We start from the raw sequence: 60,948 nt of genomic DNA on the forward strand, positions 1-60,948 counted from the left end.
CAAGCAGGGCTTTTAGTAACAATACCAACTATGGCCACAAGATGGCAGTGATGAAAATGATGAATGCAAATAGACAATGAGATTTATGATAGCATTGTCTACAATGCAAGGAGAGCGATCGCTTTACTTTGGTACGTTTTCATTTAGTGTAATGTCTTCCAATTTAATTGATAGAAAGAGACCACGACCACTTGCTTTCCAAGGCTAAGAGATTTTCTGAAATTCCAGCATTTGAGGTTTTACTCCCAACTCATAATATCCTTATGCTTAGTCATAACTAAATATTGGCTTCAAATTATAATTATGACAATTTATCATATATTTCCAATATGAGGTGCAGTCCAAAAGAGTTAAAAAGGACTCTGTCAACATCAAAAGTACATGTAGATGCTATGATTGAGCTAAAATTATTTGCTGGCTACATGAGTAACTGTGGTAACCAATGACTCATAAATGTACTAAACATAGGTATGTAGGACAAGTGTGTTGCAGCTGGAAGAAGTTTGTCTTTTAACATACGTCTAACATTATAAAAGGGTTATTTTAAACCAAAGCACCCCTCACCCCATGAACCTATCCACATAATTTTGGTGCTTTAAATCATATACCTTTAATGCTAAAACATAACCAAGCAATTTATTTCCTCAAACCAAACAACCAAATCCAGAAGATGTAAAGGCAAAAATGAGTCCAAGTGTTCTGGCTGTAGGATGTGTGATTGCTGTATTCACTCTGATTCAGATGTTACTGTTTATCCAGTTTTGTCACATAGACTTAGCTGTTAGGCATTGTGGGAAAGCTTCAATTCACATTTACATAGCTTTTAAATTTAGCAGCAGTTTCAAATGTGGGTTAAATGTTCTTTCAGTAATAATTTATGTTACATACTGACCTCCAGAGACCTATTCTTTCTTAAGAATTCTTAAGCCGTTTGCATGCCCAGTTGCTTGATTTTATACACCATGGAATAGCCATGGAAGTGATTGAAACGCCTGAATTTAGTAGTGTGAATGGGGTTTCTGTTTCTGCATGGAATTTCTGCCAATTACCACTTCTACAGATGCTGTAAATTAGTTATGTAATTTGATACCATGAATTGTTGACATAGCTTAACCCTTGAACAAAAGCCCGTTAAACACCCAGGTGACCTGTGGACATTATGACCATAACATAATCTGTCTAAAAAAAAAGTGACTTATCAAAGGATTAAGACAAGCCAGCATCAGTCATTGCTAATAAATTTTAGATCCCAGCAAATTTTTTTTAGATAATAAAATGTAATACAATTATATTTTTCACAGGTGGTTCTCATTTGTATGACGTGCATGAAAATTGGTAAGAACAGACTTGAGTGAAGTAAGAAGCACGCTTTTTGTAATCCATCTTATAGTTTGCATCTAGCGTCACATTATTCATAGTGTTATTGTGGCTCAAGAGTTGGGAGTTCGCCTTGTAATCGGAAGGTTGCCGGGTCGAGCCCCGGCTTGGACAGTCTTGGTCGTTGTGTCCTTGGGCAAGACACTTCACCCGTTGCCTACTGGTGGTGGTCAGAGGGCCCGGTGGCGCCAGTGTCCGGCAGCCTCGCCTCTGTCAGTGCGCCCCAGGGTGGCTGTGGCTACAATGTAGCTTGCCATCACCAGTGTGTGAATGGGTGGATGACTGGATATGTAAAGCGCTTTGGGGTCCTTAGGGACTAGTAAGGCGCTATATAAATACAGGCCATTTACCATTTATTGCAGTCAGATTCTCTCTGTACCATAGTTCTCCTTTCTTGAGTCCTTATTCTTTCCTTGACCACATTGATTGTTGATTTAAATCAAGGTCAACAAGAAACCATCTATGAAATAAAGGCAGGAATCAAGACTCAACAAATAAGAAAAAAAAATGAATTTCAGACCATAAGAAGATCTTTAGCTTAAATGTAATGGACACAAATAAAAAATACTAAGTTTAAAATGTATTTAAATAAAAACAAATTATTTTTGGAACACTTTTTCCACTTCTGACATTAAACCTCTGCTTTTTGTTTATTTCAAAGTGCATGTTATTTGGAACCACTGTCTGCCACTGACTCGAAAAGTAGCTTTGTTAAACAGCATAGAAGTGATTAGCAACAGTAGTAAATTTCATGGACAGGTAATTAGAGTAATTGCTTAGAAATAATGAGGAGGCAGTTTTCCCTGAAAATAGACTTTAATAAATCCTTATTGATGGATTATGGCCCCATGTGGCCAAGAAATTAACTTAAAATTAAACTAGAAAATGGAATTTGATATACATTTGAATTTTTTACATTTTCTTTTCATGTAAAACACAAATATTAATTACAGTTTTAACTGTTTAATTTACAGTCTTTTAAAATGTGAGGTCAGACTCAACTGTCATACATTGATTTATAATTTAAGTCTAACAAATTCATCCAAACCATCAAACTCATCTCCGTGGTCACTATCAAGGACAACTTGGCAGTTATGGTCTTGCCGCCCCTTCACCTCCTCCTCACCACCACTGCTCCTTCACACCGTGCAGAAGATCATTAATCTGAGTGTGTGCACTTTTGACTGAGCTGCAAATAGGCCCTAACTGGCTCCCTGCAGTTCCTGCCACAGATGATTATCGTTGCGACGATTAAAACACTGACTAATGCATCCCCTCAGGGTACGCCGCTGCCCATCTCCTTCATCACTGCCACTGACCCACTGAATGGCTTGTTAGCCAAAGTCTGCCCAGTGGATAGAGGGATGAGAAGTTACCGCCAGTGCTCTCCTTGCCAAAAGCTCACTGACTCTCGTGCAAGTGTATTAACAAGCCTAAGGTATTTGTTTTGCCTTTGTCAGCTTCAGTGGATGTTTTAGTTTGGCCTCAAATTCGATTACAAATGTTTTTTCTCACTTAATTTAAATAGTGTCATGCATAGGTCAGGGGGAAAATGTACTACACTAAGTAATCAAGTCCTTTATTACTTCTCAAAAGCTTACCCAAAATGTTTTCACAAGCTTCATTCACTGACTAACTTCTCAAACTGTCTCATTAACAGGATACTTGAGAAGTGCATCATTACTCAGCAACACACTTAATCATTTATTTTCCTCCAAATATGCAAGTGTGTTTTTTGGAGTGTGAAATCGCTCAAATGAATTCTCTTTTTTTCTTTTTTTCTGCAACGTAATCGTTGGATAATGGGCTCAGAGCTGAAGGCGTGTTCACATCAATTAATGCTATTCAGGGAGAACCCAGTAATTGATTGCTGCTACACTAACACAGCCCAACCATACTGCTTTCATTTTCAGTGCAATTAAGGGCTTGCGATTGTAGATCTCATCATAAATCTTAATCAGGATTCTTGCATTTGTAAGTGGAAAATGAAATCCTTAATGTATTTATATACCCCTTTAATTCAGCTTCCTAGAAATAGAGGATGACAGAGCAGGAAAACTAAAAAGGATTGCACTTGAGACCAGACAGGGTGGAACTACAATATTAAAATAGGAGGTGAGCAAGACCTTTTTGTAGATGAAGAAGAGAAAAAAGTTTGAGGGATATTGCAGTTCAATGTGTTTTGTATATCATAGACTTATTGGGAGTCTACATCTTGTATACATTACAGAGTCAGGGGGTGGGTCTATCAGCCAGCATTTTGAGTATTTTTGTATTTTTGATTTCTTATGTTATGCGGTAAAGATGTTAAGTTTTAGTATTATTATTAGTTTGGCTTGAGTTTTAGTCTAGCTTATGGTTTTCTATGTCTCCTTAGTTATGAGTCCTCAGTGTTTTACTTTCAGTTATGCCTGTGCGTTTGTCTCTCCGCATGTTCTGTGTTCTAATCATCTAGCTTGTGTTGTCATGTCTACATCTCTCAGTGTTTCATGTTTTATTTTGAAGACTGAGGTGTCTCCATGTTCTCTGTGTTTTGTTTTACCTTCTGTGGCATCATCATTTTCATTTGTGTCAGCTGTGTCTCTGCAGGTGTTTCCACTTCCCTCATTACCCTCCTGTGTATTTAAGTCCTCTATCTCTTGCTGTCTGTTTGGTTTCATGTCTAGCCATGTCACGTCTCAGCGGTCTTCTTACTGGTCAGGTTCATATTCAGTTTATTTCATAGTCCCATGGTCACATGTACCTGTTCAGTTCCATGTCTCTCGTCACAGTTTTAGTTAGCTTATTTAGTCATTTCCCAATTTAGGTTTCTGGTTAGTTTTCATCCTGTTTGCTTTTTGCCTTCTTTTGCATTCATGTTTAATCAGTCATAATAAACGGCTTGCCTTTTGTGAAACCATAGTTCGTTTCTCCAGTGTCTGCCTTTGGGTCCTCTTTTTCCTTCCCACATTTGCGACTTTTTTTTTTTTAAATCAGGCACTTAATTTTGGAATTTTGGAACAACATTTAAACTATAACTACTACAAACTACTAGTTTGTTTATTTAGAACCAAATAAGAACATAAAATCATCAAAAAATGTACACTTAAGTACAGTATTCGAATGTACTACAGTAGCACCAGATGGAAGTAGCTGTGGTTACAAAAAGACTTCTATAGAAGTGTCGGAAATTACCTTTTTATCTTTACCTCTTTATACAGTTTTCTGTATAAAGAAAAATGACTGTATTCAGTCAATTTTGTAAATCTTGGCCAAAACCAGTCACTGACATTATAGTAGTTTTTATACTGTCTATTTCGGTCTATTCATACTGCTAAAAAAAAAAAAAAAAAAACCTCTTCTTGTGTTTCTTATTGTGAAAATGCTTTACAAACTACCCAAACTTTTAAACTTCTAAATATTTTTACTGTATACATATCACATCCAGACTGATGTGTCACACTGAGTCACAGCTTCTATAAGCAAATAATGAATAACAGTTGAAATGCCAATGCCGAGATTTCTACCTCCTTGAATAAATGATACAGTTCTTAAAGCTCCCAACAGGCTGCAGTCACCCACATGACTTCCATAAGTGTCCTGTTGTCATTCTTATTTGTTAGCATCAACCACTTAAACTAGGAAAATGGTCCTCTTTCACGGTCATGTATGAAGTGCTTGTCATTGAAAACTGGCATTGAATGTGAAACTGTGCAATATGCAAGTTTCACACAGTCATCAACAAAAGGAATTGGTTAAACCGTCCAGACCAAATGCCTTGGACACACAATTGAAATGAAGTGTGCTTTTACTGAGCCTGATAGAGTTGCAATGAATGGAAAACGTGGGTGAGTTGCATTCATCAACAAATGTCTAAGTTTAAAATATATTGAAGAACCTTGGCTGTTTCACTGCATTCATGACATTGATTGATTGATTGATTGATTGGTAATTTATTTCAACATGTGAACAATATACAAGTACATTTAGAAAAGAAATGAGAGAAAAAAAATATATACTATACAAATTACATACAAAAAAACATTCTGATTAATTTACATGTTGAAAGGGAGTGGGAAGAAGTATACACTTATTTAATCCCACCCCTGTCCCATAAATTATCAGTGAATATTTAGTCAGCTTCCTTACTGATATAATTTGTAATAAAAATAGTGAACAGATTTCTGATATACTATATACTATAATATCACATCATGAATTTTTTGTTTGTTTGTTTTTAAATAGAGACATTCACTTAATTTAAATATTTTCCTTTTCTTTATAGATCGAGAAGATCATATTTTTATAACTCTTTTTGAACAGTTTTATGTTTGGACATTGCTTTAATTCCATATTCAGTTTGTTCCATAGTTTCACTCCATGAACAGAAACACAAAAGCCTTTTCTTGTAGTACGTACCTTCATTGTTTTGAAGTTACAAAAACCCCTTAAATTATAACTTCCTTCTTTCAAAAAAAACATACTCTGAATATTACCTGGCAGTTCTTTATTTTTTGCTTTGAATAGAATTTGTGCTGTTTGGAATTTCACTATATCGTCAATTTTCAATATTTCAGACTGCAAAAATAGTGAGTTTGTATGTTCCCTATAACCTGCATTGTGGATGATTCGAATTGCTTTCTTTTGAAGAGTAAAAAGTGAATGTAATGTGGTTTTATAGTTATTGCCCCAGACCTCTGCACAATAGCTTAAGTATGGTGAAACCAGTGAACAGTAGAGAATATGAAGTGATGTTCTGTCGAATACCTGTTTTGCCTTGTTTAGTACTGCAATGCTTCGTGATACTTTGGAATGAACATATCTTACGTGAGCTCTCCAGTTAAGTTTTTCATCTATTATTACCCCCAGAAATTTATTTTCACTGACTCTTTCAATATCAACACCATTTATTTGAATCTTTGCATTTGTATTTAAACTACTATTTCCAAATAACATAAGTTTAGATTTATTCAAATTTAATGATAATTTGTTTTTATCAAGCCAGAACTTCACTTTACTTATTTCATTAGTCATATCCTCCAATAAATTCTGCAGATCATCACCAGAGCAAAAAATGTTTGTATCGTCAGCAAAGAGAACCATTTTTAATACTTTGGACACTTTACAGATGTCGTTAATGTACAAGTTGAAGAATTTTGGACCCAAAACTGACCCTTGGGGTACACCACAAGCAATGTCCATACATAAGGAGCAACCACCATTTATTTTCACAAACTGCTTTCTGTCACTTAAATAACTCCGGACCCAATCTAAAACTACCCCTCTGACACCATAACGTTCCAGTTTTCTTATTAATATATCATGATCTATAGTGTCAAATGCCTTTGTCAAGTCTATGAATAACCCAGCCACATATTGCTTTTTGTCTATGGAATTTGTGATGTATTCTATTGAATCTAATAGTGCCGATGATGTTGATCTGCTTGATCTGAATCCGTACTGACTCTCAGTGAGTAGTTTATGTTTATCTATAAGTTTTTCCAGTCTGTTTTTACACAGTTTTTCAAGAACTTTTGAGAATTGAGGTAGTAAAGAGACAGGCCTGTAGTTTGTGAAATGGTGTTTGTTTCCAGATTTGTATAGAGGTATAACTTTTGCTATTTTCATTCTGTCTGGAAATCGACCAGTTTGAAATGATAAATTACAGATGTATGTAAATGGTTTTATAATAGCCTCAATGACTCTTTTAACCACTATCATATCAATATCATTACAATCCAAAGATTTGTGTGTTTTTACATTTTTTGACAATTTCAAGAACTTCATTTTCATCAACGGCTGTGAGAAACATAGAATATGGATTTCTGTCAATCAGTGTATCGGGTTTTTCCTGTGCTTTCCCAGGATGAGTGATTGTTCTTGCTAAATTTGGTCCAGCAGTTACAAAGAATTCATTGAGACTATTTGCCACAACATCCATATTGTATTCTTCATGGTCATTACAAATGAAATACTTGGGATAGTTCTTTTGTCCAGTCCCACATTTTATAACACTGTTCAGGATTTCCCATAATCTTTTATTATTATTTCTATTTATATCTAATTGCTTCTTATAGTATTCCTTTTTACTAAATCTAAGTATATTAGTTAACCTATTTTTATATCTTTTGTATCTGATTTCAGCATCTTTAGTTCTCGTTCTTAAGAACTCTCTGTATAGAGCATTTTTCTTTATACATGCATTTTGCAGACCTTTTGTTATCCATGGACAGTCCATATATTTCTGTTTCCTACTATATTGCTTTATTGGACAGTTGGTATTGTACAGTAATGTAAATATTCTAAGGAATTTATTATAAGCACTATTAACGTCCTGCTCCTGATATACTTCACCCCAGTTTTCCTTCAATAAATCTTTTTTAAATGCATTCATTCTTTCTTCTGTTCTTACTCGTCTGTACTCTTTTTTACTGTCCATTTTATTGATCTTGTAATTCCTATCATAGATTGTAAAAATTGGAAGATGGTCACTTATGTCGTTAATCAGGAGTCCACTTACAGTCTTATTTTCAATGTCATTTGCAAAAATGTTGTCTATGAGAGTCGCACATTCATTTTGTTTAAAAAGTAAAACTCTTGAGTGACCAAGCTGAGCACAAAACGGAAGAAAATTTCTTTGTCTGAGGATCTCTGCTCTTCACCAGGGCCTAATGAATGCACAAAGCACTGTACGGAGAATTTTAGTGATAGTTCAGTTGCAGTGATTCCTGCTCAAATGGTCTCCAACTGCCTTAATTTTTGACCCATGTATATATTAATGGACCACATTTCTCACTGCCGTCTGTGTGGGGTGGCACCCACCGACGTAAATATCTTTAGCCTAGCTTTTCCTGAATCCCAGTGCTGATTTACAACAGTTTTTTACAAATTTGGATTGTAAAAAAGAAAATGAAATGCTGTTGTCTGTTTCATGCTAATTGTGAGCTTTTTGCCAGATCAACTGTGATAACCTTTATGGAGTACAATACAGGCACACAATGGCAGACAAATTTGTTGAGGAAATCTTGTTCAGCAGACTGTTTCAAAGTCATGGGCAAAGCCCCTGAAGGACAGATTTAACACCTAGGAAGAAGAATGGGCATATCTGGTGCATTCACTAACTGGGTGATGAATGAATTACAGCACCTAAATTTAGCAGGGCAGTCTACCTTGAAATCGGGCTAGACTTCCATCTTAGGAACACAGACAGGCAGTTTCTTATGTCACAAGCCACGACCTCCATTTCTGCAGGAAAAAGGAAGATTGATGTCTGACCAAACATTTCATGGATGCCAGGAAATATCCTGAGATGGTGTGTTGCTGCATTTGTCTGACTGGTCAGGGCTTACTGGCAGGATCATTTTGTCTAAGGGGAGCTTGAGCATCTGATGCTAATGATGTGTGCAAATGTATTTTTTTTGCATGCAAACACTTATCAGAGACTGCGCTACTCTAGAAATAATCACAAAAATGACTTTACTTTCTTCTTTTCCTTTATTTAAGGAAACAACATTTACAACTTTATAAGTTACAGATTTTTTTTCATTAGCTAAATAATAGTATAGCTAGTCTTAATTGCACATCATAAGAATACAGCGTTTTCTGCCACAGATGATGTATGTTTAAATTAATAGCTAATGATATTGTAGTTATAGTTTACATGTAAACAATATAAGTTAAATGAACTGCAGTACTCATAAATGTAGTAGCATTCCTTCAGGGCAAGCAAGACAAGGAACTACTTACCCACTGAAATCTAAAAATGAACATAGTTAAAACCAAAGTGAAAATGTTCCCTCTTCTGTTCAGTGAGCTTCTCTCTCTACCTGTTGCCCCCTTAGGGGTGGTGTTTTCTTTTTTTCTTTTTTTTGCCTGTCCCGTTTGGCTCTTTTGCCATCAGAATTATTGTCTAAAGGCGAAGAAAGATGCCCAACGGATTTACTTTACCAAATGGACCATCCCAGCCTTGCTGAAATGGTCTATTTGATTCACCTTTTATTGTTTATTTTATTTTATTTTATTTTCCCTTGCTAAATATGGGACAGACTTGACTGGGGGAAAAGGGGAGAAAGAAAGAGGGAAAGAAAAACAGCAGGGAAGAGGGACCGGGATAAGGAGCAAAAAGCAGACAAAAAATGCATATATCAATAACCTGGATCACCTGTTGAGAAAGAAAAAAGAGAAAACAAGCAGAAGGGGAAAAGAAGAGCAACATAATAAACAACATCACGATGATATATGGGAATATAACAGTAAATACTAAATATTAAACATTATTGTGCAACACGTAAGATCGACAGCACACAGTGTGCTTTGAGGTAGGAGCCAAAAAGGGTGTAGTTTGTGTGTGTGAGTCCTCGTGTGTACACCTGTGAGCATGAGCGCGCTTGTATTTAAAAGGTTCCTTCATGTAATGATCTGCTAGAGGGTGTGGGGAGCCACAGCCCCATCCTCCAGGGCATGAAGCAAGTATGGAGGAGATGTGGTGTGTTTTCTACTTTCCCACTCCCAATCACCTTCACACTCTGTTTCCAGTCTCCTCTGGATAGACTGACTTCTAAGCATGGTAAACAGGCTCCTCTTGGTAACTCTAATTATCCTTGTGCCATTGTCATTTTTCCTCATTCCTAGTGCTTCCCTGCTGGCTGAAGACTGGTCCAACCTGTCTCTATTGAGCTTGTCCATTCCTCTAGCGTCTCCTCTACAGCTATCATCTTCCAGGAAACAAACCAGTAAGCCCCACCCCCAGAGAACCTGTAATCCAAGTGAGCACACTGTATCAGTTCTCATCTCTGTGTCAAAATCTGTGGACTCTCTTGAATTTGAATGATCAGGACTGGCCTCTGTCTCCTTTCCCTCAGTGAACTCACCCCCCCAGACTTGTAAATCAGCATGAACGTGTTGCGTGTCCGCACAGGTGCTACTTCATTCCTTGCTCAAAAATAATGTTGTTCAATTTGGTTCTGTTTGTAACTATTGGCTGAGTCAGCCATAACAGTTTGTGCATGGTCATTGCTGATAAGGGTGACCAGCATGCTAGACCAGCTGCTGTAGGTTCCGCTTTCACATATCTGAGCAGTGTAGTGAAGTGTTTTCATTATGCTTTATTGCTATAACAAAATAAATGTTCTATAGAATGTCTCCATCACTCATCCCAGTCAACTAATATTTTGATGATAACTATAAAAGTAATAATTTTTAACATTTTTCAGCTAATGAGTGCAGAAGGGTGACAATATCCATGCAGAGTGTAGAATGCAAAATAAAATGCAAGCACAGAAAATCACCAGGTGCCACTGCTTAAACACCTGGATGTCCACAAATGTGTAATTAATTCAGGACTTTTAATTTTTTCAAAAATAAATCTTTGTTCAAATATGACCAAAAATTTGGTGGGCAAATTAAAATAGCTTTTCATACATTGTACCCACATACAAAGTACAAAAATTACGTTGGTATTTATGAAGTGAGCGCCCTCACAAGATTGTGTGTAACAGATACAGACTCAGATTTGTGCAGCTGATGTTCTTGCAAAATATTTGTAAAATGAAAAAGATGAAGTAATTAAGTTTTTAAAGGATCCTGCTGACATGAAAGAAAATTCAGAAGAAAAATCATCTATCGAGTCATGTTGGTGGAAATGGAAAACAATAATGGCTAAAGCATTTAGCAAGTGACCACTGAGAAGGAGGACAACAGGGAGACTATATCTAGGGTATGTTTTTGCTCCAGGTTACTTTTCACTTGCTAGACTTATGCTTTCTCACATGCCACTTATATTGGTGGATGATGGGGAATTACAAGACAAAGCTGTGAACTGGTCCCTACAGTAAATGACATTGTACAGGTTGTCAGATAGGTCATCATACAGATAATATGACTTCCCTGCTGTAGTGTTAATTTTGTTGACCAGTAATTTTCATCATGGTTTTTGTCAATGACCTTTTGTTCTAACAAAAACAAGATTATAACTAAAAAAAAAAAAAAACTAATGCATGGGGACAAACTGTTAATGATCAAATTGACTAATTCTTATATAGCACTTTTCAAACCACGAAACCTTCCAGTTACTGGATGATCTCCTACATTCGCCCTGAAATTAATTATGATGAAATATATTGACACTTTCATCAATGAATTAAAAAGGAGATGAAAATATTCTGGAGAGACAAGATCCAACCAGAACTAATTAAGTAGTGCAGAAAGGTGATGATCAAATCAAAAGTAATTCTCTTGTGCAATAAGCTTAGATGCTCACATTTGGTCTGCTCTTGCGAAATGGTACAGCTTTTTTTTTTTTTTTCATCCTGTAACACATTCTGCTCTAATTTAAGCACAATTGAAGTGAAGAAGTATTGTAAATTTAATAGAAAATAAGAGACAACTCCTTCACTTAGATCCATCATCAGTTGGCTTTGAATCCTATAGTATATACCCTGTTATCCAAGACAGTGTTACACCTGCTATAGCATGTGGATGTAATGCCTTACGTTGATTCATATGAAATTATGTTGTAATAGAGATTTTCCTCATTCATTTTCTTGTCCCCACTCACCATCTAACCCAGTTCAATTTACCAGAAGTGCCCCTGATTGATTGCTACTTTACAAGAAGAAAATTACCTGCATCTTGATAGATGATTGAAACCAAAAACACCTAATCTTTCTGAAATCCATCCCATTTTGGTGTATATCCCTCAGAGAACACAGGCTAGATTACTGATGGCAGAGGAGGAGGCTAATGGGTCATCTTTTGAAGTACCAAAATAGGAAGGGAACCTGATTACAATGGAACAGGTAGGAGACAGAATATAAAATGCTATGCCCAGTGGTGATTAATACCCAAATGGCATGAAATGTGCAATAAAAGCTAGGGGAAAAAGTCATGTACTGTAGATTGTCACACCCAGCATGAGAGGGAGTAGAAATTTCCCTGACACAATTTCACTGTTATCTTTTTAACCAGGTCAAGTCAAATTTAATTAAACCCCAATGTGGCAAATTACAAATTTGTCTTAAGCTGTACACTCTTGGTCCACGATTTAGGTGGGAGGGAAAACTCCCTAGTAAAAGTCCATCATTTGGGTGGGGGTTGGGGACTACTAGAAAAGCAACTAAAGAGGGATCCCTTTCCCAGCAGGAGTGAAAAGATGCTGATAAAGGACCCTTAAGATGCTTTGCTATCCTGCTAATTACCATTAGTTTCCACCATCCTGAAAAGTGTAACTGTTGCATGTGTAATACAGTTTTATATCTTCATTTGAAAACTGATTTGCATAGTGCTTCGGGGATTTTCCGCTCATAAACACATTGTGCTTACCCAGAATAATGAGCAAAACCTGAATAATACAAAGCTAACACCCAACCGTCTGTCATTATGAAGTCTGCCTCCCTCACTACAGTGTATACACTACTTTGCAACCCAGTTGGCATAAAAAACATTTTGCTGCTATTCTCACCTGTCTTCAACACAGTCACTAAGCTCTTTACCCGAGGCTATAGACATCAGCAAAGGTATGGCAGTCATCTTGACTCTCTCTACATCTCCCTTAGTGTGTCCAAAGGCATGGCATGCAATACTGCAGAATGACATGTGGCTCCACATATCTCAAAAACACAAGCTGCTTGGTGGTCCTGTATTCCCTGATGGGCTGTTTGGGGCACTCCTACAGAGAGCTAGAGCTCAATAGCTCAGTTCCAAGAATTAGCTGAGGAAGCAGAAAGGGTAAGGAGGCTCAGCTTGATATGGTACACTGAATGGTCTATATTTAAATTTTTATTTATTTATTTATTTTTTGGACACATGAGACTTGTTAGAAATGGGTAGTTTAATGCTCAGCTGATGATGTAATGGGAGGATGTGCAATACAGAAAATAAAATTGCTGTGATTTTATAGGCAGCTACAAACATTTTAAGGATTTATATTTTATATTATTGTTGCATAAGAACTAAAAAAAAATGTGAACAAGTGATTTGGAACTAGCGCATGAACCCTTATTTAGAAAATCCAACTTAATACTCTGAGCTTATCTCTCTTTTTCCTAAAGCAAAAACATTGAGGCCATCCAGTCAATGAATGAAGCTTTGTGTCCACTACATCAGCTCTAGAGAGAATTAAGAAAAACATTTAGAGCAGATTACTGACAGTGTTCTTAATCTGGATCCATTATCTATCATGTCAATCACTGATGTCTTAAGTCACAACCACAATCTCATGACAAGGTTTTGAATTAGCTCTGTTACAGTTTAAGAGGAAATTTGATGCATTAATAGTGAAAACTGATTTTCTAACTTGACAACAGTTTAGAAAGACTCACATTTAGGCTGTCAGCTCCTCATCTTAGGAATCTAAGAGTCAGTTCAGTTTTATCTCCTAACATCTTAGCGCTGATGGAATAATCTTTTGTTTAAAAATCTCGAGTGTGACAAATGACATGTAAATGAGCATGTTTCAACCACTGAAAACCACATGGAGGATTATGAATGTATGTTTAAATCAACTGTCAAGACTGACTGACAGATTAATAGTCTTTAGTCTAACTGTTCTGAGGCTGTATTTGATTTACACGAGTAACAACAGCATCCAGACATGGTTTTAAAAAAAAATATCCACAAAGCTGATGTTTATCTGGAAGATGTTTTTGTTGTAATTATCCCCATCTAATCTAAGTGTCAAATGAAGGCAACTGGACTTAACTTTTTTGGAGAAGTTTCTTGTCCTCCATTTAGGGACTTGCATGCACGAGTCACACTCAGACACAATGAAAAATTACAGACACACTTAAGAACAATAATTAAGCCTTCTTGCCTTTTTAGTACAATATCCAGTGTGACTGAGTTGGATATTTGCACTCTTACACACATCTTTGTCATCTAAATGTCTGCAAAAACTGCAGTGCATGTATGAAAACTGCTCTTCTCTTTCATTTCTCCCTCAAACAACTGGTCTATATGGGGAAACTATTACTCAGCTCATGCCTTGGTGATTTGTTCTAAGAATGGATGAGATTCTGCCTCAGTTTGAGCTTCACAATGATGCAAAAGTGCCTCTGTGACTACGAGTGCTTCAGATTCTCATCCCTTTGTGGTTCAAGTCTAGTAGTATGTTGAGGCAGAACATTTGTTCACCCTAAATGAAAAACAACCAAGCGTAAGGAGAGCATTGTAGCGTATGTAGCTGAATGCAGTGAGGAATGCACAGATCAGTATGTTGGCAAAACAAAAGATCTGCTTCACAACACAAGATCATAAAGCAAAAGAAGTTTGGGTTTTTTTTGGTTTTTTTAAATTTAGCACTTAAACAGTCCAGACTCTCTACAGATGTTTTATGTAGCGTGCTAACATGTTATATTATTTGTGGCTTTTCTACATATAAGTCACAAATGTCAGATTTAGTGGTGGTGCAGGAGAGTAGGATTTATTGCTTGAGGTCTATGGAAAAAAGTAGAAAAGACAAATAGTTCTAAAATGTTTGACTATTGAGTGAACATGCAACCAATGCTCTTTTGGGAATACATTTACTAGCTGTTTGAACATTTGAAATGTTATATGCAGTGGCAAAGTTGCTTATGCCACTAGTAGAAACAGACAGGCACAGATGCTCAACTTCACCTCCTCAAGAATCCAATTTGCTGTTTCTCTCACTATAAATGTGTTCTTCTCTGAAATGTCCAAAGAAAAGCAAATACTGAAACAGTCTCTCGCCGTGGATCAATCCAGTTAAAAGAAATGAACCAGACCAGCACCTAAAACCTTTCACACTTTATTTCATCTCTTCTTTTTCCTTCATGTCATGAAATGCTAAAAATCCTTTTCTATCTTTTCACTGCTTGTTGGTGTGTCAAGTATTCAAACCTGAAGATTTAAAACAAAACAAAAAATCCATGGCTGTCTATGAATCAGCAATGTGTCAGTATGTGAGTGGACAAGACAGCCTCTTCACGCTTGGTTAGGTTTTCACTCTCATACTCAGTAGGGCAGAAGGTTATGCCCACAGGCTTTAAATCACATTGGAAGGGTCCTTCTTGCTCAGCAAGGTATTGTTTTTGAGCTTCCAATGGATTTTTTTTACTCTCATAAAAGAAACTTACCAACAGAACTGCTGTTAAATCTGGTCCAGGGCCCATGAGCAGTAACAAACAAATACTGATCCACACTTGTAGTTCTTGTTCCTTTTGGTGCTTTGGGAAGTGCCACACTCGATTAGGCCCAACAAGTCTGCCTAGGTATTACAGCTGACATTAAGGAAGCTGTTCTTCATCTCTATCAGCACTTCCACACAACCGTGACTCACCAGCACCCCCCCACAATGCATTGTGGCCGAGCCCTGAACGCTCCCAAGAAAATCTCCACTGGCCCGGAGCGACAGCAAGTACAGAGACAGGATTTATCCAGTTTGTGCCCTCAAAGCTCCACTCGCAGTGTTTAGAGGATGTGCACTGTCAGTTGGAACAGTGGGTTAGAGGATAGTTTCTCTTGTGTTTGGCAAGCGTTCTAAGAGGGGAATGGGCTTTGCTATGACACATTTACACTTGATTAAACTACTGTGTTTTCTACTGATGTGTTCTTAGTCCTGATTTAGTGTTGAAGCCTCTACAGGAAGCCTTTCATAAGCTCTTTATATATTGCCAGAAAGATGTAAAGACACAGATGTGTAAAACCTGCTTTGGTAGAAGAACCCTTCTTATTGCTGAGCAGCAGCTCAGAATGAAAAAGTGCACGTGGTTAAAAGTGTTTGGTAATGTTGATTAAGTGATGGGATTATCTCTGCTGAGCGCTTGTTTGAAATTCAGGCAAGCTAGATGCTGAGGAAATGTTTCAGTGTGCAAAACACAGAATGTGAAATTGTAAATCAAAGTGAGTGATGCAGGGATTCATGCTGAGTACATAGATGATGTTTACTAGACGTGAACCCAATGCTTAGCACACACACAAACAGGTTTAGAGTATTTCTGCCTCTCATATTGATCCTATGAATTTCTGTTGTATGTGCTAAATGTAGAAGCATTCTGATGAATTGACATGAATAGCGAAAATTCAAATTGGTAAAGGGTCATTAGAAAAGCAGGGTATAACAGTTTGAAGCTCATAGCATGTAATTCATGTTGTTTGTATTCATCCAGTATCCAGATATCAGTATGGTTTTGAACAGTCTTTATCTTTGCTGTCGCTGGTCTGATATTCAGGCTGAATTTCCATCCATTTATTGTAGTTTGCAGGCTGTGTAGACTGCATATAAACATTCACTGTAGTGTATGGTTAATACCAAGACACATCTGGCCCCATCTAAAGGCTAATGTGTTTTCAGTTGTTTTGAATGGTCAGTGAAAGCGAGGATGAAAAGGTTTGAATCACAAAGAATAGAGGGAGGCACTGAGTGCTTGAACCAGTAATTGGTTACCATTTTGCACTTATCCTTTCTTGAAGTAAACAGGGTTTCTGAATGGGTTTTAAGTTAAATGTCTGAAATAAGGCTTCCAACATGGGGCTTGATGAAACAACAGAAGCTCACACTTTGGTTCACAGAACCCCAATGACTTACATGATGACAAGGTGGGTCAGCGACTCTCAGGAACACCTCCGATGTGATAACCCCACGCTGCGCCAAATGCCTCAATCCCCATCACCTTTCAGAACTGAAGAAATAGATTTGATTTTAGGCGCCTTTCAAAACGCTCAAGGTCACCTTACAGAGAAGAGTCTAAAACAATAAGAAAATATCTGTCAATTTGATTAAACAAATTTAGAATATGTAAAATTACTAAGAACAAAGGAAGTTGTTTTTTTTTAATGTAGAATTTTCTGTTTGTTCAGGATTAATGTTTGAGTGATAGTACGCAAACTTTAATATATTTAAAGCACCGTACAACCAATGCTATTAATGAAACACACAGCTATTGACTGTATTAACAGCCAAAGAAACACAGCTTGAAAAGAACTGAATAATGTGATCTTCTGGAAATAGCCTCTTTACTGTGCCTTTTTACCAGTTTCATTTTATATTACTATGAGTGAGATTTTATTAATATTTCATGTATCAAAAGCCCTATTTTTCCATTGGACAAGCCACTGTGATGTCACAAAATGCTTTGAAGACCATTCTCTCACTATCCTGTCAGAGATTATGTTGCTAATGATTTGTACACTAGGTATCAAACCTGATAATTTAAATTAAGGGACATGACTTTTTAAGCTGTGTAGGTGCATGGACACCAACAAATGCCATTCTACAATCTCAGTCCATGGCTATCATATGACCAATGCTTGTTCGCAAGATTGCAGGCATGTCCTTAAAAGTCCCTGGTGAAAATAATTTCTGGAAAGAGCTTTTTCTTCTCCTGGGTATAAGCCTAGAACTCGAAAGTGAGCAGACAACTTTGTGAAAGTGTTGTGCTCTCATAGTTTGATGAACCCACTGTGTTCGTTTGTCAGTCTCTTTAAAGGCTTAACATCTTCCAAAAATCCAAAATCCAATTTATTTATATAGCACATTTAAAAACAAAAGGTTTGCCCAAAGTGCTGTACAAAAGCATTTTAAAAACAGGAAACGAAGATGCCTGTCTAATATTTAAAGGCAGCGTATTCCAAAGTTTTGGGGCCATAATTGAAAAGGCTCGTCCTCCTCTACGTTTCAGCCTTGATTTTAGGACAACCAACAGCAGCTGGTCAGCTGATCTGAGGGTCCGTGAAGGAATATAAGGCTGATGTAACTCAGAAAGGTATGGGGGAGCAAGACCATTAAGGCATTTATAAACCAGTGTTAGGACTTTGAAATTAATTCTGTGATGAACAGGAAGCCAATGAAGAGAAGACAGGATAGGTGTTACATGTCCATGCCTTTGGGTACCAGTTAAGAGGCGGGCAGCAGCTCATCTTGCTCATCTTCAGCACGAGCTGAAGATGAGCAAGAGACCCTTGGCTGACTCCAACATAAAGTGCATTACAGTAGTCAAGCCGTGTTGAAATAAAGGCATGTAATACCTTCTCCATGTCCGGTCTTGACAAAACTGGCTTCAGCTTTGCTATTTGCCTCAGCTGCAAAAAGCTTTTTTGCAACACCGAACTAATATTTTTGTTCAATTTAAAATCTGAGTCCATAATGACTCCCAAGTTTGTCACATGCTGTTTGATACAAGACCCTAGCCAACCACAATTTACGAGCAGGTTGCATGAAATATTATTAGGTCTAAATACAATCGCCTCCGTTTTACTCTCATTGAAACTCAAAAAGTTCAGAGCCATCCAAGCTTTGACATCTTCAAGGCAGTTCAAAAGGATTTGGATGGAGCCTGGGCCATTTGGTGCAAAAGGCAAATAAATTTGTCAGTCGTCTGCGTAGCAGTGAAAGGATATTTCATGTTTTCTAAAGATAGACCCCAAAAGGAGCAGGTATAATGAAATAAGAAGAGGGCCAAGGGTTGAGCCCTGGGGCACCCCACAAGAAAGGGGGGCTGAGGTGGACTCAAAATTTTCAACTTTAACACTAAACATTCTTCCACTCAAATATGAGCAAAGCCAATTGAGTGCTGCACCTTTGATGCCAACCAGGTGTGTCAAATGGGCATATAAGATGCCTCAGTATTTCACTATTAGTCATAAAACCACTGAATATATGGCTTTTCCCATCAAGCCTGCATGTGCTTTAGAGTTCCTTTAATGGTTTGTCATCCTTTCAAATTGCCATTATCAACTTTTCAAAGTTGCAGTCATTATTTCCAGCAGCACCCAGAAAGACGTGACAGGATGAATGCACAGACTAGACAATTTTCCTCCCCTTATGTTTATTCATCCAGCCAAATGAAAATTTCAGAGAAGAAAAGTAAAAGATGATCAAACATGACGAGAGCACTCTGCTGTCTCCCTTTATGTTTGAAATGTATCTTCCCTGATATTGCTTCTTTCTGGGATGAGAATTTAAGATCCAAGTGGGTTCCATCTTGCATCCATTTATCAGCACGGAAATGTTCCTGTTTGCTTTGAGTTAAATTATTTCCACTCTGCCTCAGCTACTCTGTTGGAAAGAAACTGCTTCAATGCTTTATCTTTTTCTGAGGAAATACACTATGTAATAAGAGGTGATAGCAATATTACAAAAACGAGTCTCTTCGGTCTCTGTGATTTCAATCTATTAGGGAAAAACTTGGTTTGTATTTGCTCGTATAAAAGCCAGACTGGAGATGAAGTGAAGGTGCCTTTCTTTTCATTAGAAAAGAATGAAGCTGCTTGTTTTCCTCTTGTACAAATAAAAAAAACTGACTGAGTTTGTTGTGTGAAGCTTTATTTTTGCTGCACAAGAAACTTAAGGCTGGCTGGCTGGCTTGCTTGCTTGGCTGGATGTATATAAAACAACAAAACAATCACACTAGGCATTTATCTCAAGTGTTCACCTTGACCTGCATTAGTGAAACAGAGTTACAGTCAAATCACGAGGTCAAAAACTGACATCTATGCTGACATGCTAAATACAACAGTAGGGAGCATGCATACTGTATGGGATTTTGTTGATTTAAAAATCCAGTGTCATAGTTCCTATAATTAAAGATCCAAATGTAGGACTCAAAGCACACTAAATGACCAAAATGAGATTATTAATATGTAAACAGAAGAAAAAAATAAATAAATCCAAAACCAGAAGAAAAAGAAACCCAAAAGCTTTCATCAGGTGCCGGGGGGAAGGAGCCCACTGGGTTATAGATACAGATGCTAAGAGAGAAAGACTAAGTAAAAGGACAGGACTAGTTATACACATTTGCTATTAAGTGAAATGGAGACAGTGTCAGTAGTGTCTTGTTTCCCCCAGCTATATTATATTGTTGAATTATGAACGCTGACCTTAATTGAGGCCTGCAGTTATTTAAGTGTTGTTCTGGGTACTTTTGAGCTCTTAGATGAGTCTCTATGTGCTAGGGGAGTAGGTCAGCCACTCCTGGGAAGGTTCACGACTGTTTCAAGATTCCTTCATTTGTGGATAATCTCTCAGCATAGTTCACTGCATTCCAAAGCCTTAGAAATTTCTTTGTAACACTTTCCAGACTTATAGATGTCAGTGACTTTCTTTCTCAGCTGTTTCTGAAATCATGACATGATGTGCTGCTTCTCGAAAGTGCATGTCTTTGGGCTGTGAAAGGAAGTCGGAGTACCCAGAGAGAACTCATGCAAACACAGGGAGAACATGCAAACTTCACACAGAAAGACCCCGGCCTGATGGTGGAATTGAACTCAGGACCTTGCTGTGAGGCAACAGTGCTAACTACTATGCCACTGTGCTATCCGAACATACAATTATAATGGCTCCTGTTGCACGTCATATCATTATTACATTATGATGTGGTGATAAGTAAAGTGAGGCCATGTAATTTCACTAGCTGGGACCACATCCTCAGAACGATAAGCGAAGAGGGATGAGGAAGTATGAACTGGTGCGGCGGTTTGGGGAAGGCCTCAAAGGGGACTGGCGACGGCTCCCGGGCTAGGTAGATCCCCAAAGAAGGCATCACCTGTGGAAGTGAAGACTGGGCGTTTTCAGAGGTCTTAGCGATTGTTACGAATGTATAACAGTAGGCTTAGGATGATAAGCGGCCGAGGAGCTGGTTATGTGGTCGGGGTTTCCTTGCGAAAGGCAGAAGTCGTGGCGCCGATGCGGAGGGAATGGCTAGAGAAGAGATTTGGAGGAATCCCAGAAGACGAGAACACTTGACAAATGCGTGAAAGAAACCATGATCTGGTTACAGGGTGGCCGGATTCGGTGAGCAGTTTGGCAAAGAAGTTGATGCAGCTGAGGTATGTCTTTATCGTGGGAATTTTGATGCACGGAAACCGGAAGGCATAAGGTATTAAGCTGTAACGGTTACAATGTCGAATGACGGGAAGGAAATATTGAAGTTACTATGGAACGAACGGGACGCGTTCCAAGCGGTCCCATAGGTGGACGATGTGCTTGCTGCGAGACTATTTATTATTGCTACTTGGAGACACTGCTGGGTTCCGCGATGCTAGGGTTTAGATTTCGAATGTTGTGGCTGAAAGTGGAGGAACCGGAGTCGGAGCGGCCTCTGCATGGAGGCCAAGAATATGGATTTGTGGGTCACCGCATGGAGGGCATGATGGAAGGAGAGTTGCTACGGTCTTGTTGATTATGTCGACTACGGGGAGATGGTCGGAGTGAAAGAGGACTGATCTTCTTGACCATTCGTGGCCCCACAGAAGGCCGCGATGACTGCCGGATAGAAGAAGGCAGGAACCGCTCGTGGATATAATGGTGAAACTCGGGAGGCCCGGCTGAGGAGAAACCACGTTCTGTCTTAATAGCCCCCGAAGCCAGCAGAAAGGGCGACGCCTGTGTAGAGCTGAATGTCACCGGTGTGTGATGGCCGATCGTCGTAAGAGAAGAGATGCCGTTCCAGTTATCAAGCAGGAGTTGCCAGAGACGGGGTTTGGCTCCGGAGCGCTATTGAGCGTGATAGAGTCGAGGAGTGACACTGCGAGTGAAGCAGGTGGGAGATAAAAGGAGCAGGGAGGAATTATGGGATTATGTGTGTAGCACGTTACAAATGACCCGAAGGGGAGAGCAGCTGATGTTTGGAGCACGTGGGACAAGTGATGCAATAGAGCTATTCAATGGGCAGAGGCCTGGAAACGTTTGGTGCCGAGGACTCAAGGGACGTTAAAGGTCCCGCTGTTTGCTCTTCCGACGGTGGAGAGCCGTTCTGGAGCAGACGGATGTCGGAGTGGATAGCCCGTGGGCTGGCAGAGACGAGGGAGGGGAGGCGACCAGGAAATCATCTAGAGATGGACCAAAAAGGCAGTTTATGGTTGTTGGAGGATCTAACATGGAGTGTCGGGGAGTGAGTCGAAGAGCTTGGGGCTGCTTTTATAACCGAAGGTCGGCCTGACTGTGAACTAAAAGGCCTCAAGATGACTCTGAATGGGCACCAGAAATCGGGGTGGATTGGCGAGACATTAAGGCACTCGTGATGTCAGCTTAGGAGAGTCACACACCTCTGCTGGCAAGTATAATGAGAAAAATGGCATGGTTCAGTGGGGTTGTGGGGGAATGCAGGGCGGGAATGGCTGCTGCCGCAAAAGCAGCAAGAGTGGAGATAGCAGCATTGAGACATAGAACAGCCGGAGTCGTTAAAGTTATTGCAGATGGAGCGGCCTCCTAGGTGCATGACGGGCCTGCCCCACTTGTCTAAACCTTGTTGCTAAGGCATGAAGGAAGTGGAAGTCGTGGGTTTGGGAATTCCTGGTACTGGAGCCGGGGTCGAACAGGTAAGAATGGAAGGACGGCGTGAGGGCTGACTCTTGTTTTGGGCTGGGACGATGCAGGCGGAAGCAGGATGTGATGGGGCACAGCACGACTTGCAGGAGAGAGAAGAACGAGCGGCAGAGATGCGACGGTAGAGTTCCTGATCGAGACTGCCCCAGAAAGTGTCTTGGTTAAACTGCCAAAGGCGAGCAGCTGCCTGAGAAGCAAACTGGATTTGGTACTGATAGAAGCCGGTGCTGCCGAATCACAATGCGAGATCGAGTACAATGGACGGGTAGGAGTCGAACTCTTGTCTTCGGGAGGGAAAGGCGGTGCAGAGAATGTCTGTGTACAACGAGAAAGCAAAAGCAAACTCAAGTGGAGTGAGCTCTTTCACCACTCGCAAGTGGAGAGTGTTTGCTAGCGCTGTCCGTAGAAAATGCCGTTTTTACCATTCTTCCCGCTGTAAACAACACTGTTTTATTCGGGAAAAAAGCATTGCGTGTATTTCTTATCATAACTTTGCTTTTACGTGGCCCATCGACACAATTCAAAAACTGGTATATAGTTTGAAGTCCGCACTTTCGACCCAAGTTTAAATGGAGACTGAGTTGTCGTCTTAAATTGGTCATGTGATTTTGACGCAGAGGGTTAAAATGTGCTCCAGGGTTCCTCTCTTCTGCCAGAGAAGACAGCCTGGTGTCTCCACTTTCCCCCAAGTGACTCCATTCAATGGACTTGGTAGCACATCATATACTGCCTGAATCAGGAATTTTATCCGCTGGGGTTCTGCTTTCCACAGTTCCTTCTATGTGACCTTGCGCTCTATAGCTTGCTCCCATCTTGTCCAAGCCCCCTGCAGCCTCAATTGCACCATTTGACTGGTTTGCTTCTCCTCAACTCCTGCTCGCACCTCCTCCAGGATCAGCGACCACCTCTCTTTCCCCTGTGCCTTGTCTTTTTTTTTTTTTTTTTTTTTGCCTGCCCCGTTTGGCTCTTTTGCCATCAGAATTGTTGTCTAAAGGCAAAGAAAGATGCCCAACGGATTTACTTTACCAAATTGACCATCCCAGCCTTGCCGTAATGGTCCATTTGATTCACCTTTTAATGTTTATTTTATTTTCACTTACTGAATACGGGACAGACTTGACTGGGGGAAAGAAGGGGAGAAAGAAAGAGGGAAAGAGAAACAGCTGAGAAAAGGGACGGGGGAGAAGGGCAAAAAACAAAAAACAACAGAATGAGCAGGAAAAAAAATGCATATATCAATCACCTGGATCACCTGCTAAGAAAGAAAAAAGAAAACAAGCAGAAGAGAACAAGAGTAATAGAATAAAGAACATCACAATGATATATGGGAATATGACAGTAAATACTAAATATTAAACATTATTGTGCAGCACATAAGATCAACAGAACACAGTGTGCTTTGAGGTAGGAGCCAAAAAGGGTGTAGTTTGTGGGTGTGATCACCCGTGTGTAAACCTGTGAGCATGGACGCGCTTGTTTTTTGTTTTTTAAAAGGTTCCTTCATGCAATGATCTGCTAGAGGGTGTGGGGGGGCCACAGCCCCGTCCTCCAGGGCATGAAGCAGGTATGGAGGAGATCAAAACTCCAGACATCCAGAGGCCCCCAGAACACAAGAGACCAAGGAAGACCAACAGAGGGGCAGCCGCGCCACTGTCCCAGAAAGAGCTGAGGAGAGTCCCAGATGAGGGCTCACTCAGCAGCCGCGGAGCAGAAGCCAGGGGGAATTGCAGTGACGCGCCCGTGAGCTTCGCCGGCAGCCAGCCGTGCCTGAGTGACCGAGCCCCAGGCCGAGCGGCCGGGGGCACCCCACCTCCGAAGTGGCCCGAGCGAGCCCCAGGCTCCAGGCCCCGATAAGTGGCCGCCAAGGAGTGAGCCGGTGTGTACCTGGACGCCCATCCCCGGACACAAAGAACCACCAACGCACCGATGTCTGAGGGAGTCCGCCACTGGCAGGGGAAGTGGTGGTAGGGGGAGATAGGCCTCCAAACCTTGGAGGGCCTAAGATGTCCCCAGAGAGGTGGCGCCTGACACCCAACCTGACATATAGACACAGAAATACAGGCACACACATATACAAACATCCATTCCCACCCTCACGCTCTCATATGCACTTACTCCACACTCAACCAACGTGGAGACAGACATAAAGAGACGCTGTACACACGATCACACTCCCCAAGCGTACTCTACAAACCGGGTCTAGGTACCCTTGCCCCTGGAGGGGGGAACTGCACCCAGACCCAGGTGGTGTTACCCTTTTCCCTGCGGTGGGGGGAGGCAGACCGCCCCGACTCCGCAGCAGCAGGGAGGCCCCACACTCCAGACCGCAGTCGGACGGCCAACCCCTCCTCCTAGCCCCCCCGCTCCAGCAGGTCGCAGAGAATGGGGGTGAGAGAAGACTCCAAACCTCCCTCCACCCGCTCATTGTAGTGTTGATGCATGTGTGTTCTAAGGTGCATTTAAAACCCAGGAGGGCATGGAGCTACCTGGTAAGCGCATGGTCCCTCCTGCTAGCCCTCAATGTCTATGTGTATTTAACATTGAGAGGTGGGCAACGACGCCAGGGGTGAGGTGTACACCCTGATGGTACTTTGGATTCCGTGTATCGTGCCCACCGCCAAGATCCTATATGTATGTGTAATGAGAGTGTGAGTAATGTGAATGTCTAAGTTGTGGGATAAAATTGAGGCAGAGGCAGCCAGAAGGGGACAGAGGGGGGGTAGCCTCCTCTGCACCCTGGTGACATACCCCTACTCCAAGGTCCTGCATGTGTGGGTGGTTGTGGTGGAGCGGGAAGAGGGAGGCAGCTGGAGATGGGGAGGGAAGGAAGGGAGGGGCAAGTGACCCCTCCCTGGGGCCAGCTCCCCCGCTGACCCCAGTGCCTTGTCATAGTTAGGTGTTCTACTGCTACCTAAACCCGCTCTTCCCTGGGCCACTGTACCCACTATCACCCTTTGCTGCAGCCTTGATACTGCAATGTCTACAGCCTCAGCAGCCAGGGAAACCTGGGGGTCACTGGACTCCCGATATTGGAGCAGCTCCCTGGACCGGCTCACCATGAACTCCTCGCTTAGGCTGCTAAAGAGGAGCTTCAGCTTGTTGTTATGACCATACAGAGCAATGCTACTCAGGCTTCGTGGCAGTCCCAGCCACCTGCGCAGAAACCTGCTGATCCTCATCTCGAATCCTTCCGCTGTTGAGATGGGAACTTCATAGACTAAGAGGGGCCACAAAATCCGGGGCAGAATTCCATGCGGATAAATCCAGGCCTTAAACTTGCAAGGAAGGCCAAATTTATCCACTGATGAGAGCCAGGTCTCCAGGTCTTCGTTGGAGGCTGCATCTTTCAGGCTGCGGTTAAATACCTTACCTATGCTCTTCACGGGCGCCTCATTAAGTTTCTTCAGCACAAGCGACCTCGACTTGGTGGGCTTGAACCTCATGCGTGCCCAAGAAATCATTTCATCAAGACCCTTCAGTATCCACCTGCACCCTGGAACAGACGTAGTTGTCACCGTCAGGTCGTCCATGAAAGCTCTGATGGGTGGCTGCCTGACTCCAGACTTGGTGAGTGGCCCTCTACACTGGACTTCTGCAGATTTGACCAACATGTTCATAGCAAGAGCGAAAAGGATGGGCGAGATCGTGCATCCAGTGATAATCCCCTTCTCAAGCCAGTCGGAAGTTGTTGTTCCGGAAGAGACTCTCAGGTGGAAGTCGGCGTAGTAATCCAGGATAAGATTCCTGAACTTTTCTGGGATGTAATACCGGTTCAGTGCCTGTTCTACCAGCTTGTGGGGTACAGATCCGTAGGCATTTGCAAGGTCAAGCCAACAGAATCAGAATACTTTATTTATCCCCAAGGGGCAATTAACAAACAACCGAGCAGCATACGTTGAAGATGGTTCATAGTACTGCCAGGTCCCCTCTGTTCTCCCTGGCTTCCCTAATGAGCTGTGTGACCACATCCGTATGCTCCAGGCACCCTGGAACCTTCGGGATCCCTCCTTTCTGGACTGAGTTATCGATGTAAGAGTTCTTCAGAAGATGTTCTGTCAGTCACTTAGCGACGATGCTAAAGAAAAATCTAAAGAAAATCTTCCATTCAACACAGCAACGAGATGGTTCGGAACTGCTCGATGTTCTTCTCCTCCTTTGGGATCCACACCCCCTCCGCTTGTCTTCACTGGTTTGCTACCTTACCCCTCCTCCAAATCACCCTCATGATTCTCCAGAGTCTAGTCCGTAGCCTCGGACAGTTCTTATAAACTTTGCAAGGTACTCCACTGGGCCCTGGAGCAGAGCTTGCTCTCTTTACCGCCTCCTGGATCTCCTTCCAGCTGGGCTCCTCCCCATCGAATTCCTGCTCTGGTGCAGATGGATCGATCAGGGCGTGACAGGGACCAAGATCTTGCTCTCTACTTTCGTTACTGTAGGTCTCCTTAAGGTAGTGGTCGACCTCTGCTTTAGAGCAGACAAGATACCCACTGCACTTCTCTCCTAGCAGCTGTTTTGTAAACCCAAAAGGATTCGCTAGGAATGCGGCTCGCCTCCTGGCCCTCTCCTTCTTTCTCCTCCTGTGCCACTCAGCTCGCCTTAAGGTCATTAACCTCTTGTGGATTATGCTACGTAATTATGCAAGGGGTCCCCTCTCCTTCTCACTCGCCGCCTTAGCTGATATATCTTGTTGGCTCTGTTGTTCATGGTGTAGAGGCTTCGCTGTCCGCTTCTCCTCTTGTCCAAACCTATCATTGTTGTCATTGTCTTTAGGCATTGTTCAACTTGTCCTTTGGCAGTTGCTTGCAGGATGGTATCAACGTCTTCGTCGAACTGGAGCCACTCCTTCTCCTTGCTAGCTTGAGGCCACTTTCCGCGACGGTGTTCTGATGACTTGTGAGCTTCGGGGGCCTGCATCACCTGGAGGCTCCGGGCACTGTGGGGTGATTCTGGGCCTGGTTCCTCCTTCGTCTCACCAGGTGTGCTTCCTGCGTGCTGTGATGCCAACACCTTCTGCTCATACTTCATTTTGGCCTGGTGGATCCGCACGCCATGTCGGTTCTTGCATATCTTGCCGCATATGCATTCCGCTGTCGCTGTCATATTACCATTGCCAAATGTCTTATTTCTTTGATCCATCCGGTGCGATTCCCTTCCACCCCCCCTCTCGGGAATCCCTGGGGGTATATTTCCAGTAGGTTGACTTGTAGCTTTAGTGGGATCTTCCTCTCGGAAGATGCAACTTGGGATGCCACCCCTCGCTGCCCCTATGCCGACTTTCCAAGCTGTCCACTGTCATGGAAATGAGAACAACGGGCATTGGAGAAGGGGGCATTTATAGTCTGAGGTAAGAAGGGGCGTGAAGGAGGAGTGGTCCCGCTCCTGAAATTCAGACGATATCTCCACCAGTTAGCCAGATATATTTCCATGATTCATTGTTTTAAACACCAGTTATGCTTAATTTTCTTGCATGCCATTGTTATGGAAATTTTACCAATAACCTGCAACACACTGTACCAGTGAGCATTTTGAAATTGTTTAATAAACACATTGCAATGTGGAAAGAAGCATCCCAGCCAGAATACTAGGATAATCTCTGAATTGTAGCCGCCAACCTTGCACGTCATGTACAGAGACAGACAAAGACATTCCACAAACTCTTACATGTTGGCCGCTCTCACGAGGGGGGCTATACCATCAGCCCCATCCTTAAAAAATATAACATTAACATTCTACATGCATACATACAATTTGTGTCAGGAGTGATCTTTCTATAGTAAAGTGACATGATTAAAATATGTGATTAATACATCAGAAAAGAAATCTGCCACCACGTAGCCATGTACCAAAATGTTCTTGCCCTATCTTGCTCTCTGTAGAAGTCTTTTTTTATTACAACTTTAAGTATGATGCTTAATGTCTCAAAGCGACATGCATTTCAGCAGCTACTTTTTTGTCTCATTTTCATTAAAAAAAAAAAAAAACAGCTCTGGCTGACGAAATCAACACTTAAATTAACAGACAAAATTAATCCCACAGTCATGCCGTGTTGGTGGTGATTAACAAAGATTCCTTAAAGAGAATCAGCTCATTATAGTCCAACGTGACTGGAGACACAATTAAGGGTAGAGTTGCATCACCGTGATTTTAAAATACAGCTTGTGTAATTCATGTGGAATATATAACTTTTTTCATTAGCAGTTTGCTTCACATTCATGTGTCAGTTGCACAAACTGCATGAGACCAGACTCACTTCTCCTTCAGGTTTCCTTTAATCCTTCACCAGAAATAAAGTATTCTCATTTAGCTTGAGGCAAAAAGTGTCCATCAAAAACAGGTCACAGCTAAGTCTTTTCTCTTCCCTTTTCCCTTGCTCTCTACTTATACTGCAAAACCTAACCTTCATTCAGCCCTCCGCCTTGGTTGGGAGTCTTCATCAGTGAACATTTTTGAAACCTATGTTAGCATATTTCAGAACATGTTTGAATGCTGCAACCAAGGATATGTGGCAGGCTTCTGTACAAATAAAACTCATTTGCGTTCCTGTATGAGTCTGTGGTCATAGACAGTTAACATGTAGTATGACTTTTTACTTCGGATTAACAGTTTGACCTTTAACTTGGTATCTGTAAGTACACCAGTAACCTCGTGGCCTTTTCTCAGTGATGACACACTTTAGGCTCTGTTTTTCTGCGGTCTGCTATTGTTTTCTTTTTTGTGTTACTGAATTAATATATATGGGAGGTAGCTCTGTGTTTATGCTGATTAGATTGCTGCTATGTTAAAACCTGCTTGCACCATCTCTTATTGCAAATGAATCCAGTTTTTCTAAAGATACCTCTAAAGTGATGTGTTTGGAACGATATATAAACTACTTTTTTTACACATTACAACAGTATGGATTTGCAGTTTGATTTCAGGTGCTTACAGTATTTTTCCTATCTGCATTCAGGTCTCAAAAGGTTGCACAGCTGAAATACAGTTTCAGATAAGAAGAAAAAACATCTGGCTTTTAACAGCTGAACATATTGTTACTTCAGGCAGCATACTGTGTTGAGCTCAGCCAGCTACCAGCAGATCAGCTGATCCAAATGGGAGTCCACATCAGATGGTTGGTTCTGCTGATATCCTTCTGAGCGTGTGGTGGATAATCAGCTTACAGTTGCTGCTTCCTCTCCTAGCGACTCTCACACCTTCTCCCTTGACTCTCTGTCATGATATTCCTGCCATTTTTCATGTCATTTGTCTTGTCTGTTCTGTGAGGGGTTCTTGGTGGTCTTCCGATTTTTTTTGCCACATTTTTGGGGGATTTTTTTTTTTCGTTTTTGGCCATTGGTGGTCAAAAAAGAAAGACAGGTTGTGTGTTTTCACCAACACAGGCTTTCTTATGTTAGCAAAGCAATTGTAAGCATGTTGGTATGCTAATAGTAGCTGTAATTGAATCACAGAGTTGTTAGCCTCAGTTGCGTATTGTATCAGGGGGCTTAAATTATCATACCTAAATATCTAACAATTGTTTACTTCTTAAACCATTTCTGTTATTGAAGACTATATTGCAGTTTAGTTCATTCTTTTCCCGACTGTCCCTAACCCTATTTTCTGAATCCTGTCATAGCCTTAAGAACTAACCACCCAGAAACACTAATGCCAAACATTCACAGGTCATGAACTCTAGACGATGAATGATGCTAAAAACCAACAAAGTAAAATATGAACCTCAGTGTTTCGTGGAATGCTTGTTTTCTTTCCATAGTTGTTGGTCACACAATGTGAGCTGAAATTAGGAATTACCTAAGCATCTATCACAGGTTCGCAGCTGGATTGGCGATGTCTTTATTCTAACAAGGTTCACAGCATGGTGGAGGTTCACGTCTGGAGGGGATAGGTTTGTTTGTCAGAGATGTTTGGGAATCCTTTTTGCGCTCTACTTTTAAACCTCTGCTTTGCTTCCGAGACTCGAAGTGTGACCAAAGGAATACGTTTACTCTGGGGGTGTAGCAAAGTGCTGCCTCAGTCACTGTGGTGGGGTTGCAGGATAAAAGAAAATCTATCATTTTGCACTCAGAACTTTTAACTTCTGGAATATATTAACATGTAATCAAGCAGGGAGAAAGAATAGTGCTTTGTGCACAGCATCCACAAGAAGTCATTCAGGGGTGCTGGTGAAGCATAACAAAAAAAATCGTCTCTCAGTGGAAGGTTTGTATAAATATTATTTATGCAAACAATCATGTTTCTTCATGGGGTTCATGTATAATCAGGCAGTTAATGGCACACGTAATCAAAGGACAGCCTGATATATTTGTTAAATTTTTCAGTAGTGAATATTCTCCACCAGATACAGAGATGGCTGTGTGACACACACAGCTCACTCTCAAATCACCCTAAAGGTACCCTTCAGAGTTTGTAGTCTTTTTTTTTTCAAGGAAACAAAACGATAACAGTATTTCTCGCCACATCACATTGTCTCTATCCTTGAGCCCCAAAACATGCTGAAAACAATTCTGTCCTTGTAAAATAGTTTTGAAACTGAGTTCCTCCTTTTTCAAGCTGTCATGGTGTTGCATACGATGTTCACATGTCAAAGAGCAATTATAAAGAATGGTTGGCATAGTAAAGGTAAGCTACCCAAGGTCTAGTTTAAACAATGGGTCCATGACTCTAAAATCTTAGTAATGATTTATATAGTTATGCAGTACAGTTTTAGAAATGTGGAAAATTGGTTGCAAATTGCAAAAGCATTGAGGTTGCACCAATTGCATCAGGCCAGTTCAGGCAAGAATACCTAAAATACCTATGTACTGGCTGAGTCACACTTTAGTAAAAATGTTAGTGTTAGTTTGTTTTAATAGCTCTGTCTTAAACATGTGAGTTTTTCTTCCTTGTTGTCGTAGAACTGTGAGTTTCATTGTGGAATGGGACTGTGGTGCAGCAGCTACACACTGCATGCATTGCTTACTCTAGGTCAGGGGTCGGGTTGGGAAGGAAGGGTTAACTGATGGCGCGACCATAGCTGGACTAGCCATTGAGCATACGGTGATTTTTCATTTTTATGGGCCGATGGGTTTTGTTTTGTTTTTGTTTGTTTTTTTTGGGGGGGGAGGGTTTAACAGTATAAACATTAAGCAGTCTATCTGGGTCAGATATAAACCAAGTTTAGGTGTAGTTTATTTTCGTTGTGCTGACATTTTACAGTCAGTTAACTCGTACTGCTTACTAGCTAGCATGGAGTTTATATACAGCTGGGTGGGTGCTATGATGTTACTGATAGTGAACGTTATTTTATTCATAAGGTTAGTTATTAGAGTTACCAACCATCCCATATTCAGAGTAAATATTACACGTTTCGTATTGAGCCGAAAACGAACGCGATTGTCCCGTACTTCAGCTAGAATGAAACAAAGCTGGAGTTATTCTGCGTCTTTACGCTGTCAGCTGCTTCGTCTTCTCTCATTCTCTCCCCCTCCTTCTCCTGTTGCTACTTCAATCATGATCAATGATCAGCTGATCAGCTTTTCTCTCTTGTTTGTTTATCGCTCACTTTGCGCCAGAAAGAGGAAACCAGCGGAGGTCACCCTAAACAACAGCAACACGTTTAAGCTTGATCAGCTGTTGTTAGAATTTATTTAATATTAATTATTAGTATCACCTGATGTTTGCTGGAGCCACAGCTGTAAAAGCTGCTGGTCATGTCGGTTTGGATATGTGGTGAGAGGGAAACATGAAGATGAAACCAGGAGATGTCCTTACTGAATCATCATAGTTGAACAGGTGATGAAGAAGCAGGTTTACCTTTTAGGTGACATGAGTTGAAGGGAAGTTATGAACTGTTTCTGAGAGACAAATAACACCAGGATCTTTTCTAAGTAGCTGAGAGCTGGTAACTGTCACAATGGCCTCGATTGCAGATAACCACAAACAGAGACGGCTCAAACGTTTTGCAGTGTTTATTATTTAGTCAACAAGTGAATTCGTGACAAGGAGTTGCTAACGAAGTAGCTGGGGGTCAGTGGGGGGTGAACGGAGCGGTTGCGTCTGGGGAAAAAAAAGAGAACAGGGTTAGGAAGGCGGCAGGTGCGGGGTATCCTAGCAGAGGTGGAACTGACTGATATCGCTTACTGGTGACCGGCATGAACCTCGCTTTGAGGGAGAGGCGGTGGTAGTCCAGGGGTGTAGTGGAAAGGCTGGCAGACCTGAGTTCCGCTGTGTCCAAGGTGGTGAGTGAGGCCGGAGGGCAGGCAGGTGAGGTAGCATAGCATAAGCAGCATGAAAGGTGATAGGAAGACAGCATCTGCAGACCGTTCAAGTTTCTTTTAGGTGTTCTTTATTTTCTGGCGTCGCCTTTCAACAATTCTCTCAAAAACATCAGAAGCTGTGAGTCAAAATCTCACCTGCTTTATATAGAATTCCACTCACACCTGGATCTCATTAACCTCTACCATTGGGAAAACAGGGTAGACTAAATAACACCGTCTAGACAAAGAAACAGGAATAAAATCATTTTTCCACTTAAACTCATTCACCCAACGAAACAGTTTGAAAAGTCACTCTTCACCTAATCTGACTCATGAGGTTATTTTAAATGAAATAAACAATTTTACACAAAATAAACACCCCTTCATTTGGTTACACCCAATTGACATGATCAGTGACATCATATCCTGTAGAATCAGGAAGTACTGGGGTGGCCCTTCCCACATACCTGTTTTACACATAGGACCTGTCCAAAGGAACACACAATGGTAAGTATAACCAAACTACATAAACAAATGAAAGATTCAAATCAATTAATGATGAAGTGACATTTAGCTTTAAGTACAATTGCACAGATGACATAAATATAACCAATGCTACCACAAACAGACCCGGGATAGTATGTAGAGCTAAGGTTACATGTGCTGTGTTTACATTAAAGCATTATGATAGACTATAGGATAACAGAACACAGAATAACAATATACGCAAGTGACAAATGGCAAATGAATTCTGTCCTAGCCACTTTGTCACAGAGGGTCCTTGTATTCCTCATGAATATGAAGATCATCCAAGGCGAGCTGGGGTTGAGGGTGATGACAACGAAGGTCCAGGAAATCTGAAGCACATGAAACCAACGTTAACAATGAAAAAGTGGCAATAGCGCAAAAAGCCGTAGAGTCAATACCAACGTGAGGTCGTTGACAAACTGGCGGTGAAGGAGAGTCTGAGGGGGGCCTTAAATCCTCAACCTGATTGCCCCGAATCAGTCTCAGGTGTGCAGGACTGCAGCAGGGAGATGGCTCCGCCCAGGGGTGGAGACCAAGGAACTCAGGTGCCTGATAGCACTTTCCAGTCGAGTCTCCAGATCCTGACAGTAACTGTGCAGGGGTGGGTCTAGCAAAGTTTTGCCAGGGGGCCAGGTAGGGCATTAACAGGGAAAGGGGGGCACAAACAAATACTTTTCTTTCTTATTCTCCTTTAAAATGTCTAGCTTTTAATAAATAATTATCTGAATCTTACAACCAAAGTTTTTGTCTGATGTAAAATGTATAGAAATCATACATATACCGCCAAGACAGTGTACATCACTGTCACAACAGCATTTGTTTTCATTCAAAGGCTTTATGGCTTTAATACGGGGAGTGCAGAATTATTAGGCAAATGAGTATTTTGTCCACATCATCCTCTTCATGCATGTTGTCTAACTCCAAGCTGTATAGGCTCGAAAGCCTACTACCAATTAAGCATATTAGGTGATGTGCATCTCTGTAATGAGAAGGGGTGTGGTCTAATGACATCAACACCCTATATCAGGTGTGCATAATTATTAGGCAACGTCCTTTCCTTTGGCAAAATGGGTCAAAAGAAGGACTTGACAGGCTCAAAAAAGTAAAAAATAGTGAGATATCTTGCAGAGGGATGCAGCAGTCTCAAAATTGCAAAGCTTCTGAAGCGTGATCATCGAACAATCAAGCGTTTCATTCAAAATAGTCAACAGGGTCGCAAGAAGCGTGTGGAAAAACCAAGGCGCAAAATAACTGCCCATGAACTGAGAAAAGTCAAACGTGCAGCTGCCAAGATGCCACTTGCCACCAGTTTGGCCATATTTCAGAGCTGCAACATCACTGGAGTGCCCAAAAGCACAAGGTGTGCAATACTCAGAGACATGGCCAAGGTAAGAAAGGCTGAAAGACGACCACCACTGAACAAGACACACAAGCTGAAACGTCAAGACTGGGCCAAGAAATATCTCAAGACTGGTTTTTCTAAGGTTTTATGGACTGATGAAATGAGAGTGAGTCTTGATGGGCCAGATGGATGGGCCCGTGGCTGGATTGGTAAAGGGCAGAGAGCTCCAGTCTGACTCAGACGCCAGCAAGGTGGAGGTGGAGTACTGGTTTGGGCTGGTATCATCAAAGATGAGCTTGTGGGGCCTTTTCGGGTTGAGGATGGAGTCAAGCTCAACTCCCAGTCCTACTGCCAGTTTCTGGAAGACACCTTCTTCAAGCAGTGGTACAGGAAGAAGTCTGCATCCTTCAAGAAAAACATGATTTCCATGCAGGACAATGCTCCATCACACGCGTCCAAGTACTCCACAGCGTGGCTGGCAAGAAAGGGTATAAAAGAAGAAAAACTAATGACATGGCCTCCTTGTTCACCTGATCTGAACCCCATTGAGAACCTGTGGTCCATCATCAAATGTGAGATTTACAAGGAGGGAAAACAGTACACCTCTCTGAACAGTGTCTGGGAGGCTGTGGTTGCTGCTGCACGCAATGTTGATGGTGAACAGATCAAAACACTGACAGAATCCATGGATGGCAGGCTTTTGAGTGTCCTTGCAAAGAAAGGTGGCTATATTGGTCGCTGATTTGTTTTTGTTTTGTTTTTGAATGTCAGAAATGTATATTTGTGAATGTGGAGATGTTATATTGGTTTCACTGGTAAAAATAAATAATTGAAATGGGTATATATTTGTTTTTTGTTAAGTTGCCTAATAATTATGCACAGTAATAGTCACCTGCACACACAGATATCCCCCTAAAATAGCTAAAACTAAAAACAAACTAAAAACTACTTCCAAAAACATTCAGCTTTGATATTAATGACTCTTTTGGGTTCATTGAGAACATGGTTGTTGTTCAATAATGACATTATTCCTCAAAAATACAACTTGCCTAATAATTCTGCACTCCCTGTAGAAGCTTTCTGATGGCTCTGTGGTGGTTTAATGCATAAGTGAGGGTGATAAGACAGAGTCCTGGTGGACTCCTTTGTCATGTGGTGTGAGCAGAATCATCTGCAGCTCAACATGAAAAAGACCAAATAATTGATTGTGGACTTTAGGAGGACCAAAAAAAACAGTAACCCCTGTTTCAATCCAGGGGATTGATGTGGACATTGTGGAGGACTATAAATACCTCAGAGTACACATAGACAATAAACTGGCCTGGGTTAAATAACACCACTACACTCTACAGGAAGGGCCAGAGTCATTTGTATTTTGTGTGGTGGCTGAGGTCTTTTAACATCTGTCAGACAGTGCTCAGGATTTTCTATGAGTCTGCTGTGGCCAGTGCCATCCTCTGTGCTGTTGCATGCTGGGGCAGCAGGCAGATGCCAACAGACTCAATAAAATGATCGGCGAGGCCAGTAATGTTGTGTGGATGGAGCTGGACTCCCTTGTCCAAGAAAAGGACAATGCGTGAAATAACCTCCCACCCTCTCCATGACATGCTGGCCAGTCACCATTCAGTGAGTGACTGAGATTATCCAAATGCACCATTGGACAACACAGAAAATGATTCCTGCCTGTACAACTCCTCCATCTAATGCACCAGTACACAATGCAATAGTTTCACCCTTTTTGCACATCCTCTACAGTGAAAATAACAAAGTTTTACAGTTTGCAGAGAAAATCAATTAATTAATCTAATATTCTGGATATTTATATTTGAGCTATTTGTAAATATTAGAGCTATTTCTTATTTTCTTATGATTTTGTACCTTTTTAATATATTGTATTATTTAATTTAGTTCAGTCTGTTACTGTTCATATTGTCTTGGAGCAACTGTAACCACATAATTTCCATAGGGATTAAGGGATTAATTATTCTGATTCTGATTGCAAGAAGTTGTGACAACCAACTTCTTGTCATTCAGAGATGAAGTCTGCAATACCCTCAACTGGACAACAACTTTCAATCACAAGACAACTGCACAGGTAACATGTCTTCAAACAGTTACACTCAACCTTAGACGGACTGCAATCACTCTCGGATTTTGAAAAGCTTTACAAAGTATTGCCATCTAATTTCCAAATGCAGACAGACAGCCAACAATTAGCAATCCATGTGAATAAGTATATTGTACATGTTAAAATAGTGATGTAGCACTCCATCTGGTTGTCAGGTCTGGTTGTCAAATGATAAATGGTAAATGGTAAATGGCCTGTATTTGTATAGCGCTTTTTACTAGTCCCGCCTAGGGACCCCAAAGTGCTTTACACACCCAGTCATCCACCCATTCACACACACATTCACACACTGGTGGAGGCAAGCTACAGTTGTAGCCACATCTGCCCTGGGGCAGACTGACAGACAAATGGCTCTATTTTGGTTTGTTACATTCCCCTAAAAAGTCCAGGGCATGTGAGAAAGTAAATTAAATGATTTTATTAATATTTGTATTACTAATTAAACTAAAACACAGGGACAAGCCACTATTACCTTTGTAAGAAAGAAAACCAAAAAGGGGAGCACTTAAGAGACATGGCAGGACATATCCATACAGGGTCAAAATCACAGCAGGTCCTATCTAGTAGACTCCAATTTGTTCATGTAATTTGGGAACCCTCATGCACACATCACACACTAAGGTTAATTATGGAGTTCCACATGGTTCCAAGCAAGGACCATTTCTATTTATAACAACCTTCCCTTAGGCAGTATCATTAGAAGGCATAGCATTTTCATTGCTATGAGGATGACACCCATCTTCATCTATGCATGAATCAAGATGACAAACACCAGTTTGTTATGTGGGGTTTTATCAGTTTTATTCTGGGGTCTTTACCTTACCATATGAAGTGCCTTGTAGAAACTGTTGTTGTGATTTGGTGCTATATAAGTAAAACTGAATCGATTTTAATTTATTAATTAATTTTCATCTTAATCCAATACAATCTTCAGAGGTGTTAAAAGTAACCATGACCAAATAAAAAAATGTGAACCAAGTTGTAATCAGCATCCTTCTAGCAGTAACTCTAGGAAAGAAAGTAAATATGCACCTTTCCCAAAATGTGGAGTTAATCTTTTATACTTGATCATATTAATGCATGAATAACAGGCATGGATGTATGACAGGCCGTGTCATCTTCAAATAATCTATCTTACTGCTATGGCCTGCAAATTAAGTGTTATTACACATCCTGAAGTCAAACCTTTTCACCACAATTCTTCTTGCAAAGTCTTTTGTCACGGATGTTATCTAAGGATATTCTTAACATGACACTTCTTGATTCATCACATTGATGAATCATACCGAATAAGAAAAAAGAAAAAAGTTTTCCTTCTCTGTTGCATTCTAAGTGAGATGGTGTTCATCTTTTCCCTTTTGCAATGTACCTTCTTGTCATTTTCTGTTATAGATAATTTGATCGGGTTGTTGCATCTATTTCTGTATGATGACTCAAGTAGCTATAAGCATAATGTGACCTTATTGTATTCGACACACATCTGAAACCATTTTCTTCCCTCACTTGTTCTTTCATTAGAATTTCATGGTGTGGCGTTTTGTTTTTTGGCCTTTGTTATTGTTCTATCTTCGTACAGAGCATGCTGTGCACTGCTGCCCGCTGGTTATGATTGCCACCAAACTTGCACACATATTCTTTCTTGTCTCAAAAAAACTAAAAGCAAGCGTAGAATAATAGGAGGTCCTTTTTCTCTATAACAAAAAGGATTGTATTGACAACAAGCAAGATGGCAGTCTGTGTGAATAGTTTTTTCACAGGAGGGAAATTGATTCGCTTCTGCTCAATCAGTTATCTCACTTTAAGAGTCTTGTGATCTGAAAATTCCTGTCTGCCTGCTATTAAAAGATCTTCATCCACCTTCAGATGCACAATGTGAGACCAGCTGAGAAAATCCTCAAAAACTTCCTCGAAAACCATTTTCACCTCTTCAGACGCTACATCCTTTTCATCTGTGGAAATTAAGAGTGCTTTGGTGTGCAAATGAGACAAGAGTGTAAAAAGAGATTTTTCTCAATTTCTTAAGGGTGAACTTCAGGCGAGGGCTCAATGGGCTCAATCAACACAACCGCCTACATAAAGGTACCATGGGGTATTTAAACTGTGCAGCCAGGGAAATCAACTGCTTAGCTGTATTTAATGATTTTGTCCTTAAGATATGTACAAATGGTTAAAAAAAGAAAAAGAAAATCTTAAAAGGGAGTATGATTACTCGGCTTTCATAAGGACTCTTCAAGGGAGAAGATTTAGAAATGGCCTGTGTTGTCTGTGCTGCTTTTGTTGAAAGAATTTGATTTAAAAAATGAAACGCTTAGCAGACACTGTGTTTTTAATGAGCCTTTTTAAGAAACTGTTACAAGACCTGCCATTGCCATAAATTCCACAAAATAAAAGTCAGAACTTTCTTGAGGTTTTTTTGTCTTTGGTGCATAATGTATGCCATAGAGGAGGTTTCAAATTTCAGAGCGATGGGCAGGAAATTGATCTCTATGAAAATTAAACACATAAGTAATGTTTTTCTGTTCTCGGGGAGTTAAAAAATATACATAATTACAGAGGGGAAGAAGAGGTGGGAACCTGCTTTTCTTCTTTGGCAGCTTTATTGTTTTGTAGTGACAAACAGCTCAATTTTTTGGGACAGTGTGGGTTTCATTTAGAGGTGAAATTGCCATTTCAATTCCCACAGCTTGACTGAATACCAAGTACCCATGGGACAGCTGTCATACTCTTTAATACCAAACAAAACAAAGGAAGGAGGTCTCAGTGATCAATTTTGCAGGTGACAGGCTGGTTTATTAAACCGTGTCACTGGCTCGTGAGTATGTTGGTGCGTGTGTGTTGAAAAAGAAATCCAGTTCGATCTTTAAAGTGAAGACTTTCATGTCTTTTTTTTTTCACAGGTTTTTAATATTTTTTTAGTATCAGGATCAAGTTTGTAGGTTAAGTTTTTTTTTTTTTAAACTTTCTTTTATTTAATCAGAAATTATTTTCATATTATACCTCGCATTGAATGAGCCCTGTAATATAGTAATACCTGTAGCTGTCACACGTGTAGTCACGTGTAAATGGGGCTGGTGTCAGAGCAAAGGAAGGTCACATCGTCTGTTAGCCTGGTATTTGTCATTGAGTTTTTGAACATATTAGCAGTGATCCCTCTTTTTCTTTTTTTTCAAACTCAACTTTGTTAATGTTTGATCAAGAACTTGCGGACTTAAACGCAATATAACAAACACAGAGACTAAGTTTAAAGGATTTATTATTACACAAGGATTGAATGTGCACCGGAGTATCTTTGACAAGCAGAGATGTGAGAGGTGACTGATGGTTGAAATGACAGCGGAGAATGGCAGGAAGGGATTAGCTAGAAAGCTAGGAATTCGGTCTGCAGGTGAGTAGCGGTAACGGGGAGCTGGCCAGCACACACAAAGGAGTCTAAAGCACAGAGAAAGCTAGCTGGCACACTGAGGATCAAAACAAGTGCAAAAAACACAAGAGGGGAGTCTGAACACATTTATCTAACTCAACAGCTGACACAACAAGCTGTGTTGGAGCTGCAGAGAGCTGAAGGTGTGTGCCAGCAAAGTATCCGGAGGGAACCAGAGTGTCTGTGCCTCCAGGGATCTTCACAAAGAAAGCTAGTATGTTTCTTCGCTTCCTTTACTTGCATCTTTTCCTCGCATCTGTAGATGGAAGAAATAGGAACCAAAGCTTCCAGATGAAATATCCTTGGTTTCACAGTATCAGTTTTAAAGGAAGTCAGTTACCTCAGCTGGTATGACACAAATATCTACAGTTTTATCTTATAGATCTATGAAATACAAGAGGTATTTATTCATTTAAGATTCTAAATTGATTCAAAATGAATTACACTATAGTATTACCTGTACAGTATTACACAACACAACGCAGTATGCATGTTTCATGCTTATATTTTTTTTAATGGAGCTTTACATAATTCTACAACACATTGCAATAAAATTACCCTACATATTATAATTTGATTCATGGGCTAAAGGGTGAGAGTATGTGATGTTGCATCTCCAGATGTAACTTTGACATGCTATAAATCTGTTGATCCCTAGGCACAACACTACAAATTATGTGCTGTGAAAATACATTTCCTTGTAGATGCATTTGTTTCTTTCTCCTCACTACTCCTCAAGGTGTAACTGAAGCATTAGAGGTTACTTCATGCTGGTGGAGAGGGAACAAGTTCAGATCACTGGAGAAGAGAGGACGTAGCATCATGAAAAGCATCCACACATACAGAGAGAAGGAGAAAAGGAGCAGGTAAAATATAATCTAGCAGCACTGGGAGCATAGGGGCCATGACAGTTCCAGTGTTATTAGCAGCTCTTTTTGGATATTTTAAATTTCTTTTTATTTCCTTTCTTCTTCTTGTTTCATTTACTTTTCAATATTCCCATTGAAGTCTGATTGCTTGTCTTCATCAGTGGATTATCCCAAGTAATTAAGCACTTTTCATCTTCCTGTTTTCTTCTGTTGTGATTGCTTTTTAATGCGATAATACTATGTGATTGCGTATTCCTCTTAACGATAAAAGAGCTTGGCATTCTTTTTTTTCTTCTCAACTCACGAATCATGGTGTGTTTTTGTAGTTTATAGACACCCAGGCACTGGCTTCACAGGATATATTTCCTATCCATGATTCAATGAGTCTTTTTTTCAGTGCAATGAGGATTTTTGATATTTCCAACTTCATTTCAATGAAATCTCACAGTTTCTTGTCATTAATTCAAAATTTTTGCTGCTTTCCATTTTCCCACCACAATTTAAATTTTAACATAAATTCTCCTGTCCAGCCTGGTATGTGGAAAATACTGTCAAGTTGCCTATAAAAAAGGTCTGTTTGAATTTCCTGGTTTTGATGTGGTGGTCTGGACGTTCTGTTCTGCATTACTCGAATTTACTCCCACAGTCCAGACATGCATGAAAGTTTATATAATGATTCTTATTGGATGTAACTGGCCCCTGTTACCCAAAGAGGGATCTCTCTCTTTCCTAGCATCCTCCCAGCACGAGGTCCGCTGCATGGCACTGTGTTCTCCATTTGGATAGGTCTTGGGAGTCCTCTGGGGCTAGATCCACTGCATTCATTTCTCCAGTGATTGCATCCATCCACTGCTTCTTCGGCCTTCCTCATGGTCGGCAGCCTGCAGGGTCGAGTTGGAGGGGTGTTCTTGACACCGATTTCTTCTCACTGCGCATGATGTGTCCATACCACCGTAGACACGCTTCCCTCATCTTCGTTTCGACTGGGGCAACTTGGAGTCATTTTCGAACACCTTCACTCGTCACGCGATCCATACAGGTTAAGCCCACCATCCACCTGAGCATCTTCATCTCCATAGCACTGAGGATCTGCTCGTGTTTCTTGGTGGCTGACCAGCATTCCGCTCCATATAGGGCCACCATATAAAGTATGACCAGCCGTTACCCAAAGATGGATAACAGATAAAAAAAAGGATGGGTGATTTAATCCAATGATCTATCTTCTCAACAAGCAATCAGCCCCTGATCGCTGTTCTGACACTCTGGAAAAGTAGGATAAAAGATTAACAACCTAAAATGTTTCTCATTGGTGTCTAACTGGAAAAAAAGGTTTTGGATTAGAACGACATCTTTGTTTGCTAGTACTGTAACCTGCACTATAGCTGTAGAGATATACACGTATGTGTAATAGTCCAAAGGTTGGTAATGTTTCTGACTTCTGGTGATATTTTGATATCCTGCCTCCCCACTGTTTTCTTGTCTGTGACCCCTTTGTCTCATCTATGTGCTTGTCTCTGCATCTTTTTTTTTGTCTAGCTTACTTTGCTTTTCTCTTGTGTCTTGTTTTACCTCCTGATTGTGCCTTCTTCCTCACCTGTTTCTCATCAAGTGACCACATTTTTGTTTCAGGCTTGGAATTTGTGTATTTCTGGTTTTCAAAAGCAAACATTAACTTCCTAAGACCCGAACTCTTCCACGGCATGCATTTTTAATTTTTCTTTGATATTTGGGCATATTGGGGCCCGATGAATGTAAAAACAAAGAATTACCAGATTTTTTTTACCAGATTTTTTGTTTCTAAGAAAAATGAGAGCCACATATGAGGATATTCGTTTAAAATTTCAGTAGACCCTCCTAGGGGAGGGTCTGTGCTGACGGACGTGGGTTACTGACCTGGCAACCTGGCTGCCCCTGGGTGGGTCCGGGATGGGCGTGAGGTTCTGGGGGTGCTCCGTCTCTGGGCGGGGGCCCGGGCCGGGCCTCGGGGGCTCGGGTCCTGGTTGGTGTGTTGCCGGGGTTGTGGGCGGGTGGGTGCATGGGGGCCCGGCCCTGGAGCAGGGTGCCGCCGGTGCATCGAGCCGCCTGGGGGGCTCTTCAACTGGTGGGGGGGATGGTCACATCTGGCAGGAGCTTTCTTCTCTCAGGAACTCTCTGCAGGAGGGGGAGATACAGGAGAGGTGGAGGAAGATCTCAGCCTGGGCGTTTACCGTCTTATGTAGTCTGGAAGATGTGTGGTTGGTGGGGTGGGTGCAGTTTTCTCTGTGGTGGGGTTGGGTGGACTGTCCAGGGCTCTGTGGAGCCGGGGGGCGCTACTGCACTGGGCCCCGGTCTGATGGGCCTGGGCCCCCCTTCCCTGGCGGGTCGCGGAGGGTGGGAGTGCCTACTGGGGTCAGCGGGGGAGCTGGCCCCAGGGAGGGGTTACCTGCCCCTCCCTTCCTTCCCTTCCCATCTCCAGCTGCCTCCCTCTTCCCGCTCCTCCACAACCACCCACACATGCAGGGCCTTGGAGTGGGGGTATGTCACCAGGGTGCAGAGGAGGCTACCCCCCCCCTGTCCCCTTCTGGCTGCCTCTGCCTCAATTTTATCCCACAACTTAGACATTCACATTATTCACACTCTCATTACACATACATATAGGATCTTGGGGGTGGGCACAATCACGGAGTCCAAATCACCATCAGGGTGTATACCTCACCCCTGACGTCGTTGCCCACCTCTCAATTTTAAATACACTTAGTCATTGAGGGCTAGCAGGAGGGACCATGCGCTTACCTGCTGCTCCTTGGCAGGTAGCTCCATGCCCTCCTGGGTTTTAATTGCACCTTAGAACACATATGCATCAACACTACAATGAGCGGGTGGAGGGAGGTTTGGAGTCTTCTCCCACCCCCATTCTCTGCGGCCTGCTGGAGCGGGGGGGCTAGTAGGAGGAGTTGGCCGTCCGACTGCGGTCTGGGGTGTGGGGCCTCCCTGCTGCTGCGGAGTCGGGGTGGTCTGCCTCTCCCCACCGCAGGGAAAAGGGTAACACCACCTGGGTCTGGGTGCAATTCCCCCCTCCAGGGGCAAGGGTACCTAGACCCGGTTTGTAGAGTACGCTTGGGGAGTGTGATTGTGTGTACAGCGTCTCTTTATGTCTGTCTCCACGTTGGTTGAGTGTGGAGTGAGTGCATATGAGAGCATGAGGGTGGGAATGGATGTTTGTGTCTGTGTGTGCCTGTATGTCTGTGTCTATATGTCAGGTTGGGTATCAGACGCCACCTCTCTGGGGACACCTCAGGCCCTCCAAGGTTTGGAGGCCTATCTCCACCCACCACCACTTCCCCTGCCGGTGGCGGACTCCCTCAGGTGTCGGTGTGTTGGTGGTTCTTTGTGTCTGGGGGTGGGCGTCCGGGTACACACCGGCTCACTCCTTGGCGGCCGCTTGTCGGGGCCTGGGGCCTGGGGCTCGCTCGGGCCCCTTTGGAGGTGGGGTGCCCCCGGCCTCTCGGCCTAGGGCTCGGTCACTCAGGCGCAGCTGGGGGCCGGCGGAGCTCACGGGCGCGTCACTGCAACCCCCCCTGGCTTCTGCTCCGCGGCTGCTGAGTGAGCCCTCATCTGGGACTCTCCTCAGCTCTTACTGGAACAGTGGCGCGGCTGCCCCTCTGTTGGTCTTCCATGGTCTCTTGTGTTCTGGGGGCCTCTGGATGTCTGGAGTTTTGATCTCCTCCATACCCGCTTCATACCCTGGAGGATGGGGCTGTGGCCCCCCCACACTCCCTAGCAGATCATTACATGGAGAAACCTTTGGAATGCAAGCATGCTGATCCACACAGGTATGCACACATGGGTATTCACAGACGCGGACTAAAGCTTTCTTGGCTGCTGCCTCAAAGCACACTGTGCGCTGTCTATCTTGCGTGCTGCACAATATCGTTTATTACTTAGTAAATACTGATATCTATGACTAGCTAGTTTATTGTGATGGTGCTTTGTTTTCTCTATTATTATGTTGCTCTTTGTTGTTTGCTGTCTCCTCTGTTTGTTTGTTTGTTTGTTTGTTTGTTTTTTCTCCATACAGGTGACCCAGGAGTTTTTTTTTTTTTTGTCTCTCTTCCCCCCCTTCTCACCGTCTCTTCTCCCCTTGGGTTTTCTTTCTTTCTCTCCCCCTCTCTCTCTCATTCATTCCCCCTGTCCTATTTATTAAAAAAAAAAAAAAAAAAAAAAAAATGACAAAGGATGAACTGAAGCTCTGCCATCACGTAATGTCGCATACTGCTGTTTCTGATGTCATTTAAAAAAAAAAATAAAAAAAAAATAAAATAAAAAAAAAATAAAAAAATAAAATAAAATTTCAGTAGACCAGTAGCAGTATAATGTACTCGTAAGTGGATATCAGGCCCTTGTAGAGCAAAATGGAGTATTTTTGTCACGACCTGCGGGATCGGCAAGGCGCTGATCAGCATCTCTTCACTCCTAGCCCCCCTTCTCTTCTCTTTTTCCTCTCTCTCTCCCTCTCCCCTGTTTTGCCGGGACGGAACTCATGGCGGGTTCACGCCCTCGGTCCACGCCTTCCCGGATCGTGCACACCTGGGCCTCATCAGGCCAGCTGATATATTAGAAGGAGGAGATCAGCTGTTCAGCGCTGGATTGTTGTGAAGGCTCTTGTCAGTACACACCTAGCTCAAGTTTCCCGTGCCTCTGTCTCAGAGACTTAACGTGTTCCTTTGTTCCTAGATTCCCTGTTTCCCCGTGTGGAGTGTGGAAGGAGTGACAGGTTGCTAGCGGAGTGGAGAGAGGCTGTTCTGAGCGCGTGTGTGACTTCCCCGTTTTCCCTGGAGCCCTGGACCCCTGCCCCTCACGCCTTGTATATAGCACTAATCTCGCACTGTCTGTACATAAACTTGGGGAAGATCTGTAATAAACAATCTCTGTTTGAACGCTACCCAGGAGTCCTGCGAGTGGATCCTCTAAGCAACCCGTGACAATTTTGGTCTAAATAACCCAAAATGCGATGTCCACATATGTGGACGCCAGGTCCTAGAAGGTTAAAGGGTTTTTTGTTTAAGTTCCTCTTGAGTTTCATGTATGCAGGTCCTCTCCTCCATAGTAGCATTGTAACTTTCATTGTTATTGTTTATCTTTTCTCTAAGAGATCTACTCTGAAAAAAAGAACACACATTATCATTGATGGATGTCTTTGGGAACACGAAGCATACTTCATACAATGACAGTTTAAACACAAACAACATAAAATTTGATCTTAAGGTACACACATTGACACATTTTACATTAGCGTAAAAAGAATTACAGTAGCAAGTTAAGAGCACTGTTATTCTGAGGATATAGTAGAAAATAAGCCAGATGCTGCAATAATGCAAGAATTCATATGAGCAGTGACCTGCCATTTCATCAGCCAGAGACTTGCTTTTAAAAAAATGGTTATACAATACAGAATTTAATCAGTATTATTGATTGGCCATAAAGGATCACAAGAGATATAATGTGATGCAGGTCATCTGTCTCCTCTGCTATCAGCTGTCACTGCTTCCCAAACTAAAACGCTGAATGCATGCCAACTGCAGTGCCTGACAAACATTTGGAATATTCATTAAAAAGTTGTGAACACACTGTGACTCGGAGGGGTGTCACCTTACCACAAACATTTATTACTGCAAGTTCAGTGCAAAAGCATCCAACACCTTCATAAAGGCCATGGCACTGACCAGCATGATGGCACTAATAGCCAGTTACACACTAATATGCAGCTAATATTTTCCACTCATTGCTTTTCCAATTCTTGCAATTTTGACACAAAAACAACTTCTGAGGGTAATCATTTTATATGCTGTCAGTCATTTTGGGTCATCTTCTGCCTCTGCTTATTATCTGTGTCACATATGGCATTGCTGTGACACCCAACTCTGCCATTAAAAGCATATGAAAAACACTGTGTGCTCAGTCTAGCTTTGAGTGACTGTTCCAAATGATGTAAGTAATCATAGCTAATTTAATCGCATTTTTTGTAGTTTAATGTCATGGTTATAAAATTTGATGTAGACTCTGTGATGACCCATCTTGAAGACTCGAGCCGAGAGTTTTTGCCATTACAATGTTGGTGAAACTGAATGTCATCTTTACTTCTCAGAGCAGATGCATCTTTTACACAGTCTTTGCATAAAATGCCCAAATTTACAGCAGAAATAAGGAGGAAACGCATATTTACAGCCCTGTACAAAAGATCTATAATTGACCAAAAATACCTTGACCAAATTTTACCATCTTTTATATACAGGTTATGGGTTTTAGTTGGTATCGACATGTTTTTTTTTCTTTCTTTTATTCCTAAAGAAATAAACAACATATCTCACGCAAACAAAGCAGTCACAGCAACAGAAAAGAGAAAAGAAAAATAACAAGGCCACTGCACATAATGGATTAAGTAGGACATTTCCATTCTGCTCCATAGCTTGCTGACACCAGCAGTGCAGACAGTCTCGCATGAGCCACAAACTTTAAAATAATAACAGCAAAGTAACAAAATGGAAAAAAAAAAAAAAGCTGTGCAATGATTCAGAAGAGAAACACCTCTCCTGTTCCTTATAGTCGGCAATACCTTTTCACACAAGGCAAGTGGTCTGTTTGACTCTAACACAGCAACTCACTCACTTTACCACATTAGAGCTCCATTTACACCCTCTGCTGCTCCTCACCTGCTCCCAGCCTCCCCAAACCACTCTGTGACATGACGCGGCCATTACTGATGTGGTGCTAGGTGAGGAAAGTGTCTGACACAAACATTTCAGAAACATGGTCATTGTGTTGTATATTACCCGCTAGTGCGCTGAACTTCACTCCATCAAATGCTAAGAGAGAGAAGGGGAGAGCTGATACACTTATCACCTGTCACAACTGCTCGTGGTGTGGTTTGACGAAAGGCTGCACTGTAGGCAGATTTGAATGCAAAGTACACCCATCTCATAGGTTGCGGCAGAGACAATTGTCCTGTATGGAGATACATTATAGAGATATATTTGAATTTTTTTAATTTAAGATTTTTACATTTTTAATTGAATTTACTGTCCCTCACATCGGTTCAGTAAGTTGCATGATACACAAATTCCCACCATGTGGACAAATGGAAATATCTCTGGGGATTATTATCAGTTTTGTCTTGTTTTTCTTCATAATAACGTAGAACAAACACAGTCTTTAGGTCTGTTTCAGTCTTCATCAACTCTTAAAGCTCCTCTGGTTCTTCTGGTGCTTAATGCTCCATTATGGTCATCAGCAAAACGTTAACCTTGTCGTTCTGGAGTTTAGTGCCACACTGGTAGTGTGAAACCAAGTTAACAGAGCTATTTGCTGAAAGGCTGATGAGACTAGTGAGACTACATCAAATAGTAAAGCCAAGGCAGAGCCAATGAATGACAATTGTATAAGTGACCTCACTCCCATTACTTTAGATATTGTGTTGTTTTAAATATGCTAAACATACAGCTGTGGTACAATTTATAAACAGAAAAGTACAGATAATGACAAAGACAATACTGATGGTCTACATTACATACATGGCAAGAATAATATTATATCCAGGTACCATACAGATGTGTTCATTCAGCTTAATACAAACCACACACCAACAGTGCAGAGGCATGTCCTCCTTCACTAAATTCACTAATCTCCTCTGTCGTCTTCCTCCTTTACTCCTGCCTGGGAGCTCCACCTTTAACATCCTTTGTCCAATACATCCATTATCCCTCCTCTGCATGTGTCCAAACCATCACAGGCTTGCCTCTCTAACTTTGTCTCCAAACTGCTCAACCTGAGCTATCCCTCCTCATTTCTAATCCTGACCCCATTCTGGTCAGTCGCACTAAAGATCTTAGCGTTTTCAGCTCTACTACCTCCGGCTCTGTCTCCTGTCTTTTGGTGTCAGTGCCACCATCTCCAAACCATACATCAGAGCAGGTCTCATAGCAGGCCATTTTAAAAATCTTCCCTTCTAACACTTGCTGCTACCTTTCTATTATAAAGCACTTCTGGAATTTATTTCCACTCTGCCTGCACTTCGTTATACACTCTGTTTGTTTGGATGGTTGACCACAGGTATTTAAATCCATCCACCTTCATTCCCTTTACTCCTTGCATCTCCATGCCCACCTCCTTTTCAGTCACACATGTGTTCTGTCTTGCTTCTGATTTCCTCCATAGCATACTCCTACATCCCTGTTCTCACTCGCAATCACAAAGCAGTCTGCAAAGATGATAGTCCACAGAGACTCCTGCCTCACCTCATCTGTCAACCTGTCCATCACCACTGCAAACAAGAAGGGGCTCATGGCAGAACCTTGATTTAACCTCACTCCTACCTTGAACCCACCTGTCACTCCAACTATATACCTCACTATTGTCTCACTGTCCTCATACATGTCTTTACCACCCACACATACTTCTCTGTCACTCATGACTTCATCCTACAGTCCCACAGCTCCTGTCTTGGCACCCAGTCATATGTTTTCTCTAGAGCCTCTAAGACTCAGTGAAATTCCTTCTGACCTTCTCTATATTTCTCCAACAACACTGGAGTAATTTAATTTTCAGCATGAAGCCATAATGTTGCTCACTCGTCATTATCTCGCTTCTTAACCTTTAATCAACAACTCTTTCCCATACAGTCATCTCCGGACCTGGAGAGCTGAGCTGGAGACTCGTCAACTGGAAAACTGTCAAGAGCGTAGAGCATGAGAATGGTACTGTTTTTCACTGTAAATAAACATCACTACCCTATAACACAAGCAGTGTGTGTGCTGTGCCAGGGTCCACTAACTCGCTTGTGTTACACAGGGCCTCTGCTAGACCCTCCCAACACACCCTCAATGTACAGCTGGGTGTGCCAGGTCTGCCTAGCATCCTCCCTTGTCAGCTGATTCAATTCACCACCAGGTGGTGGTCATTTGAAAAGTTCTCCTCCTCTCTTCACCAAAGACATATGGCCACAAGTCTGAAATGATTACAAAACCGATCAGCCACGCGCACTTGTGGATATTCTTATGTTTGAATATAGTGTTTGTTATGGACAAATCATTGTTAGGCAATAACTAAACACCACTCTAGTTGAGATCTGGCAGGCCATTCCTCCTAATCACACACCTCCAGGCCACACTGTCATTACCCACATGTGTACTGAAGTCCCCCTGGAGTACAATGGAGTCCCCTGCTGCCCAGCAGGGGCACTTGATTATGTGTTGTTGTCTGGTCATGTAAATAAGACAAAGGGCTTTTAACAGCCAAAAACAGAGACAAAAAATGTTACAAGCCAGATAAAATCATAGGTAATATTGCTGATTTCTATATAAATAAAAAACTGCTTTAGGCACATGCCACATCATGTTAATGCATTAGATTGTTAGAACATATCACCAGTGTTTTAAAACAGGGTTATTTCTCACTATTATTTTAAAGCATGTTGGTTTTTTGTTTTTTATTGATTTGTTTGTTTGTTTGTTTGTTTGTTTGTTTGTTTGTTTGTTTGTTTGTTTGTTTGTTTGTTTGTTTGTTTGTTTGTTTGTTTGTTTGTTTGTTTGTTTGTTTGTTTGTTTGTTTGTTTGTTTGTTTGTTTGTTTGTTTGTTTGTTTTGGGGGTGGTATAAAAGTGAGTCAGTAAGATTATGAACCTCTTTAAATCTAAAAAAAAATGTAATTTCAATCTTGCAGGTGTCTCTCTTTGTGAACCATTAATGGTATATACCAATTTATTTATGTCAGCAACAGGATGATGTTTGAATCTTAAGTGGAAGGTGTGGTACAGTATAAAACCTAAAATAATCAGGGCAATTCCAGGTAAAAAAAAAAAGAGTAAAATTCTTCTTGTTCTCTATTTCTCTATTTCATGTTTGCACAAAATGTCAGCTGCATGAATTCTTGAGTTTTTATCAAAAGTGCTGGTGAATATTTCTTAAGCAGTTCAAGACATCTCAAGTTCATAGACAATGAGACAGGTATGTTTAGCTTCCATAAAGAAAGACATAAAAAGTGAAATAACAATGCCTCTTGTCATGGCTGCCATAGACGTGCTGGAAAAACAAATTAAATGCAGTAAGAGGCTTCCCCCTCCCTTATGTTTCAAGAGAAAACAAATCAAATCACAGCCAAGTGACACTTCATCAAGCGTTTCCTTCATCACTGCCTGATTAAAGTCCTGTCAGGAAATGTGCCAGTGTGCAAATGCATACTACAGCTGCTGATCAGATTTGGAGAACTGGCAGTCACAATCTTTAGAATGATGTGTTTTCCCATGAAAGCGAAAGAAAGTGTGACTGCTTGGAAGGTGCCTTCCAAATGACCAAGAATCAAGAGATAAAAGAAACGATTTTTTTTTTAAAGAGGCTTATCCCAATCTAAATCTTTTTACCTGTCTGGAAGCAACAAGCTCCAAAAGGAACTTAAAACCAGACCACTCAGCCTCTGTAACAGGATTTAGGTTTTGTGGTTTCATGATGTCAGTTTTTAAGACTTTATCAGTTGACAGTTTCAGGTTCCTGGAAGGCCAGCAGCCTTGGTATAAGAGCCTGGTGAGAGCTGCTTAGGATGATAGAAGCACGAGGAAAGTAACTACACATTATTGCAAATGAAGCTCCATGACACAGAGGTCTTTGATGTAGTATAGCAATCATTGGAAGTTTAACATCATTCTGTTGGTGGTTTTCATGGGTGTTAATGACTGTACAGAGTACGAGGACGACCAGTTTTATCTTTTAGCACTTTATCTCATGAAAAAGAGGCTCCAATTTTTGAGCAACATATTTTTGATTCTATATTGTTGAACAGCCGAGAAGAAGCAATAATCTGCCCAGAGTAAAATGGCAGGGGGGAAAATGCAGCACAGTGCAGCACAAGCAGTATGCCATGGCATAAATGATGAGCACTGTTGATCCCAGTCAGTGATCAGAGGTTTAAGGTCAGTGTCAGCCTGCCTCATGAACAAATCAATGATTCTTTAAGATTCAGTCTTCACTGAATAAACTGTGTCCAAGTTCCTGAGTTTAAAAAAAACCTGTAAGTCTGTATTAACTGGGAATCATCCAACGTGGCTTTCCTAGCACCTCAGCTCAAACTCAGTAACATAACCCCCAAATCACCAAAACACGTGTAATGACTATGCAACAGTTTCCTCTTTAACTTAATACAGTTTTTGGAAGATTAGTTTTTGAGTTTATGTATTGTTGGGTGATGAAAGAAAGCGTTAGGCCAGCCAACACTTGGCTGTGAATTACCTGTGAATTGTAATGTGCAAGAAAAACACATTTTGTGATCTAACAAACACATTTCCAACCTCAAAACATTTGCAAAGCCTCTTTTGAATATTTTGCATTGTGCAAAGTTTGCAATGTTGTCTTCTTCTCCCCCTCCTCTTTCACTAATATTAAAACTGCTCCTAAAAGCTGATATCTGAAATTGTGTAAAACAAAGTGAGGTCGCACAGTTGCTCTCACCCGCTTCAGGTGGTAGACTTTACCTCATCTGGCATTCAATATGCAAAAAGTCAACTTTTAAGGTTTATTTTGATTTTTTATTTATTTTTGTTATGACGTGTTTTTCTTTATTCAGTGTACCAGGGAGGTTTTATGCTTTTTTCTCCTCTTTCTTTAGCAAACATAAGCTTCTTTGCTTTATCCATTCAATATGTTTTCCTAGTTCATCTAAGACTTTATGCAGTTTTTCCCTTTCTTCTTTGCATTAGCCTGCAACCATGACGCATTTGCATTGGTAGCCTTTGGAGTCAGCAGAAATGCTGTCATCTTACAAGAATAACACAGGACCAAATTTTTGCATATCTCTGGGGTCTCACTCGCAGTCATAAAATCCACGTAATATAATAACTTTTTATGGGTTTAAATGTCATACTGTAACTAACATAAAATTACATTAACTAAAAATAAAGTATTGTGCTTCCAACCTGTCACACAGTGTGACATTACTCTTTTTCTCATGTTCCTGGGAGATCCTTGTGTTTCTTTATGGAAATTTTCTGATCCCTGTTTTGATTTTATCATTCCTGTACATTGTACATTTTGGTTGTTGTGATATTATTGAGTTATGGTTCCCATGTGGAACTCTTTGTTATTTAAGTGATGAATTTTAGTCTTTATATTATTGGTTTTATTTCCTGCTCAGACTTAATTGTTATCTGAAAGGACAGGGAAAAAAGGAAGTGAGAGGAGTGAGGTGATTACCTCGGTAGTGAGTGAGAATGAGAACCACTATCAGGGATGAAATGTCCTGTGAATATAGTGAATATAGTGAATACCTCAGGCAGAAGAAACCTGAGAAAGAAGAGTAGCCAGAAGATGAACCATCATGGAAGAATAGGCCCCTGCACAGTATTTACTGCTGGCAGACAAAAGAAATTGATATTGAGAATGCCCCTGAGATGGTCCAGTGCATAACAGCAGATGCTAACAGGTAGGGCAAAATGGCTGGCATAGTACACGGGAGCATCTGTGGCAAGTATCGACTGAAAGTCCCAAGGTCAAAATAGGATATGCCTATTTTGTGGTGGAGAATGACCAACCTAAGATCGCATTGGTCTTCCAGATACAGAAGGACAAACTGGTTAAACAACCTTGGTAGGCGAGTAAAGGAAGAAGGCTATAGTGATAGATGTAGCTATACCAAGTGATAACAACATCAGGAAGAAGCTTGTGAAATACCACAGGCTGACCGAGGAGCTAAAGAAGATGAGGAGGGTGAAGGCAACAGTGGTCCTTTGGTAATATATTCATCTTTTTTATTACTATGGTATACTTTATCCAGGTAAAAAGGACAATAGTTATTTGCATTGTATGATTGCCTCTATGCTCATTAAGTCAATATGCAGTAATAAGTCCAATCTTATGTTACCCCAACTTCTTATGAATGCAAATTATCCAATGAATAACCCTGGGAAAATGATGATTATTGGTTTGGGCAGAGGAATTAGCCCAGAGCAATAGTTGATGATGAAACTGTTACGGAGGGCCAATCTGTTTACAGCAGAACACTGTGTCGTCATTGTTGCAGTAAGTTCAACATAACTGTATAACACGGGGGTGCATCTGCATTGTGTCTGTGTGTGTGGAAAGATAGTGGGTGAGCCACTGTTTACTCATGTTTATTCATAAGCCAGCTGTTGCATTTATGTATAAAAGTCATATCAGTTAATCAACTGTTAGGCAATAAAATTGAAAAAAAAATTAAAACCTTTACATCATGTTGGAAGGAGACAAAACATCACTGCTACAAATTTATGAAGATGTAAAAAAGAAATGACTATGGTAGATGGTAATCAGGAAAGGCATTTTTTCTGCGCTTTTTTGTGGGGAAATAAGGCATTGTAGCTACTGATGAGGACTGCACCTCGAACACGTTTTCAAGGCTTTGACACAACATCTGGTGATGTGTCGTTGATCCACTGTTCTGTAGAAGGGTTGGAGAAATGGAAGCCAGGCACTTAGGATGAAAACACAAAGCAGAGTCTTCTGCGTCAGACAGAAGACTCCTGTCACTGTCCGTGGTGCTGCAATTACTTTGAGAGCTTCTGTCTGAGAGAGACGCTTTCCTCCTCTTCCAGCCCAAGTGCTCAGAGTAATGTTCATATTGTTCATATTGTTATTCAACGGGAATATGTGCCTTCAAAAAGGTTTAAAATGTGTCTTTTCTTACATTAAAATCTGAGAAATGCAACACAAACTGTAACCAGAAAAACAAATAAGTAAAAATAATTTGCATTTACATCTACTCCCGAGCTGGCATTGCTGGGACTAATTCACCAGTCAAGTGCCATTAAAACCATTGTAGAGGAACATGGTGTGATGAGATGACCTGATTAAAAAGCACACCAGTCAAACCTGAAACAATGCAAAAACAATCAAATGCAAAGTATAATTACAATGCTGTCATTTCCCCACAGAGATCAGATTTATTTTTATCTCTTCAGTGGAGTGGAAGCAAGAGTGACTTTTAAACCACCAGTTTCATGTTTGCAATGATTCATTTGCTCAGATCAGTTTCCATTCCAATGCATCAGCCAGTTTTGTTTTTTCTTTTTTTAAATAAACATTTTTACAAATAAATTCTTTTCTTGAGTTTTCAGGGGATTCGTAGTTTTTCATGCCAGAAACAAATATGAAAGAAGAATTGATCTGTATAAGGAAATTTACTTCATCATATCTAAAAGCAGCAAAGCTTTCAAGCAGGATTTCTCACCAGGAAGCTTCAAAACTTTGACTCATACCATCATTACTGGTTTTACTTTCATTATTTCTATTCCTCCACCTCTGAGTGTTTTATTCTAGCCCCTCACAGAACACAAAATTGGCCTCAAAATATATATAAATTTGAGTAAAATATCAATGCTTCTACTTATTTTGGGGAAACTTACTGTGTGAATGCTGTCGGTGTTGTACAAGTTCACGCTTTGAGGGAGCCAGATCAAAGTTCAGTTCAAAAGAATTAGATGGAAATTAATTTGTTCACATTCACAGTTCCCAACTGAGTTCACAGTTCCCAAAATGAACTAGTTCATATTAATTTCTTACACTTTTTCAGTGAGCTGCTCTAAGCTATTCTTTTTTCTGTAGAACCACCAACGCAGCCCTCGATCACTGCCACCTCTATAACTTCTTTCCAAAGCCAACAAAAAACAGTGCACATGTTTTATCACTTAAACAAATACACGATAACACATGGCAGCTCAAAACAGACCCGCTTTCAGATGTAATTCAGCTTTATTTATTTCTAATGGTTTTTTCAATCCATCAGCCACATACAGATTTTTGTTCAAGACAAAGAAGACGAACGCCTCACCTCAATTTGAGGTTTCCAATGTGTCAGGTTCACTGTTAATGTTGCTGATGTTCCAAGTTGATATCGACATGAGGTGTTTATATATACACTACCAGTCAAAGTTTAGACACACCTTCTCATTTAATGGTTTTTCTTTATTTTTACTACTTTATACATTGTAGGTACATGCTGAAGATATCGAATATATCAAGTAAGATATATGGAATTATATAGGAAAGAAAAAATTGATAATTAACTCTGAATATGTCTTATATTTTATATTTTAGGCTGTATAAGGACTATTTGACCAAGAAGGAGAGTGATGGGGTGCTGTGCCAGATGGCCTGGCCTCCACAGTCACCTGATCTAAACCCAATCGAGATAGTTCGGGATGAGATGGACTGCAGAGTGAAGGTAAAAGGACCAGCAAGTGCTCTTGTTGGTCCCAGTTCTCTGGTCCCAGTTCTCTTTACTACATAATTCCATATTTGTTCATTCATAGTTTTGCCTTCAGTGAGAATCTACAATGTAAATAGTCACGGAATAAAGACAAACCATTAAATGAGAAGGTGTGTCCAAACTTTGACTGGTAGTGTACTCTCAGGCATCACACTGTTCTTAACACTCATTTTAGCCATTTTACCTTCTGTAAAATGTCAGTGAAAGCAGACATTCTTAGTTTGTGGACATATGATGGCTGTGAGCAGAAGTCTCTCCTTCCTCCTATCCTTTTGTTTGTGAGCAGCAGACAATTAATAAAAATCTGAGTTAAATGGAAGAGAGCTAAAACAGCTTCTTTCAAATAGAAAAATAACTGAGGGGCTCCTCCAAGGCCAGAACAAGATGGCTACGGATTATTTTACAATTATGAATCATGCAAAGATACTCCAGAAGAGTCCAAGAATAAAAATATGGAGGTGAAAATGAGCATTATGGGGCCCTTTAGGGGTGCAAGGACAAGTGAAAGCTGCAGAGTAGAGATTTGCAATAGCATAAAAATGAGTTCAGAGTCAAGCATGTAGCCTTATCTTTGTGACTCATTCCGCCATGAGTATGACTCATTCCAAATTTGAGATGTAAGACGGACCCAAATGCAGCCTGACCAAAGATTATACAGTGTTTTATTCAGCAAGAGCTATTGTACAAGAGCATTGTAACATTACAGTGTAAGTAGGAAAAAGTCATTTCTTCAAAATGTACTTTAAAAAATATTTTTTTTAAAAACTGAGCCTGACCAGAGTGTATGAAGAAGGATGCAGCACATCAAAGCTAAGCCAGAAGCAGATGATTTGTACAGAGCAGTTATGACTGGCAGATCTTTGGCTCTATAGATGAAAAAGCAGTCTTATTCAGACAGGATGAATTATCCATACTTACTGCAGAGTATGAGGTAAATGGTCACAGATTCTATTCATTCTGATTCATTATTAAATTCAAACCAAACTGGGTTTCAGTATGTAAGACATTGCATTACTCAATTTATAAGAGGCATGAGAAAAGATTGGATCGTATTCCTTCCAGAAAATGTCAAGCAGCAGATTTCAGAGATCAGTCTCAGCTCTGCAGTGACAAGAACTGACTAATCTCATTTATCACATAAAGTATTCCTAAAGTCTTAATTCCCTCTGAGCTACAGAGTAGGTGGGCTTCCTATAACTGATTGTCCTCACTGGGCAGGAAAAAAAGTATTCCCTAATTATGGAACACATAATGGTTATTATGTATTCAAACTATTTAATTATCTAATAACAACCTTTGTAGCGTTAGTAGTTCTTGTTTGTAATTGTCTTTTAAAACATATCTTTAACTTTTAGTTTTAGGCTGATTTCATCAATTCACTTTTTGTATCTATTTCTTTCAGCTATTTGAATTATTTAGCTGTTGATCCTTAATTTAGCCAATTTAGTAAAATAAATATAAAAAGTAAAATACATTTCTTGCATTCCCACTGTATGTGGACATACACATTTCTCAATCTTTAAACAAATCTAAAGAGTAGATAAAGTCTGCAAGCAAAGAAACACTTAAAGAGTTTTTTCCAGAGTTTTGCTTGTGTTTTGATTTGATTGTCAAGAAGAAGGCTTGAATTTTATGACCGTGTATATATAAAACACACTACACTGTATAGTCAGTGCAATTTCTAAAACAAAGCACCGAACATTTCGTCTGTACTGACTAGAGTTCTGACTGGCATGCTGTGCTGTTATGTGCAAATCAAAGAATGCAATTTTCTGTGTTTCTATACAGTAAAAATTGACACTAGCCAGCCTTTGAACCCTCTTGCTGTGAGGCAACATCAACCACCCTATCAGCTACTACCAATTATATGCACATACATTTATACTAAGAAGGCAACAAAAAACTGTAAAGGGTGCAGAGTTTGGGTAAGATCCTATAGGGAGAGTGTAGTGTAGACTGTAACACAGTCACAGACAGTGAAGTGAAAATGAGTGAGCACTGTAAAAGGAGCCAACTCCAACTATTTTTTTCACCATGACACAAAGTCTGTGTTGCATGTGAACATCATCTTAATCTGGTCCCGCTAATCACTCCATCTAAATTCTAATCAGATCCACTGTTGTAACATAAGCGTCACTTGTATCTATTAGAACAAGAAATATGAATTTTATCTGGAGTGTATGGATTCATGGATGGATGGCTGGACAGATTCATTCCCGTAAACCTGCCTCCACTAAGCTGAGCTGTTAATACAGATAGCACCAGCATAGTTATTGCTGATTGTGTATACAGAGAGAAGGTGCAGTCAGAGTAACCTTTGTTTTTCTCCTCCAACAAAAGCAGATACAGTAAGCAAGAAAAAAAAGATCTTAATTCTTGGAACCATCTCAGTCCGTAAGCCTGGACAAAAGGAACAAAGAGAATGATGCAGACAAAGGATTTTTTTTTCACAGATAGGTGAGAAATGTTCCAATAATGCAGCAGCTTTGATTAGCAAGACCTTTGTAGTGTCTCAGAGATGCTATCAGTCCTGCTAAAGTGGAGACAAAGATCCAATATTGTACTCGCATGGGATCTCAGGAAGAAGAAAACACACACTGTTGGGCTTTATAAGGTAGGAGATGGTGTTTACGTGTGCGTGTGCTTGTGCTTACAGTTTGCATGAAAGCATACAAGAGCAGGGTTGTGTTTGTCGTGAACCTTTATATATACATTGTAGAATTATACATTGCTCTGCAATAACATCTAAGTCTCTGATATTGATCTTTTTTAGCCTGATATGTGCTCGTTATGACCTCCTTGGCATCCGTGCGTCAAGTTTCCACAGTTTTGCTTTTTAAAAGGAGCCAAAGAAGGTGTGACCTTCAAGGCTTGCTTTAAGTGATGTGCAGGTGATAAGTGCAGTTCCTTTGGTTTATCAAGCAGCTGTGATGGGCCCCCATGGAGGCAGTATAATGAAAGGGTGACATTTGAAACCTTTATAGGCCTAATCACTACTGGCCCAATAAGACAGATAATGCATGTGTCTGACTGGCCTTTACTGCTGCAGACATCATTTATACCAGCATGGCATGTTTACTGTTGCATCCATTTTATTTTTATTGCCTATGATGAGTTTACAGTCTAGTGTGTGAGACTTATTAGAAGGCTGAATTTCACAAAATTTCGTGTCTGTTCCGGAAAGCAGCTCTCCTCTAGACATTTTCACATATCTTTAGTGTTTGCCATCCTTTTTATGTAGTATTCATGAAGATGAAGGCAAAATTTTAATTTGCTGCTGTCATATTGAAAAATAACCTCCTTTTTTACAGTATGGTAATTTCAGTCGAGCTACACTCAATGCATCACAACTGGACTTGGTCTTGATTTGCATGAAATCCTCCCTCTAAGGCAGCTTTTCAACCTTTGAATTAATGCACCCTCTGCAGTGCCTCTTCTCAGCAGGTTCAGATCATCAGACTCAGGGGTAGTGCTTGTGCAGTCTGCCAATCTGTCTCAGCATAATCATTACTCTGCCAATGAGAACTTTTGTATGATTTTCTTTTAGTTCTTTAATAACTATTTACTGTCTTGACAGGAGCAATTATTGGGAATATGGTAAATGGTAAAATGGTAAATGGCCTGTATTTGTATAGCACTTACTTTTCTAGTCTCTAAGGACCCCAAAGCACTTTACACAACCTGCCATCCACCCACTGGTGATGGCAAGCTACATTGTAGCCACAGCCACCCTGGGGCGCACTGACAGAGGCGATATTTCAAATAAGATAAAGACTAGGGTGATGTTATTGGCCTTGTGGCTGTAGGATGCTTTGGAACAACAGGTATATGCTATAAAAGAGCAGGACATAACACTCTTGACTGCAGCTAGTTTGTTCCCGTGAACATTTGCAGTATTGCAGTATTAAAAAGAGAAAAAAGCAGACTCACAGCGAGGGCCAACACGGGAAATAGGGTACTAATGGGCATGTGCAGTGAGTCAAACAACATGGAAAGAGACTCAGAAGCTAGGAAACATTTTCACCTACATGCTAAGAGAGCAATTTTCTCTGAAGTGAGCACACATTATCTTTGAGTCGGGGATGCAGTTCCTGGAATATTTCCATGATAAGCACACACATTGTGTGAAATTCTAACATTATTATGCTAACACACTCATACTGACAGCTGTTCATATAGCTACAGGTTAATCCGCTGTTATACCCCGGATCATAAGCCACATCATAAAATGGAGACTGACACAAGAGTCTTTAGAAAAGTGGGTTTTACTTAAATTACTAAATCATCTCCCTCCTGTAGGTCTACTATCTGCAAGAAGCACCATATGGGTTGCGCACCTTGAAATCGCTTCTTGTTTTTCTTTTCTTGCCAGTCAAGGGAGCCTGGAGACCAACGTCCAATGTCTATGACTGTTCAGAGCACCTAGACTTCTTTGGACTCAATTATCCTTCTTAGGGACTTCAACACTTTGTCACTGCCTAATCTAAATCTGAGTGGTGTTCTGTCATTCTGTGGAGGAAGGTGATGGCTTGCCC

The 60,948-nt window shown here is 40.9% G+C and overlaps 1 protein-coding gene across 1 annotated transcript; it reads right to left on the reverse strand.

Moving 5' to 3' along the window:
- Positions 1-32,576: 32,576 nt before the first annotated feature.
- LOC309719334 (uncharacterized protein) lies at positions 32,577-36,753 on the reverse strand. Its single transcript, XM_082555380.1, has 6 exons — positions 33,796-36,753; positions 33,630-33,722; positions 33,333-33,350; positions 33,022-33,103; positions 32,750-32,921; positions 32,577-32,665 (listed from the first exon to the last, which is right to left on the reverse strand). The coding sequence occupies exons 1-4, from the start codon at positions 34,033-34,035 to the stop codon at positions 33,059-33,061; spliced, it is 396 nt and encodes a 131-aa protein (XP_082411506.1). The 5' UTR covers positions 34,036-36,753; the 3' UTR covers positions 32,577-32,665; positions 32,750-32,921; positions 33,022-33,058.
- Positions 36,754-60,948: the final 24,195 nt, after the last annotated feature.

The sequence above is a fragment of the Aulonocara stuartgranti genome (assembly GCF_965226115.1).
Source record: "Aulonocara stuartgranti genome assembly, chromosome: 12".
Taxonomy (NCBI): Eukaryota; Metazoa; Chordata; class Actinopteri; order Cichliformes; family Cichlidae; genus Aulonocara; species Aulonocara stuartgranti.

Coding starts and splice junctions, on each gene's coding strand:
- LOC309719334 (XM_082555380.1), bottom strand. CDS start 34,035: ATGCCCTACCTGGCCCCCTGGCAAAACTTTGCTAGACCCACCCCTGCA. Junction 33,723..33,795: donor CAGTTTGTCAACGACCTCAC/GTTGGTATTGAC, acceptor CATGTGCTTCAG/ATTTCCTGGACCTTCGTTGT.